The sequence below is a fragment of the Mercenaria mercenaria genome, unplaced genomic scaffold (assembly GCF_021730395.1).
Source record: "Mercenaria mercenaria strain notata unplaced genomic scaffold, MADL_Memer_1 contig_4584, whole genome shotgun sequence".
Classification (NCBI taxonomy): Eukaryota; Metazoa; Mollusca; class Bivalvia; order Venerida; family Veneridae; genus Mercenaria; species Mercenaria mercenaria.
This window is the reverse complement of record NW_026462825.1, coordinates 1-67570: the sequence shown is the minus strand read 5'-3', so window position 1 is coordinate 67570 and position 67570 is coordinate 1. Positions and strand designations below refer to the sequence as shown.

Sequence of the window (67570 nt, the reverse complement as noted above, 5' to 3'; positions counted from 1 at the left end):
TTAATAGTCATATTCCACAGCCGTCTAAAAATATAATTAGCAACAAACGATTTACATGTGAAGTCATATAATCATGAGTTAAATCTATTTAGAAAGTAAGTGTTAAACGTGTTAAAAATATGCATTTGTGGTCTAGTGTTAACCAATTGCAGTAGGTTCAAAGCTCAAGATCAGGGTGATCTTGAACTTTAACATTCTGCTACTTAAATAGCCTGTTAGTCTCCTTAAAAATAGCTGAGACCTTGACCTTTGATCTTTTGACCTCCAAACATCGTTCTGTATTAATCTGCAATGGGCCATTCAGTATTGAATTGAAAACAATGGGTCGACCAATCAAATGACCAGTTGATAATATCCTAATGTAAAGATAAAGGTGACTGCATATAATGATAGTTTGTGAAGTCCTTGAAATGTTGCAAAAACTCTCATGTAACATATCCTATCAAAACCACAAGGTAAATTGTTACTGACAAAGTTGTACTGAACAATAGCATAATTATATATTTTTGCTTCTAGAATACTCCAGACAAACACTTTATACTAGATGTCCATCCGGTTTGGAAAAATATTGTTATTGGTGCTGGATTTTCAGGTAGGTTTTGAACACATACATTACGTATTGTAGCAAAAAGGAAGATCATTTAACTGGCACATATTATTGGAAATTATTACTTAACTATGCATTACACTACACAATATTAGATAAGTTTCGTATATCATATGAAAAGGATTTAGCCAATACCAAACTCAGCTGAGCCACTATGAGGACATCCGATCCAATATAAAAAAAGACCAATACGAATCAATACGGGATTAAAGCAATTTGATCGGTTAAATAATAGGGATCTAGATACAAATATCATTGATTTGTCCTATGGCAGTTATGTTGGCCCTCAGACAAGTAACAATGTCAGTATGAAATCATACGATTTATAACATTATATTATTGTAATAACATAGCATTAATGTGGATAATGTAGATTAAATGTTGCACTTTCCTTAACTTTTATTATATTTTCTGACATGTTCTCTCCTATCAGACTAAGAACTAACAAACAAGACTATAAGAACTAATAAACATATTTTACTATTATTCTGCAAATTTTAAGTCAAAGATTAAGGTAAAAACTATTGATAAGGAACACAGATTCTGCTAGAATGATTGAACTCTCACTGATAATGCATTACTTTCAGGTCATGGATTCAAGCTGTCGCCAGTCGTAGGCAAGCTGTTAGCACAATTAGCAACCGCACAACACCCGTCATATGATATGTCACTATTTAAAATTAACAGACTCTTCAAAAATAAACTATAAAGTTTATTATTTGTACTGCTTGCTTTTTCGATCATCAATCTGGAATATTCAAATAACCCGTGAACGTTGGGTTATTATATCTATGCAGGGCAGGCGTAAGTTTGGACCTGTTTGATCTTTTTGTAGACAAGTCCCAGCACCATCAACGAATAAAAATATTATAATCCAATCAAAAGCCAATTTTTAAATGACCTGAAAATAGAATTTCCCATGTTCCCATGCATATCGAATTGGTGTGTGTGTGTGTGTGTGTGTTGGGGAGGGGGGTTGGGATCGGGTTAATTTGAAATTACGTAAAAATGGTCCAAGAATTGCATTACATTTTCTTGCGATGCAAACAATCTAGATGATAAAACATGCAATTACATCTCAGAGAAAAAGTTTATAATTGATAAAAGAACAATCTTGTTTGGCTTTAAACTTGTTTTGACCTGTTAGCAACAGAAAATAAGTTATGCAAATGATACAATAAGCACAAATTAGGAATAGGATGTTAAATTACACCAACATAGCTCTAGATAAGTTTTAAGTCAAAGTAGTAGACTAAGTAAGAGATTGAAAAACACAGTCAGTTGCACAGTTTGGCTGACTACTTTAGAAGTAAAATGTAGCCAAAAAATGTTCAGGTCAGCGAATACCAATTCAAAAATGTACAGGGAATAAGGTGATGTTTGTTCGTTCTGATTGGTCAGTCATGTAAACCAGTGATTATTTTCTTTTTCAAAATTGAAATGTTTACTGCATTTACAGTATTTTATTATACATTTTGACAAAATATGCTACACTTTATGTGTATTAAAATTATAAGATGAATTTCTCCCACCATGCACAAATGTAAACAGGGGCTCATCTCATTCACACGAGAATTACTAAAAGTATCACTATTCATATGTTTTTCGTCCGATATTTCGGTGGACCTAAGATAGTTCTTGAAAAAGGTGTGATTAGATTTACATGTTTTGATATATGGAAGGCCGTACACGCCATAATGTTATAATGACAGTCTATGGGAAAACAGTGTTCTTTTACCTGTAGTTAGTCTTGTTAGGTCACTGCATAATTGCATGACTCCTATAAATCGCCGGTTCATAGTTAGTGCTATATGACCGGTCTAAATACAACAATAAATTTTGTTTGGTTAGGGCCAGAATTTGAAGAAAAAAATATAAAAAAGAATTTCTTAGTCACTCCCCACTGTTATGATTGAAACAGGAAGATAAATAATGTTCAAGATGATCAGCGTAACTGTCAGTTTTCTTTAAATTGTACAGAAGTTGTAAAACATGTCTTGCTATATTTTCTTACATTTCAGACAGTGAGAAATGAATTATTCAAAAAATGTTGTTCTCTTTGTGTTGGCCTTTTAATACAAAATGATATCCAGAAAATTATTATCTCCGTTCTCCCTAAAAGCAAAGATTAGCTGTACTGCCAAAGCCTGCAATATCATCTGGAAGCTTTGTACCCATAAATTGAGATAATGGTTGTTAATTTAAATTTGTTTATTACTTTTAATAACTGTTAGAACCAAATCATATTCAATCCATCCAGACTTGATAGGTAGTAATAACTATTTGTTCCTGTTCATGTTAGTGTTTATACGGGTATGCCTAATAACACATAATAGTAAACTATCTTTAAACTTACCAGATCATATATAGACAGTGAGTTGTTACTGTTTCTCGTCATTCGGAATGGTGGATTCCATCCAGTGAAACTGTATGATATAGATGTAAAGCGCAATTCGTCGGCTTTTATTATAATTTTGATGCGTTCGAAAATATCATCCAACCCATGGGCGGAACCAGCCGGGGGTGTGGGTGGGGGGTAAGGAGGGTCCGGACTCCCCCTCCTCCCTAGAATTTTCAAAGTTATTGGTGAAAACACCTTTAAAGCAGCACTCTCACTTTTGAACAAACAGTACAGAAATCATATGTGACGTCGTCTTTGAAAACCGGTCCAGATGCGGCATGACGTAATATCGAGAAACGACGTTTAAAGTTGCGCCAAGTTTACGCGCGCAGCTTTCTTACACATGTTTTAATTAGCAAAAGTTTGACCGTTAAAGTACGACTGCTTGTTACATGATTCATAACAGCCTACTAGAGAAAGAATATTTAGACATCAGACCTGTTAAAAAATAGTGGTATTACGCCTGAGGCAAAATATTTCGTTCAAAATAGTTGTTTCCCCTTCAATATGTTTCCGGTTTCGGATTTTATCAGGGAAGCGTGTGAAGTTTACTTTTGTTTATCTACCTTTTGTTCAACGATGACGGGATCTGAGACTTGTAATACTGTTTAGTGATTTGGTAAGTACCGTTTATAAACAGATGTCAATGTAGATTCTCTAATATATTTGAAACATTCACTGAAATAAGTCTGTCTTTTACCCGGAAATGAATCCAAAACATAAAGAGGGAAATTTATGAAATTTATCTTGTGGCCACTAAACACAGATGATTTCACTATGCCTGTGTATTTAATATAAAATGGCCAGTTGGGTTATCACAAAAATTATTGAAGGCAGGCAGCTTCTTTCTCAAGGTGACCAGGATTCATCAAATTATTTCATTATCCATAGACTAGTAAGCATTATTTATGGAAAAAAACAATAATAAAAAGTCAATATACATGTAGCTATGATAATTAATAAGTTTGATGCAGACTTATAGATGCCTGCCTATGTCACATGATTTCTCGAAAAGTCCCCTCTCACAGTAGTATATAGCCAAGGTATTTTAAAAGGAAATATGTAGATGTCCGGTAACCAGAGCCTACCCTGCATTCTAGCTGTCCGGCAACAAGACGACTAGCCTCGCCGCTAATGTTTTTCTAGCTGTTCGGCGATCTTTTTACATATGAATACTGTACTGAATAAATTTATTGTATCATATTTTTTTTGCATAAGTTTGAATATTCACCTGTAAGGCTTAACCCCTAACACAATATTTTGAAATTGATAATTACCGGACGCCTAGAAAACCCCTATAGGATAGGATAGGCTAGGATAGGCGTCCTGTTACCGGTCGGCTAGAACACTTGCTAGGTTTCTGGTTACCGGATGTCTAGACACTTCCGTTTATAAAATGGTAACTGTTTTTGCTGTGGGTCTCATAAGTCATGTTATTTCTATCTGGTGACTAAGTACTCTCTTTCCATTATTGTTGATTCAGAATGTTTTGTAACAGGATGATTGTATATGGATAGTGGGAATTTATGCCATATAATGAAAATCTTTTTATTTTTGAAATTTTTGAGCCTTGCTGTGTGTAAAACAATTTATGATCCTTTAAAAATAGATTCATAGTATAATAACTTTTAAAGTATTTTGTGGTAAGTTAATGAAACCTTTCAAAATCACATTATTAATTTAGTAGTCAGTTTTTTATTTTTAGTGATGTTTACGGTACATGTAATGTATCTTCTTTCAGATAATATTCCTTGTTCCTTTGATGGTTCATTCCACTACAGCTGGTTCATATACCCTACAACAGCCAGGGAATTGGTCTGCTTACTTTAAGATCTCAAGAAAATGTAACATATTTTGGATGTGCTTTGAGGAATCAGGTAAGTAACATGCAGCTAAAGGCTCTTATTATAATTTTAATGCAATATATTATTTATTTATACCTCTGTCTAGGTTTTGTTGGAGCCAATACAAAATAAGTCTACTTCTACACTAATGATTTGTACAATGTATGTACATGTACTATGACTATTGAATGGCTTAAACTGACAAAACTGGCATTATTGAAATTTAATTTCAACAATCTGGTTTTGAGGAGGATCAGCTGGTGTAAAGTCTTCATTACATTGGCTATTAGCCTGGGAAAAGTTTGTGACACTCAATAAGTACATGGATAATTTGAATGCTTAACACTACATGTACATGTGTATAAGTTGATATCTCATTAAGTTGTAGAATAGTTCTAAATAATAGGAATTTTAATTAATTATTTGAAGTAAATCAATTAATTAATTGTAATTTAGTTTAATTGTAATATGATTATTTTCAGATTTAATTAACCCATTCTTGACATAGACATTGTTATGTGATTGAATTTTTTTACCAGTTTTATTGCACCAAGAATATGGATTAGAATGAAGACTGTATAGGTTCCTGGGATACATGAAGATAACAGATACTTTTACCAAAGACTTTTAAATCTTTTTTCAGGAAGGCAAGTGTTTCCTCTTGTTTATGAAAGCAACTCATTTGGTTAAGGGGAAGACAACTTGTGAGCATGGTACATCACTACCTGTATTGGTATTCCATTTTTACAATGCTGCTAGCTAGAATAGAAATAACATCTTGCTGTGGTATGGTCTGTGGAGAGTTTTACTAGGTAACAGCCATTTTTGATAGCTGTTAAAACAGTGTATACTTTTAACCCTTAGGCTGCATGAGGCAGCTATGTCTGCTTTTGCAACCAGTGCAGATCAAGATCAACCTGCACATCTGTGCAGTCTGATTATGATCTGCAGTGTTTAATACTTAGTCAGCAAATTTTCTATTAGAACCCCCTATAAGCTATAAATGGTACTGTCTCTATTTAAAGATGGAGTAGTCCATTTTACAAATTTAGCAGGTTAAGGGTTAACACAAAAAAATGTGTTTTAGAACATCCTATTTGCAGTAACCAAAATCTACAAACAAAGTACATTTTATATACTGACAGCATGCTGTTTTCAGTCTGTTTGTCAATATTTTAGAGCATTGGTTGTAAGAATCATCTATTATCAAATAGTAATAACCCTGCTTTTATTAAATAAAGCGACTCCCAGGTTAATTATTTAAAATAAAATGTTTTACTTATTTGTTACAGGATATCACAGATCGATTGAATATTCAACAATGATCACAGATCATGCAAAGTTTGAATCTGACTTGCACTTTTGAATTTAGAAGAATCTGTGGAGGAGGGTGAATGCTGAGACCTTTAATAATACATGATATTGCTGACACAGTGTGTCAGTCATCAAAGAAATGTCATAACAACACAGTTGGTCAACGGTGATTTAAATCCTGTCACTTTCTACCAGTGGAGAAATATCTTATCACAATATTTGTAACTTTTGAAGAAGATAACCAAGTATTACCACTTTATCATGTCTGCAGAAACACCTGGATTGTTAGTCTTAAAAGTGACAGTCCAGTTAACTTACTAAAATCTGCTCCCCCTTGCCAAACGAATATTATTGACATGGAATGACACAAGCCTGACAATGGTACCTGTATGAACTCATAAGAGAATAGTATTTGTCTGAAAAGTCAAAGGATTCTGTTTGTCCCAAACCACTTGAACTGAAATTGGATTGTCGAGATTTTCTGAGAACTGAAAAAAGGAAGTGAATATAAAAGATAGAAATTGTTGTTGAATTCAAACGTTTTAATATACAACACTTTAGCCTGTTTTGCTGTTCATATAGATGTGTTTAGCTGTTAAGGTTAAACATCAAGTAAAGGTTGTAGTTTCAGTTACCTACATTAAAGTATTGGCTGGAAATAAATATTTACTTTTCACTAGAGCTTGTAGCAGTGTAACCTTCATCTAAAGTTAAGCTGTTGTGTTAATTATTAAAGTATTTTTAGAAAAAGGAATTTAGTATGTATGTTGCCATGGTAACATAATTCAGATTATATTTCATTGAATTTATGGATTTGTATTTCAATAAGGGATCTACAGTATATAATGTAATGGTAAAAGAATGCTCACTTTCTTCAGTATTGTCAGTTATAACTAGCCAGTGAAAAAAAAAACAGATTATGAGGAAAGGGATGACTGAAATGTTTATTCTTACGATAACTACTTTTGTTACAGAACATGACTGTTTTAAAGTTTTTATGTGAAATTTTCAGATTTCTTTCCTGAATACTTGTACTTTCAAATATTTAACTTATTAGAAATACTTTTTAAAATAAGCTCTTGTTTTTAAGTATTATTGTAGGAAAAGGGAATTTAAAACATATGTCGCCATGGTAACACAATTTTCTTAGAAAATGTGGAAATTTTTTAGTTAGCTGTACTTTCTAGTATTCCAGATAAGCATAAACAATAAAAAATCAATAGTAATATATGTTTCATTTATTTCAAAATAGTAATTTATTACCAGCAGGTAAAAGGCAAGTTATGAAGAAACAATGACAGAAATGTCTTATTCTTATAGTTATTACTCATGTTACAAACACTGTCATAAAACAAAACATTTTAATTTTTTTAACATGGAATTTTGAGATAATATTTTTGAATACATACCACTTTATAATATTCAAGTAATCTGAAACACTTTTCCAAATTTAGCTCGTTTTTAAAGTATTATTGTAGAAAACAGAATCAAATGCATATGTTGCCATGGTAACATAATTTAATAATGTTTTTATAGAAAATGTGAAGGACTTTAGCCAGCTAGATGTTTGCACTTTAAGTGAATATCTAAATATTCTTTGTAAAAGAAGATTCATTTATTTAAAAATAGCCAGTGATTACCAATAAGTGAAAACACAAACTGAAGAAACAAACTGAAATAGTTTATTCTTGTGGTTATTTCCCGTGTTACGAAATCTGTCATAAAACCAAACATTTTATATCTTTTCACATAAAATTTTCAAATTTTACTTTTGAATACATAAACCTCTAAATATTCAACTTATAAGAAACATTATTTTAAATTAAGCTTTTATTTTTAAGTACTATGGTAGAAAAAGCAATTTATTGCATATGTTGCCATGGTAACGCAATCTGAATAATGTTTTCATAGAAAATATGAAAGATTTAAATTAGCTGTATTTTTCTGTTTTAAGTAAGCATCACAAAAATAAAATTTCATAGTAATAGAAGGTTCTTTTTTCCAAGGTAGTCATTTATTACAAGCATGTAAAAGACAAGTTATGAAGAAACAATGACAAATCTATCTTATTCTTGTGGTTATTACCCATGTTACAAAAACTGTCATAAAACCAAACATTCTAAATATTTTCATGGGAAATTTTCAGTTTATTTTTGTAAATACATATACCTTAAAATATTTTGCTTTTTAAAATCCTTATTTCAAGCGAACATGTTTTTTTTTAAAGTTTTATCATAGAAAAGGGATTTTAAAATATTTGTTGCCATGGTAACACAATTTTAGAAATATTTTTATAGAAATTGTTGTAGATTTTAATTGATTATCATTTTGTGTATTAAGAAGGGATCTTACTTATATCATGCAATTGTAACAAAAGATATATTTATTTCAGAATTGTTAGCCATTACCAGTATGTGAGAAATAAACTAGAAAGAAAGGATAACTGAAATGTACTGTTTTCATTTTTAATATCTATGTTACAAAATCTGTCATAAAATTGACAATTTCGAAGATTTTCATCTGAAATTTTCAGGATTTATTTCTGAATGAATATACTTTCTAAATATGCAAAAACCTGAAAATGTCAAAATTCCTCATCTGGACCCATTTTCTCAGTCATGGTCACATATTATAACGTACTGTGTACATCAGGAAACATTCATTACAAGACCATTTACAACATACAGGAAGGCCCTTGGAAAAGATTCCTACCTTTTGAAACACGAACTTTATGAGATCAAACGGCAAAAATCCACATCGATAATGGCAATACATGATTTATATTATATTTTAATAACCCTTTAGAAGTCGGTGAGTCTGGCAGGGGGCTTAAACCTAGTCAAGGCCAATAATGATTTTTTCATCCTCGTTCATCCGTACTCCCACTATTCCTGTTTCATATCATGGGAAAATTTGTAAAATAATATTGTATTTCTAATATTCGAAGTGATGATAAAATTTTTGATGGGATTCAGATTCTTGTTTTTCTTATTGTAAAACGCTCGAAACTCTCTCTCCGTTGACCCCGCGAAACAAAGATTTTAAGGGGAAGGCCCCCGTACCCCCACAAGCAGGAGGGGATACCCCTCAAGCACCTACCCCGTCTGGACCTCTCCTGAAAAATATCCTGGATCTGCCCCTGCAACCGATTGGTGTAATATAACCAATAAATATTTTCATACCATATCAGTTAAAGAGTAAGTTCTGAGTAAGCTACAGACATTTTAGTTTGTTGTACTTCTATGTTTGTTTCAACACTAATCCTATTATGTAATAATTAACAGACTAAATTGAAAATTAACCGAAGCTCACATTTAACATCTTACTTCATGTACGTGTATCTTACAGTTGTGCAATGGGGAGCCATTTAAAATGCCTGTCATTTTTCGATGCATACAGCAGCCACGCTACAAGCTAAACAAACCACGGCCACGTTAGACAACTAAATTAGTTGAAAGTTGTTTTATCCCACATTATATTCCCTTGCTTGTATATATCGCTCATCAGAGATATAAGCATTTGACACAGATTCAGAACGTTTATAAATGTGTACATTTTAGTTTATTTAAACTATGATACCAGTGACATATCGATATTGACATGCACAATGAAACATCAACGCATGCGTAAAGGAAGTTATACACCCCATTTTCCGAGTGTAAACATGGCTGAAATGAGCCCTGGAATAAGAAAATAAGACAACATATTTAGGTAAGTACTAATTAACTTTTACTATTCATGATACACATGTTCCTGTGATATAAATGACTATACAAATAACTAACAGAGATTTTGAGATAAACATACTAAATTCTGATTTTGATATCTTCTGTAATCGAAACTAGAACGTTTAGTCTTCCGTTTCACTATCTCTTAGCTGCATTTACTTTAATAAGAGATAACTAATGCAATTGACTTTAAGTTATGAAAACTGATATAGAGTGATTTTATTGAAATTGGCAGTCTCGTGTAAAATGTCTTATTTAAGATTTTTGTCAAATTTGCTAGTTATTGAGCTGCTTTTGCTGTACGTTAAGTTAGCGAATGACATTTTAACGTGAAAATCTTCTCTGTATTGGAGTTTTTCATTATTTATCTCATTTGATTACAATGACCACTAGCTGCCTATTGGTGTCCATTTACTTGGGGGAGTCACGCATATTTTACATACAGTCCAATAAGTTACCACCTGCAGTCTGTTTATTTTTACCGAACTTAATATCAACAATAGACAATTTGAATCAACATGAATTACATTAGTTTAGGCTGAAAGTTAAACATTTTTACTATTGAAAATCATGATTTTTTTGCTTGTGAAAATTCAGTAAGAATCAGATTATGAAAATTGCAGTTTCGGTACAAGAAAATATTTTGAGGGGACTGGGGAAGGGGTACATTTATTTAAATAAAAGATACAACTGTACATATCAGAATGACTATATAAAACAAAGAAGCATGTAGGTAAGTCAGTTAAATTTCTCGCTATGCTCGCTCGGTTCACATTTTCCTTACAGGTCTATAAACACAATGCAGACCTATTCCTCGAACAATAACTATTACTTAAAGGATCATGACTAGTTGAAATTAATTCAGTCAAATGGGCATTCGGAATTTTTGCTAACACCTGTGTTTTTAGTAAGTTTATTAAATTCCTCATATCTTTATAAAGCTGGCTTTGTAAATGTATTGCTTACTTTTAGGCTTGTAAATTGAACAAAAATTACAAGTACTACTATTATTACTACTACTACTGATGATTATAAAAGTATTTGGTGCAGACATTGTGTAAACATTAAGAGCTTTTCAGTATCAAACAGCTCATCAAACTGACACAGTCATTTAAGTAAAGAACATAAAACATTAACCTTTTTAAATTTTATGTTTACTTTTAGACAGAGTGTGCGCGATGACAAACCCGCTTCATTTAGAGAAGACAAAATACAGACAATGGGTGAAGGCCGGACTTGGATTGACGTATCTCAGAGAAGGACTGGTGTCTTTTTGTGAAGACATCACAAAACAACAACACAATGATATCTTAGATAACATTAAGCAAGACAAGAATCTATCAAAGTAGCATGTGGTCAATGCAGTTGGACGACACTTAGACCTGATCACGCAAAAGGAGGAAACAGATCATGCAAGTTAGGCCAAAGAAATTGCAACTGCTGCAATCCAACTGGTAAAATTACTTGCCCAAACAAAGTTTGTGGCGCCATCTATGATGCAATTGTATCCAGTCATGGATTTACACCACCAGCGCCTTCTTGGAAAAACACCGAGACACGACATTGGTGCACAGACCCGTGGTCTATCGCTCAATGCTACATCAACGCTCCCGGATATGACAGGAAAACATCAGCAGCTGACATCGACTGTATCGGAGTTCTACACCAGATAAGGAACAACCAATATTTTCACGACCATATACAATGCACAATTGTACAAATCGACGTCTTCTCAAAGGTACGTTACAGCTGATGTAATACATCAGTGCGACTACTAGTATAGTCAAACCAACTTTGCTTTTTACATGTTTAGGCATTGATTAAAACTCCCTTTTTTAACTATAACGGGGAAAAAGTTCATTTCCATGCGAACATTTTCAAACAAAGCCGTTAAAAGGCTGTTTGCATGAAATGAGTAAACTTCGAATAAAACCTTTGATTATATAAGTTTTATTTCACACATAGACACCAGTTTTGATATTTTCACTTACGGGTACGATGCTTGTTTGCTTTTTCACTCGCCAAAAGATAGCTTCATCTTTAATTGAAAAAGTGCGTGAAGTTTGACATTCGACATTGGATATGTCAAATGAAGGACAACATTTGATATCGTTCTGGATTCTAGAACTCTAATATCTAATGCTGTTCTGGGTCTGAATGTCCAATATCGTTCGAAGTTTGAATGTTCAATGTTGTTCTTGTTTCGAATGTCCAATGTTGTTCTAGGTTTAATAGTCCAATGTCGTTCTGGATTTTAATGTCCAATGTCATTCATATTTTGAATGTTTAACTTCTCACCTACGTCACGCTTTGAATGTTCATTTTCGTTATTCTTTTAAATGTCCAGTGTCAAATGTCGAACTTCTTCCCAACATCACACATCTAAAATCACATTTTCTTTATTTTGTCAAAATGTTTGAAAGATAGTTCAGGTATTACATGAAAAATGTATGAACTGAAACTAAAAGGTACTGGACGATTTGATAAATTATCTTTAAAACAAATTATAATAAAATAGTATATTACATTATATTACAGGTAATAACAGACAGGAATGAAATATTCCATTCTAGTACAATGCAACTAGAAAAGACAGATGCAAATAGTTACATAGATGATATGATTGCTGTTCTGCAAGATGGTAAGGAACTGAAAACCCGACAAGATGCCCAAGGCGCTGTACAGAATCTTCTAAAGGTAAGTATTAAATACTCGGTGGTACAATGCCTGATGATAATAAGGCAATGTCGTGCCTTTTATTTTGTTGATATGGCAACAAATGTGGCCGAATTGCAACCAATAATCCAAAAACATAACAAAATGGATTATGTCAGAACTTTGGAATACTAGAGATTTTTTTTCGTGAAATTCGATTAATAGGCAGAAGGCAATGTTGACAACATGCACATTGTTTTAACTTTCTCCTTTTTCCATCCATTTGTCCATCTGTCCGTCCTTCTGTCAGTAACAAACGTGGTGGATTTTGTCAAATTTTAAACTGTACAAGACATTTTTTTCATTAAATTTGAAAAATGGATATATGGCAATATGGAGAATATGCACATCCTTTTTTTGCTATGATAACACATGTGACTGGATTGCTATGACAATAAAAAAAACTAAAATATTAGAAAAATGTTGATTCTGATAAGCTTAAAAAGTACAAGCAATTATGTAATGAAACCTGACTTATCGCATGACATGGTATAGATGGTTTGGAGAATATGCAGGTTCTTCAATTAAATTTCAATATAAAAATATGGTTGCTATGCCAGCAGGAATGACAAATGTCCCTTCTGGTAGGGGACTTGTTTTGCTTGGTAATAGTCTTGTTTCAACGACAAAATGATTATAAAATACATAATTATAAGAATGAAAGTGAATTTTAATTTATTTATGAATTGCTTTCTAAACGTAATGAGTTACACAATATTTTTCATTATTTTTCTTTAGCAGGTAGTTCAAGGAATATATTAAATGTATGACAGTTGTATAAAATTATTGTTAGTCAGTTTGTACCATTTTAACCATTAATAATTGAAGAAAGAAGACCATAATTTCAACAAAAACAGAGGCGGATGTAGTTCATGCGGCCGTGCAGTCAATTAGTTTTACAATGGAGGAGTTCGAAAACAAATTACGGGAAAAACTAGAAAACGTACCAACTACAGAAAGTGTTACAGATTTAGAAACGAGAGTCACAATGTTGGAATTAGACATGGCTACAGTAAAAGAGGTAAATTGTATTGATAATATATTTTAACTTATTTTACATTTGCATATGGTTACTGCATTTTTTTATGATTTACTGTTAGTTACAGCATGGACAACAAGCACATGCGTTGATATCACACAGAAAATGTCAACGTCAGGTTTTTGTTAATAAAAAAAAATACTGCACGATTTAATTGTCCTGTAACTCACAGACCTAAACACAAACTTTTTTAAGGAAACGCTGTCAGAGCAACTGATAAACGATGTCAAAGCAACTGATGAGTCACTTTCTTCTTATTTCTAGCGGCTGGGAACTCCGCTGTCGACGCAGAATTCTTTTATGCGAGGTAGTTCTTTGTGATAATATTTAAGAGGCTGACTTCGAGTCACTTGTTTCATTTCTATATGTCGGAAATCCCTACTTTGAACGGATAATTTTCTCGCCTGAAAAATATCTCTTATTTAAGTCGTTGACGTCGAGCCTTTTGCTTTCTATTTCTATCGGTTGGAAACCATCAGTCGACGGAATATTCTGTTGTGCGATGAATCTGTCTTTCACTATATTTCAGTCACTGACTTGGAGCCAGTTGCTTCTTATTGCTATCGTTTGGAAATCCTCTTTTAGGGAGAATTCTTTCACGCTAGGTACATTTAAGTGGCTGACTTTGAGTCACTTACTCCTGTTCTCTGTTGGCTGGAAACCCAATTGTGGACAAAGAATTATCTCACGTGAAGAAGATATCCAGCTTGTTGGAGAAAGGATTGGTAGTTCTATGAAGAGTTACCTACATTTTGCTTTTGTACATAGTTTTAGACTTAAACGTCAACAAATAAACACATAAAATTATTCCTTGGTAGAGATTAGAATTCATAAAAATATAACATGAACATTAACGTGCATAATTATGGTAATTTTTAAAAGCTATTTCACTAGTCACGTTATTCTTTATTTATTTATATCATTGCCGTAAAGTTTAGCTATCTTTGTTTTGATATAAACATCTCTAAGACTGCTCCTTTCTTCAGCTAATAACAAAAATAATACACGTTGTCCTTTTTTCATTCACAGACGCAAAATGTTTATAACATTCCGAAAAGTAAAATTATAAACTGACTTTAATATTCCGTAAAAATACAATTACGTCTGAAAACAGTTAAGACTGACGGATTCCTATTCCATATAATCTTTTTATTACCTTACTAGAAACAAAACTATATAGACAGAACTCTTTAACCATGGTCCAATATTCGGAAGCGGGCAATATAACCGTGAGCATGAACAATAACAGGTCATTGACCCGCCAGGAATGACTGGCGTCATTTTTGCGTCTTTTTTTCATGTGTCGTCACGATAAAAAACAATTAACGTCGATCTTTTACATGTTGTATTAAGGTACCCTTTAAGTGACAATGATGTTCCTTACGTGTTTTAGCACTCCTAAACCAATATGCCCTTGTGCAAATATAGGTTTAGTCGTGCTAATAACCACATTAGACCCACCATTGCCGTTTAATAAGTGTATAGTGTTGAACATGCAATAACAAACCTAATCACGGGTAATAAATGAAATAATTCACGTATATTTTCAGGAAATAAAAGAGCTCAAGATGGCACGGTCTTTTCAACGAGATCAGTATGATTATATCAAGTCCAAATTAGGTAATCCATGCTTACATCATATAGTGAATTTTTGCACGGGTCAAGAAATTTGTAAATCTGTCGGGTAATACAAGTGTGTAGCAAAATTTCTGATTTGCAACAGTCTACACATCATATTTTTGGTATTATGAACCTTTTATCTGTGCTTCAGTATAATAAAACCTTCGTTACTATCCTAATACTTCGTTACCTTGATTTCTATCCTGCCAAAATCAAAAGAAATTACAGTGCAACCTCTGTAGAGCCACACCCTTTGGGAGATAAAATATTAACTGTTCTGCAGAGGTTGTTGTTCTGGAGGTAAATTTGATAGTATATTTCAGCTTAGGGAAATTTTGATGATGTTGTTATAGAGATGTTTATGCTTAAAAGAGGGCCGCTCTGGAAAGGTTGTACTGTAATGTAATATATTGTCGCGTCGCATTGTCGTTGTGCTGTGTCGTATTGTCGCGTGGCATTTTTGTTATCCTTTGCCATATTGTCGCGTTCATTGCCGTTATGCTATGTCGTAATGTCGCGTCCCATTCTCGCGTCCAATTGTCATGATCCCTTATCTTATCGTATTGTCAAGTCCCGTTGTCGTTATTGTATTGTCGCATTATTGTTATCCTTTGTCGTATTGTTGCGTCCTATTGTCGTTATGCTATGTCGTATTGCCGTGTCCTATTGTCGTTATCCTTTGTCTCATTGTCGCGTCCCATTGTCGATATTCTATGTCGTATTGTCGTGTCCAGTTGTCATTATCTCTTGTCATATTGACGCGTCCCTTCTTTATAACGTGTCGTATATTTGCACCGCATTGTCATAATGCTGTGTCGTATTAGCAGAGCCTCGTTACTGCCAACAGTTATCATCGAACCGGATATTGCTATCTGCATCTACAACCAGTGACAGATTATTATAATCCTATAGTCCCTAAGACTTAACTTGTCTTATGACCAGTAGGGAAATAAAACCGGTCTTGGGACCAGTAAGGGACTAAATATGTTTTTTTTTCCGAAAATGTTTGGTTTCGCCATCAGGAACCATGGAGAACATATTAACTTTTAATGCAGTTTTAGCCCTTGTATTTTTTTCCGAAAGTAATTTTACAGCGGCAATGGGACGTGACAATACGACACAACGTAACGAAAATACGACGCGACAATACAAATAAAACAATATAAATCAGATATTAAAATTTTAATACAGATGTGAAAACGTAAAATATAAATGTATGAAGATAGAATACAAATGTAAACATATTGACAATCGCAACGATTGACCTGCCATAGGTTATTAATAGGACATTTTTTTCTGCACTCAAAGAAATCCGTCCGACTATCTTAAGAACGGGCATTAGTGGTACTGCACAGGCACCCGCCCATGTCTGAAACTATGTCCGGAGGGTCGTATTGGGTCTTTGCTGGACAGTCGTCACGTTATCTTGATTTTATCGGTTTGATTTGGACACCCTCCATCCCCCACCATCAACCCCCACACACGCACCCTTAATCAAATGAACAACATGGAAAGAAACAAATCGAAATAGTCTTGTTAAATTTTTATCGTGCTAAAATATGCACGTATTGATTGACTTGCAAATCATTATTCTTAAATATTTTTTGTCTCAATTTTTGACCTGGCATTTTTCATGAATAGAGGTGTCATGAAACATTTTGACTTCTTAATCAGTCTGCATTTGAATCTATGTTTGTATTATTCTCATAAAAGTCGAAAGAGTCCAGAAAACCTATGAGTGATTATGGATCAGTCAATAGCATAAACTATAGAACGGAGATTTCTGTAATAATATACGATATATGTACTACGACTCCTTAACGTCTGTTACACTGTCGTCCTTGTTCTGCTTTATACTTTGCTTTATACTCGCTGTTATAATCTCTATATATTTATATTATAGAATTTCAGGAACAGCTGATGAAACTTTACAAACACGCTCTGTTACAAGTGTCGGCAATTCCATTGCAACCAGGGAGTAAACACTGTAACTTCAGGGAGTTGTATGTCAGACCAAGAATAACCCATGAAACTAAAGATGAAAATAGAAGACCAAAAGAAAACGAAATTAAATCTTTGTCTGATATCTTCATAAAAGAAAGAAACCGACTGAAATCCATCTATGTTCTTGGCGATGCTGGATTCGGGAAAAGTAGTTTTTGTAAAAGTTTGGTTAATTATTGGTGTTTGGCACACAGTGAAGAACAGACAATTGAAGACGAGTTCAGTGGAATCAAAAAAATGATTTCTTGTTCTATATATCTCTGCGTCGCTATCAAAATATTGTCAGTATCCAGGAAATGATTCAAAAACAATATAAGAGCGAAATTCTAAACGAAATATTAAGTAAGGAATCGGCAAAGATTATTATCGTGCTTGATCGTTTAGATGAATGGTCTTCTAAAATTGTTACATCAAATCAGTTTCAGACGGAAGGCCTTCCAGAACGTGAAACAGCTAAGGATTATACCATCATAACTACGTCAAGACCATGGAAAATTGAATTGCTGGGAATTACTGACAAGGAGATAGAACAAAGATTAAAACTAAAAGGGTTTGATAAATCATCTGTTAAAACAATGATTGCTAAAACTGTTCCAATACTGAATGAATCGTTTGCAGAAAACAAAAGTTGTAGTGCCTGCAAAGACAAACTTGAAAACAAATCGAAAGCTAGTATGAAAGAAGCACCAGTTATGTTGGTGCAGTTGATTTGTCTGAGGTTTGACGGTACACTTCAGGTATCATCAAGATGTGCTATTTACTCTGGCATGCTTGAACTGTTCTTTTCGTGGACCGAAAAGAAAAAAGCAGAAGACCGTTTATTTAGAAAAATGAGTGAAATGTCAAAAGATTTGTTGAATATTGAACTCCCTCAATATCTAATAAATAAAAAAGTTATGTAATCCGTACAAATACCTCATTTACGGCATGTCGCGTTTGGCATATGAGACACTTTTCACAAATACAAAGGAGACACCCTTGACATTTGAAAGTTCTATTTTTAAAGACATTGATATATCGGATGAAATTAAAACATGTTGCTTAAAACTAGGAATCTTATCTGAGGATAGATGTCTGAATCTGTCTGCAAGCACAAGTGACAGTTCGTTACTTTCGTTTGTTCACAAGTCAGTACAAGAATATATGGCCGCGGTGTATATTGCTATTAAGTTCAAAGCTCATATCAGATCATCGGCCGATGCAGAAAAACAAAATTTGTTTAATAATTGTGCACAACTTATTAAAGAGGTTTTCAGTATATGTACAACTTTGGACGACATACTAGAACATGCAAATATTTTCATTATGCTCTGCGGTCTAGAGCCTCGAATCGCTACTTCCATTTCAAAGTATGTATACGATATTGTTGAAATGGACAAACGTGTTCTTGAGTACAGAAGATCAGTACATGAATACAGACATAAATATATTACATCAGATATCCAGGACTGTATTTTACACTGTATAGAAGAGGTCCGAGCTTGTCAAACAAACATTCAGCGAAAGAGTATCTAAAGAGAATATCGAAATATTTGCCGAAATGTCAGCGATTTGAAGCAATTCACTTTCTCTCTAATAGCAGTTATAGGACTGATGATAAAGATATCAAGTCTTTCTGTGGCGCAGTTGAAGGTAATACTTCAACACTGAAAGCACTGTCTATAGATTGTGGCTATAACGATCGTTTTAAACCTGTATGTGAAAAGGTAGTTCGTCATCTGCTTGATATGAATCATCTTGTCGCATTAAAGATAGAGCGGGTCGCTGTGACACATGAAGACTTTACCTCACTATGCACTTTCCTATCGGGTAGCAGTAATCTTGAAGAGATAATGGTTCTCAATACAAAATGTGAGCGCTCGGACCGGCATGAAGTAGATTTATCCAAGCAACAACATCTTCAGTGTCTTGAGTACAGTAACTCTGTTATTGTGACACGGGTTAACACTTCGAACCTTGAACTATTTGAATTCAGATCATTAAACAGCACAAACTGTGTGAAAGTATTTGACATTCTTTGTTCAGCTGACAAATTTACAAGACTTGTATTGTTCTATGATAAATATACTGATTCAACTCGTATAACAGACAAATTTATCACATTGTTACCATCATTGTACAGGCTTCATGAACTTATTTTAGAAGATTTTCCATTTACTGACAATATAATGAAATGCCCCGCTGAGATGAAGAGTATGAGGAGCATTTCACGTGGTGACGTCAGAATGGGCTTGACAACATGGCGGCAGTTTGTTGACAGTCTTCTCCTAATGCCGCTAACTGTAAAGGTGAGAGCATGGAGAATGTGTATAGCACAAGACGGTATAGACTTTGGGACACGTGGAGGAGGAGGAGAGACAGCCGCTGCATGGCAGTATGTTAGAGAGCAAGTGGCATTGTCCAAAGTGGCAGTTGAATATATTGATACTTGCACAATATTTTTTTAACAAAGAAGTAATAGTCATCGATATAAATTGTAACTGTTTTTAAATTAGGAAAGTGCGTCTAGATAGTCATGTTACCAGTTTCTCGTGTAATACGTGTTTTTGTAAGAGCATGATGAAGATTCTTTTTCATGTTTCATACTACTAAATTACAATGTACTTGTTCTTAGTTGAATGTAGAACATCTGACAGTAAAATGTACTTGATAACTTCACAGATAAAACTGTTAAATTTTATTTTACGCCGGTACGAAAACAAGATGTGTTGGTTTATGTGATCTATGATTCATTTCAACAAATTGATTTTTACCGGTGTAAGACATACATGTTTTAAAATGATGACTTTCTTCCATTGTATTGATGGTTGAAAAAAAGAAAGGTATGTCAGAGATATCTATGAAGACCATACTTGAAGAGAATAGTAATCTTTCTATTGTAAGAAATCTTAATTCACAGGTGTGAATAGATGTTGATTTGAAAACAGAATTCGTGATGTTTACAACCAGTTGGTCTCTGTGCATAGATAAAACTAAACTCAGAAATTCGACAAGCGGGCTTTTAAACCAAGTTTTCTCTATTTCGAGATAGACTCAAACATAAGTTTGATTGTAACAAGCGTTTAGTGTAAGGAGGAAATTATAGGCATTTTTTTACATTTACTTTGTCATGTCACATGATTGTTTAGACATTACTTCACATACTTGCTTCAAAACAGCAAGTGTTAACTAAACATTTACCAACTATCTTTCTAGAAAAGACAACACTTACAGTTCGTCTTCCAAAACAATTCTTAGACAAGTTATTTATTAGAATTTTGAAATAATGACGAATTTAAGGATATTCTCAAAACTGTTCAAATTTCATGTTTTGTGTCACACAAAATAGATGTAATGATTGTTTATAAAGTTGAAAAATTGTGTTGCAGTTTGATTATGTTGATATATGAAAGACCGTTTTGATCAGTTTAGGGTCTTTAGTCCTCATCCGGTATTCCCTGACGCACCGCAACATTCATGCAAATTTTAACTCTTTACACAGAATTAGGTTTTATTCTTCTTTGCTTCATGTTTTATGTCAATAAAATTGACAAGAACATGATACAGAGAATATTATTTTTACATTCATATTTCCTGCATGCCGAAAAGGATTTTCCAGTGACTACGCCGGTCTTGAAAATCTTGTTCACACTTAAGGTACAGGATGAATCTCGTGCTGTTAAAATTAGTGTGCAAATTCATAAGCTGCTGTTTTAGAATAGTGTTTAAAGAAAAGCTTTCGTTTTATTTTATTACTTGGAAAATACAGTTAGAAATAATTTATATCTATCACTAGTTGAAGGTACAGATAGAAATATACGGCTCTAGGGTAACTGTTTTGCAGTAGCCCGGGGTAACCTCACTACCGTCGAAAAAGTTGCATTCAGGCCTGATATTTCTACCCCAGCTACATCCAAAGAAATATGTATATGTCATGTAATTGGGCCAATATACGAATAATAACAATTGTGTTGGAATATGGTAAACTGTCTGTGTACAGACTTCAAATTTAGTGAATGCCTTCGAAGTAATCGTCCTTGGTTTCCACGCATTTCAGCAGTCGGGAAATCCAAGAGATAAACTTTCAGAGTAGTCTTTCTACGGTATGGTCTTAAGTAACTTAAAAGTACCACCCCAAATTGCTTTATTTGATAAATGTTTATGCCTATCTAGCATCTTTTCTCAGACACAAGAAGAGCAAAATGTCACAAGGACTTATATCTGGTGAATAAGCGGGATAATTGATTTGCTCTACTTTTTCGTCTCTTGATAAACTCTTTACACTTTTGTGAGCCGTGACGCATTTGTTTTGTATTTCCGTGTAATAGCTTTCAACACTGTGTTTATAAAATTTTCCAGTGACTGATAGTACGGGGGCCAATGAGGTCTACCATGCATCCCCCCACCCTAGACTTTTTTCATAGGTACCAGATTGTTCGGCAGGACCAACCTTTCGAAATAAAACATTGTTCCAATGAAAAAAACTCTTTTCAACTATGTAAGATTTCGCTGTTTCCATGGCAACCGTTCATTTTTGGAAAATACGACAATATAGAGGATAATCAGTCATATCTTGGTCAGATTTAGTGATAAAACAATAAAAATGGTGTCAAAATGGAGCTAAGACATTGGCATTTAAAAAGAAGCATTTTTGTGTTAATTAACTAATTTGCATATTCATGAATATTAATGAGAATGTTAAAAAATAACAATATTTTGTTAAAAAATCATTTCAAATCAATTTAAATGTACTAATCAGCTTTGTTCTGGTGTTAAAGTCTCTCAGTGTTTTGTAATATATTACTTTGTTACTTTAAAATTTATGGCACATTTGTTTACTCAAAACTGGATGTGCTCAGCTAATTTGCATAAAGTACTTTTTGAATTTTAGAAAAAGTAGCATTAAAAGAGCATATACAAAACCAACCCTAGTAGCTTTATAGGATGTATCATAGGGTTAGATATCTGGATGAGGCATTTGCTCTCCGTGACGATTAAATAAAGACATCGTGTCTAAAGTCAGCTTAGTAGAAGTAGACTTACACCCACCTGTACAATACAGAGAACTTAGCACTTGCCTGCAGAGAACTGAGTAGTTCCAGTACAGAATCCATGGACACTTGTTAGGTTAACTGCTCAACATTACATGACTGAATTTCTTTTGCGAAGTTGTGCTAAACCAAAACTAATAAACAAAAGAAAATATGCTGGTATTTAAAGTAAAAAATTTAGATTTAAAACTACAACCAGCTGAACAAAATTGTTTTAGTGATACCAAATTATGATAGAAGAAATATATAAAACTTTATACATATGAAATAAAGAAGACTATTGTAGTCATTTTGAAACATTTACAAGAATGACAGAATGTACAAAATATTTTTGGTATTCTAAATTGTACAGACAATGACTAAATTATATTATGTGTTGGAATATTTCTTGATATACTGTAACATTAAGAGAAACACTACTAAGTGTAACTATGCATCAATCATAACAAAAAAAATTGATTATCAATTAAGTTACATACCAAAAGCTATGACAAAGGCATTACCTCTCTTTGTCAAAAATTCAAACTGTAGCAAGAAACTCGAGAGTATGATACAAATTGCTTCAGAATCAAAGTGTAATCAAATTTCATTCATAAAAGTAAAGTGATTTTGAGAGCCTATGATCTTCTTTTGTCATTTGCTTTCTAATTTATGAATGATATGCTATAAAGCAAAATATTATTCATAACAGATAACCAACAAGAGAGCAAAATTTAATATGCTGTATTAGGTAACATTAAATTGAAAACATCGTAAGTAACATTTTAATCAAGACGTGCAGAATTTGATTCTTGTAACATTACTGCCTCATAATTTATACATTCCATATTTTTCAGACATTTCATCTGATTTTAAGTTCGAATTTTAAGTGATCCATAAAATTTCACTGAACACTGTTTAAGCTAGTGCTAGGGGTATGAGGGCAGTTTCACTACATCTAACGAACATACATAATCAAATCAAGTCTGTTATGCTTCAAAAGGATGAGCTTAAAACAATTTGCTATCCCTTAAATACTCTTTAAGTGCCATATGATGGTTGTAAAAGTATCGTCGTTCTCATTTTCAGTGTTGTTTGATTTTCTGGTCCTTTTGGACCATACTTACTAAAATAGAATTCCTCTTAAGCCAGTGCTAGGGGGCGTAAGGTGCTTTTCACACTTTATTACCTCTCATAAACAGCCATGATCCAACTGAGTTTGCTATTTATTTGCTTGGTTGCGATCTTTGCTTCAAAAGGATCTTCTTAAAGTCTATTGCAAAATGTTTTCAGCAACTCCTTAGTGTCATTCATACAGCACTCAGTATCTTTCTGTCAGTTTTAAATAGCGTTATGTGATTGTTTTCCCAATAATTTGGTTTTCATAGACTTTATTCACATTCTTGACTGTTTTTGTTTCAAATTTATAAGTTTAAATCTAAAGATTACTTGAAGTACCTGAAATTTCATTTTGTTTTTAGTTTTTGTGCAGTGAATATTTCATTAATAAGCCCATGGATATCTCAATAAAATTCATGTATTTCTGAAACTAGAAAAACAAAATGCTTTATTTCTCACGTAAATAACTGCACTGATGCACTTCACAATAACACAAAACGAGATAAATCTTCCATTAAAACGATTTCCATGAAAGGAAGCCCCAAATTGTAACCCTATTATCAGAGTATGAATGTTAGCAGGGATGTTTACATGATTAATATATACAGAATATATACATAAAAATATATAATCAATATAAAATGTAAGGACTGACAACAATATTGAAATCATCAAATAAAAGAACATCATATTTAAGAAACAGATATTAGTAAAATTGAACTGATAGATGCATTAATTCAAAACGAAAAAATGAACATTGAATGTGTAATGAATGTTTCAGATAATTTCTTTGTTGACAAAAGTAAAGAAAGAATGTTAGAATTAATACTTTAAAGTTTTAACAAATCCATGATATCATATTGAAATCAATGGTTCAGATTTCATCAGATATATTTCTAAATACAGCAAAGTACAGTGGTAACGTACTTTTAAGCGCTGTTATAGAAAAAATCTCATTGCTTGGAAAGTATGGAGCTATACTATTTTGTAGAAGTATTTAACAACTTGATAACTAAATATTCCTCTACCATGTTCTGAGAAAATAACGGTACAATAAAACAAGATTACTGGAATGGTAACGTAACATGTGTTAAGTATGTTACAAACAGATTCCTCCTTCAAATAAGTATTTACATTATATTTTCATGTGCTTCAGCTCAAATAACACAAGTTTATTGATCACAGTTCAGTTCATCATGTTGTTCAGTTTTAGTTATATCTTGTTTTCAGAGATGTCTGTTTCAACATAGATTAATTTAAGCGAATTTGCTAAAATACCTAGGGTAGAAAAATTATTTACCTTCATAGTAATAAAATACTATTCTAGAAAACACTGAGAGACATTAAGACCAGATCAAAGCTGTCTGATCTATATTTTCTAAATAATTGATGTAAAAAAACAAGGTTATTGAAATGGTAACGTAGCATGTGTAAAGTATGTTACATATTGATTCCTTCTCCAAAAAGGTGTTCAAACTTCATTTCCAAACAATATAGCTCACATAATTGTTATTTCATTGATAACATTTAATTATATCATTTTATTAAATTTTAGTGGTATCTTGTTTCCTGAGATGTTGGTTGTGGTTATGGTTAATATTATGCAAATTAGCTAAATATACCTATTTTGGAGTAAAAAAGTAACCAGTAGTGTTACAAAATGCTATTTAAGAAAACACTGAGAGACTTTCAGATCAGATCAAAACTGTTTGGTACATTTAAATAGATTTAAAACTTAAAAAATGTTATTTTCTAATAAAACTTTGTCATTTTGTAACATTCTCATTGATATTCATGAATATGCAAATTAGTAATTTAACATACAAATGCTGCTTTTTAAAGGCCGATGTCTTAGCTCCATTTTGACACCATTTTAAAATTTATTGTTTTATCACCAAAACTGACCAAGATATGACTGATTATCCTCTATATGGTCGTTTTTCCAAAAATGAACGGTTACCATGGAAACAGTGAAATCTTATATAGTTGAAAAGAGTTTTTTCATGGGAACATTTTTTATTTCGAAAGGTATGGTAATGCCGAACAATTTGATACCTATGAAAAAAGTTCAAGGGGGTGGAGGGGGGGGGGGGGGGGGCTGCATGGTAGACCTTTTTGGCCCCCTACCTATGACTTTTATGTGTAAAACAGTGCCCATGTAGTTAAGGTTGTTCTGTACGTTTTATAAACTTGAAGTAATGCAGTAACGTCATGTCTCCGTAAAACGTAGAATAAAGCCTGGAACCGGTATATGGAAAAGACAATCAGTTAATGAAATAATGGCAACCCGGGAGTATAAATGTCAAACAGCAATGTCACTGTTTTTCTAAAATATGACACATGCTTCATAGTTCTAAATAATGTATTTTAAAATTAGTTTTAAATGCGCAGTCTTTTTAGTCCAGGATAAATATCTAAAAAAAAAAAAAAAAAAACAAGCATACGGACTTACAATTTAACCCATCATTTAATAAGCCAAATGCTTATTTTCAACTGTGAGAAATGTCAGTAAAATCGACATTGTAGAGCAATTTAAAATTTTGAAAACGTCATTTCCAGTATATTCCTATTATGGAAATATTATGAGGCCCTCACTTTTCGAAAAAAACAACAACAACAAAAACAAAAAAAAAACATGACCCCAGAACATTCTGTAGCTTTGGAACATCAAGGTTTAATCTTAATTCTACATTGTAGAGTTATTTGATCCAGACGTCAGAATTACCTTCAAAAGATGGATTACTGTCTTTTTTGACACTTTTAACTCTTTTTGCAGACACAGTCTGTTGTCGATGCGACATTGTGGCTGGCTCATAAAATTGTATCTATGTCTCCTATTAGGAGCTATGACATTGTGTGATCATCTTGAGAATTTTTCAGTGTTTCTTTAGCACATTTGGCCCCATCGGGTACAAACCTTTCCTAAATCCAAGTGCTTTGTGTGAATCTTATGAGTTCTCCCAGTTGACATACCAAGAAAGGACGCCCTCTTTGTATACTTTACGTCTTTATCAATTAGAAGTCTTACTGCAACAATGTTCTTTGACGTCATCGTGGTTTGGGCTTTCAAGGTTTCTGAGTGTATACGACTACATCAGATACAAAATATCTCCGGAACTGTACGATAATTTTCAATTAAACTTTACAGGATTTACGGGAGTCATTCATGTATCAACCAAGTACAAAGTGAGTTTTTAGCACGTCAAATATTTATGTAGGTACGCGATTGTCATAATTCTAAGGATGGCACGAGTACGTAGTTATATAAGTATCTAGGACGTCTTGAGTGAGATAATGCAACAGGTACATGTATTGACATTTGCAGCCATCAGTCCTTCAAATAGATTGCAACTGTCTTAAATTGTCATTTTTTTTGAGAATTTTAAACGTAGAAAACATTGCTATAAAAGCCAAGCCCTTGAAACCCGCTTAAATAGGAATTCACAAAAACTGTTCTACGTTAATTACGGGGGTAGTACCATAGCATTTGAATGTGCTCATGACCAACCGGAGCCTAAAGTTAGAAATAACGACAACGTTTACGTCAAAGTTTTTCATTTCAAAACAGGCATAATGATCCTTGCATACCGGATTGGCGTTTCCGGTGATTTAACCTATGCCGGCAAAGCCCATCTGGCACCACCATGACGGATGACTCACGTGCTGTTAATGATGTCATCAACTAGTGATTCATGCACAGTGACTGATAATATATTGTATTGTAAAATACGAAAAACGCGGGTATCTTGATGGTATCTCTCCGTTCCTTATAGAATATTTCCTGATTCAAAACACTTTAGTTTACCACAAGAACATAATGTTACGCTACAAACGATAAAACTAAAGTGGAACTTTGTCATTGTGCGTAACGCAAAACATCATGACCTCAGTTTTTCTTACGGACGTTTATTTCCCGCGCTTTGTGTTCAGTCTCTACTATAAAAAGTGCTACACAAAGAAAGTATTTCTACCTGTTATTTGAAAAATAATCTACCAGAATAAAATGTTAACATATCAGTCATGTGTTTAAGAATCGGATGGAAATATCCATCCCTAGGGCACCTGCGCATTGGCGGTAATTCGCCAAGCCTCATTACCGCCCAATGAGGAGGTGCCCTCGGGATGGATATTTCTATCCGATTCGTAAACATATGACAGATCTTATCATTATTAGCCGAAATATTTTTTCTTATTTCGGTTTATGCAATGATCAATATTTTGCAGCTTTTATGTACTTGTACTTTATTAAAATGTCATGCGGAATGTAAAACTGATCACGGTAGCTGAAATGTACGGAAAAATATCTTGGTGTAATGCTACTTATATTTGATATTTTCCAAAAACGATTTGGCAGTTTGATTTGAAGTATCATTTCTGTTTCCACTTGCAATTGGGTAATTAATATATGGTAAAACTACTAGTGTGATGCAATGTCCGTTTTTCAATAGACAATTGTGACATCCAGAATTAAGTTAATTTCACCATGGAAGCGAACACTTAGACCTATGTATCTATAAGTAAAATACAAAGACCTTTGCACTGGTCCATTTCAGGGACACATATTCAGCTTTTTAAATGAATCTCAGTGTTTCCGTATAAAGTCAGATGAGGAGTACTGCTGCAAGTATTTAAGCTATGATAGTGAAAGTAAAACGAAACATATTACTTTCTTTGGAAGTAAAATATCTTTACAATAACCAAAGAGAAATGTTTTAGACCTACCTTCTAGGAAACATCAGGTCTAAGCCCCATCAAACAGCTTACCAGTCGATCTATAAGACGTTTTCAACCTTCTCTTTAAAAAATCACAGGTTAAGAAATAGAAACGCACATTGTCAATAATACATAAACTTGCGCACAGAAGCTTTGCAGGTTTAAATCTGTTTAACTGCTTAATATTATTGAAGCTCTGAAGTGTTTCCTATGATTGTGTTTAATTCTTCGGAGAGTTCTGTAAATAGTTAACTGAATTATCTTAAGTTTAATTGATAGTGTTTTAGTATGTATTTGAAAACGTTAAGATACAATCGCATATATGGCAGCGTTTTATTACCTCATTTCTATGAAAGTAATTATCATGTCTTTCGTAATGGAAAATATTTTAGAATTAAAATAATTTAATTTATGTTTTCTCAAGTTGTCGCCTGTTAAATAACCGTCCGCTAGTATGTAAAATTGTCGTCTGTTATTGCTAGATAACGTGTCGTCGATATTGTTACACTTGGCTGATCCGAACTGGTTCCTATTGATACTGGTACCCAGTCGATATAATATAAAGACCAATAATCTCGTGCAGTTCTCTCACATTTGGCTAGCTACACCGTCGGTCGTCAGAACTATTTACACGTTTGAATTATATACACAATGCCTCATGGTCGAAGTCGGGAACTGATACTTTGGAGGAATCCTTGCAACAGAAATATTAGCAGTATGGTTCTCGGGACAATGCTGAGAGGGAATCTAGGTGCAGATGCTTTGGAAGAGAATGTTGTTGACGGTGTTATCAATCTTCTGCCGGTATGTCGAATAATAATATCACAGATTTAAGTAGATTGTTTGTCTTTCAAACATAGTTCCTTAGGTCTTCTGATAGTATTCACGAATGGGGTGTGGCGACGCAAATATATTAGCTACGTACGCGCCTACAAGTTATTCTTTTTCAAGATACTATTTTGGCATACAATTCAGTAAACCCTGCTCCGCGGCTATTCAAATTCTGCTGTGTATGCAACTCCTGATTACAACAGGTAACAGTTAACGGTAACGTGCCACACTTAGCTCGCAAAATCACAGGTATTTCATATACACAAATTTATAATTTGATTTGATGGACTCTCTTTTGACAGGCGTCACTGTTCATAGTCAGGATTTCCATGCTTTTTCAGTGACAATTTAAGGTTAAAAGGTAGGACTGGAGCAGGTCTCTAACTAGGTGACATTTTTTCACAAACTTTACGCTTGACAGACTCACGTGTAAGCTTTTAAGTGTAAAGGCGAGTAGATAAATTAAGCATTGCAACCGAAAGGCGCAGTCGAATTGTCCGTATTTTACAAGGGCTTGGCAGTTAATCTGAATAGTTACAATCGCATTGAATGTAAAGAAAAGATTAACTATTTCGAGATATGGACTAATGCATCTATCATTTATGTTTAAGTATAGGAATTCTTACAAAATTGATGAGGTATAACTTCAGAGATCGCGCAATGCGCTAGGAGAACTTAAGACGAACAATTTCTTTTGCGTCAAACTATCACTTCAGCTCCATGGTCTAAGACAAACAATAATTTATGGTGCTATTACATGCAAGTTAAACCAGTCACCAGGAACCAAACTAATCAGTTCTCATGTATACGTGTTATGACTGTAATTTATGTAATCGTACGTGGTTTATTTGCAAATTTTCCTACGTATATGCAAGGTGTACACATCTCAATGCGCATATCGAGTCTTTAGGTAATGAAAAGCCTTAATCTTTCCGAGCTTCCTTTCGTCAAAGGGGACAAAGTCAGGATCACGTGCACCACGTTATTAAAAAAATGAAAACGTTTTACTGAATTCAATCCAGAATTAATCAATTTGCAAATTAAAAATGAAATTGAAGCTGGTCGAGTAGCCGGTCCCACTGCTAAGTTTCATGATTTCAATCAAATGTTTAGTACACAAAAATACTCCAGGTGAATATAGATGCATTCATCGTTTATCATACAATGGACGGTTTTGTTAACGGTTAATATAAATGGGTTCAATAATTAGGACACTCCGGATCTCGGTTTACGTCATTCATGCGCAGCGGGTTCAATTTAACCATTAATTTTTGTAAATAGATTTCGTTATGTAGCATTGAAGTATGTCAAAATATTAAATCCACACACGAACACAAATTCACAACTTAATTGTAAATCTAATACATGATGACGTTGACATAGAAGTCTTTAGTAAATGTTGTCAGTTTGTTTGTCAACACAAAGAAATGATTAACTTTTATAGAGTTGGCGGTACTTGTACTATTGTACACGGATTTGTGAAAACCAAATTCCCGACTTACGATTAGTAAAACAGATATCAGTTGCATTTATCGTTTAGTAATTCTTATCAAACTTTTAGATTTTGAATAACTAGGATTTTTCTAAATAAAATCTATTCTGATAGTTCAAAGGCTCTTCCATTTGGTACTTAATCAGGTGCATAACATTTGAAAGGTTTGCTAGATTTTTTAGAGTTTTGCATAATTCAAAGTTGATTACTAATGAATTGATACACTACTAAGATGATTAGTTAGGAGAAAAACGACCAAGTCTGCACCTATGCTTTATACAACGTCGGAGTTGGGTGTTCCTTTGGCAACTGAAAAGACCGAAGGCCCTACGGGAAGTTTTGGCATTTTTAGGCTTAGAGTTAGATTCGAACCTGATGGTCGTAAAATTCATATCATAAATACAGAAGCAGGCCCATAAATCAAAATATAAATAAATAAATAAAGACATTTTGCAAAGCCTAAGAAAGTACGATCTTTGATAGGTTCTTTGAATTTCTGCTGTCGGGCCATTGTAACCGGTCGAACTTTGTTACAATCTTAAATAGCACATACGCCTCGGTTACGTACAATACAGCTATTGAATCATTTGAAAAAATTTGATTCACTTGACGTTAACCTTAACAGTGACAGATACCAATCCATCACATTATTTTTCGTTAGTGTATGTTGTTTTGTGAAGGACGATTTTAACTTACATTACAGGCTTAAATTAATTTCGCAAACTGCACGTGTTTTTGACTTACAATGATTTTCATCATAGATAAACTGTTAGACGATGTCGAAGAGATCGTGTTACCCGAGACAATCGGGCCCTATTGACAAAGTCTTAATAAAGATCACATGCAACTGCTTCCTGTACACGCTGTATGAGGAATACGAGATGAAACTATTTTGGACTTTGTTTACTGTATCATACTTCGGTTTGTTTGTGTAAGCGAACGATTAACATACGAGTTGTTCAGGTTTCAAACTTGTCCATAGTTGATAACAAATATGCGTATATAAAAATTAGAAAACAACGAAATATCCATGTATCAAACTTCGTTATTTCAAAACTAAGGAGTCGGAAATCGGGTCGCATAAAAATTTCTGTAGGCGCAGACACAATGTTGCATTAATTATCTCAATAATTATATAGAGAAACGATCGTAAGTTCAAGGACCTCTACTTGTAAATCTCGAGTAAAATATCAGCTTTTCTGCCGTTTCAACGAAATGTTTAGAGAGGGAGCTTGTACTGTTTATTCTTTAATGCAAGTTATATTAAACACATAGCTTTCGAATTGGTAAGGTTACATATTTAGCAATATAAGGCCTGCCGCAAGTTAGTTTGTTCAGGTGGCAAATACATTATCATTAGGCTCGACATTGATGCTAAGCCATGTTTTGTTTTGGTCAGATAGAGTACAGTATAAGAATGTAGGACTAGAGTTTTATTTAGATTAGACGAGAGATACGATTTTAAAGACCGCCTCGGTAGCCTAGTAGTAGAGCGTCCGCTTCGAGTGCGGGAGGTCGTGGGTTCGATCCCTGGCCGCGTCATACCAAAGACGTAAAAATGGTACTGGTAGCTTCCTAGCTTGGCGCTCAGCATTTAGAGGATAGTACTAGGACTGGTCAGCCCGGTGTCAGTATAATGTGACTGGGTGGAGTATCATGTCATGTGTCTACGGCGTGATATTCCAGTGAGGCAGCACTATAAAGTTGAGCATTGTGCTCACTGCTACAAGTAGACACCGTCGTTCATATATTGGGCGTGAGATGAGCGGATGCGGTGTCTGTGTGTTTGCTTTCAAGTTGCGTACTTTGGGGTGTCATATGTTTACAAGTTTGTGTTGCTGATGCGGTGTTTGTGTGTTTGCTTTCAAGTTGCGTACTTTTGGGTGTCATATGTTAACCAGTTAACCAGTTTGTGTTAACTGGATAGTAAAAGGTTTTGCCCTAGAACTTGGCAATTCCTATCTAGCCTTGCGTATGTTGCGTTGCTTTGCCTTGCTCTCAGTGGTGTCACTTTGCCTTGCCTTGCCTTTCATTGACTCGTGTTGCGGTTTCGTTCATTACACGGTGAAACCCGAAATGGGTGGAATGGTAACTCGACGTTCAGTTGAAATTGCTGTGTGTTTTCATTTGAGTGATACCAATTACAAAGTACAAAGTACAAAGTGACTTGCATTGCTTTGCCTTGATACCTCTTACAAAGTACAAAGTGTCTTGCATTGCTTTGCCTTGTGGACCGTTATGTTATATTGCCTCGCTCTACATTGGCTCGGGTTGTGCATTTGACCCACATCCCGGTGACACCCGGGCTGGGTTGAATTCACAATTCGAAGTTCGATGGATTGCGCAGTTGCGTTGTTACAGTTAGTGATGTTTGCAAGCCTTTGGCTGGTGCGGCTGTTCTCCTCTCGGTCGACGGATTTTGCTGTGCTTTTAACGACTCTACACGGTGAGACCCTTGTTGAGTCATGAGCGGCCGATCAACTCCCAATATTGTCAATATACATACCTTTATCTAGTTTAATAAAATTATTATCATATGTATGTTTAACTATCGTTGTAAGTATCAATGCATATCCTTGATAATAAAAGAGTGTTGTGTGAAATATTTGGTTTTTAATTTTAGTAATAAAATAACTATTAGATAATATTATCCTTATTTGCTAAACGAGCTTAAAATATTCATCCTCTTAGTTGCATAAGATATCTATAAGCATTTGTTGAAATTGTATCATAGAAATCGTAATTGTCACGAAAAAGATATCGATGCATTCGGTCAAAATTCAGAATAAATATTTTTAAATTTGTCAAAAGAAACGCCATATCAAATTATGGGGATTTTTTCAAACATTATAAACGCTTTTTGCAGTTGAATTGCTGGTAAGCTTTTGCTTTTGAGGCTATTCTTACATAAATTATATTTTATATAACAAACTAGGGGCCCATTTGTTCGATACTTTAACAGATGATTAAGCTAACTGGCGACTAATATTTAAGGTTATATTTCTACATTTTAAAAGACTTATCAAAACTTTTACCAGTGTTTACCATATAGACTAATCTTTTGAATTTAACTTGCAATTAGTTTAACAACCCTTTAAAATGTTTAAATATATGTTCTGTGTTATTAAAATATAAACGTCTGAATGAAATTTGTACCTCTGTTTTTATGAGAGAGCAATGTCTCTTTATCATTTCACAAAAATATACCAACTCTGTTCTTTCTTCCTCTTAAACATTGAGAGACAAAACATACTTCAAAAATATAAAATGCCATTTTCTTAAAAAAAAATAAAAACACTTTCTACACCTCATATATTCAAAACGGCTTTGATGCTGCCTTCCTTTGTCTTTTAAGTTCTTATTCTAAACAACGGCAAGAATCTTAATACCATACCTTAATCTTTTGAGACTAAATCTTATGTGGAAGGTAGGGGCGCAAATCATTAATTTTCCTTGTTCTGCCATTATATCCCGAATCATCTACATAACACGAACTTATTTGATATCATTCAAAACAAATAAATAGTTTGCTAATTCATTTAATGATGTTAATACTATTTTCAAATAAATTGAGTATGTATATAATATATGCTATGTATACAAAAACGTACTGACAAACTGCAAAACAATTTGTACAAAAGTTCCCCATGTAATGTCGTTTGGAAATGCATGTTTTTGAATCATTTTAACATCCCTTTACATATTTGTGAAGACAAAACAGACTGGAAATAAATTAATTCAGAAACTTCAATAGGTTCATATTGTTTGAATATAAATGTAAATGTATAACTAGAACATCTACTAGAATCAGGAGAGATAAGTACATTTTTATGCTGAAAAAACAATAAAAACATATATTACTTATATGGTTCTAAATCAGTAATATACAATGGATTGTTTAGTTCCTTGATCAAATCTCGAATACGATAATCGAAAAGTGACCAATGTCATATCTGTTGCTTTGATGTGATTGACCACGTTTGGATCTTATTCTCTCAACATACATATTTTATATATATCATTTGAAAACACAAAATACACACACAGTAATTAAACTGGATAAATGTTATAGTAACGTAAATATCAAACGATAATAGAATATGTTCATTACAATGTAATTCAATATATGTATATAAATCTTTTTGCTGAATAATCACTTCAATCGATAGAAATTTCACAAAGATGGTTTGGCTAATAGGCAATAATTGGGCTTAGCATATGAATGCAATATCAGTCAGAAGAGAGACGCTCGTAAATTCCAGTTGCTATTGGACCGACCACAGGTATAAGGTTAAGAAAAGTTTTTATAACTGTTTCACGCAAGGCAGGCTTCCGAACTCGTTTTTGTTTTGTTTCTGTTTGCTGCTTGGAAATCGAATCAGCATTCTCTTTTATTTTGCGTTCTAAATCTTCCTTTTCTTTTCGCCATTCATTCAGCATTCGTTCATACCTTTCTTGTAATTCTTGCTTTTCTAGTTCTCTCTGCGCTTCCAATGCTTCCTTGTGAATTCTCAATTCTTCCTCCTTTTCTTTTCTTTTTAATTCTGTTTTACGCTCAAGTTCAGACATTTCCTGCTCTAGTTTGGCTTGTTGTTCTTGAATTCCCTCTGTAATTAAATATTGCATAATCATATATCATAAGTAATTGATGTTTAGGGCAAAAATTACTCATTCCCGCATTTATGACAACAACCAAATAAACTAGATTATAAATTACGTTTAATATTGAGTGAAGGTTAAGATTTTTAAACATTTTATTGAGTTGAACAAGTAGAAAATGTGAAGATGTTCAAAGTCTTAAAATACAGTTGTAATCTATAATATTTTCTACATTTAAGGATTCAATGCAGGTGTAATTTATGATTTTTTCTTGCATGCAATTACTTGTAAGATGAAAAAAATATCAAAATTGCATTAAACTTCTTGAAATGTGAAATGGAAAAATGAGTGGGTTTTTAATCCCTCTAAATGCCACTGACACTGCACATCATAAAATAAAAACTGTCATCAAAGCCTAACACATTTACCTGTTCAATGATCATTTATTATGATAAATCTTTAACGCCAAAATATTTTTGTACAGACACCACTACAGATCTCAACTGAAATACACTTGTAACTATACTAATTTCGAATGAAAACAAAACTTTTGGCTTCGTTTCACGAAATATTATAACAAACAACGAAAATGTCAGCATAGAAAACTCTCGTCCGCCTGCATCTGAAATATGTATCTACCATCAAAACCACAAAATAAAAACGGTTCAACGTCGGGCGCTTCGATAAGTCACCAGTGATCTTTTATCTCTCTCCGTTATCACATTAATTCGTCGACTTAGTTGGCGCTTAGACTATTAGATTCCCGTCTAGTCATGTTTTATAAATTCTACCATCAATTGTTGCCATCAAACTTCAAAGTTATAGAAAAATACCTTCTAGTTTATTTAGAATGATCCATTTAGTACTTTCTTTCAGACTAAGAAAGGTAAACTCTGATTACCAAAAGGTACACTTTTTCTTCATTCATGGAATAAACAGCCAAAGTATACAGTGTCCTTTATACTTACAAAGAGGTTGCTGCAACTATCCAGTACTAGACCAGAATTTTCTTTGCTGGCTTTAGTTATTATTTTCGTACCCTATTCCACATTCTTGTTTAGCTGATGTGAGATTCATCAGCCTTTTAGAATTCTTTACTTACCTTAGTGATGATAAATGTTCTAGTCCCGTAGGAGTATGGAGTACACTCAATTATACTTCCACCTAAGCCGGTGCTATAGGGAGTAAGGGATGTGACATATTTCATTACATTTCACGAACAGACTCGATCAAACCCAGTCTGCTATTATTTGGCTTGGCTACATTCTGTTCTTCCAAAGGGTACTCTATCAGATTTTGTGAAATAGACCAATTTGACTAAATTTCTCGATCTTTCTTAATGGTAGATCTGATAACAGCCTATTTAAGTTCACGTTCTGTATAAATTATCCGGGTTTCTATTGATGCTACTTTTCATTTCCGCCAATCTGCTTTTATTTGAACCAGTCAGAAGACTCATTCCAACAAGCGTTTGGCTAAAAAGGACTGGACTCAGACTTCGGTTTAAATATTTTTTCTTTACTAACAATAGAAGTTCCATTTAGTAATGAACATAGGAACGTTAAATTGTGATGTTAAGCTATCTAAAAAGTGATATCAAGAGAAAACCACAACGAGTCGGGAATCGAACGCGGCCCGCCGCGGCAATAAATATTTTCTTGCCTTCTTCACCAATACACCGCAGAGGAATACATAAAGCTTAATAATCGAGGCAAATTTTTCTAACATCAACTTTCACTTTCAAAATGTCTCTAGCCCGTCGTCAGATTCAATGCGTGTAGGAATAGATAGATAGATAAGTAGATAAACTTACGGTCTTGGAACTGTTATAGTTCTCTTTTTTTGCGCTTTGCCTGCATTTATATAGATAGAAAGATATATAGATAGATAAACTTATAGTCTTGGAACTGTTATAGTTCTTCTTTGTTTCCGCTTTGCCTGCATTTACATATGGGTCAAACTAAAATGGTTCATAATCTTACTTTTTATTTGTGATTCTGTCATTTCTGCTTTCTCCAATATTTCTTCATCTTGTTTTCGATACCTTCCTTCAAATTCAAGCACACACATATCAATCTGAAACGATTAACTCTTTGTCACAACGACTAATTTTCTCTAAGAACAAAGTAGGAACCGTATGCATGGAATATGAAACAAATATCTGATTTATGCAAACTAAACACGTTATGGTATGCTAGATCGGTGTCAAATAAAAAATCATAATGATGCAATCAAGTTTACAATTAAATTAGCACAAAGGATCTGAAAACAAGTTTTCATTGAAAACTTACATTAACTCCTTTTTTTATTCTCTTATCTTGAAATTTGCAAGTTATGTTAAAAATTAATTGCATATTGTTTAAAGTTTTTGTTTCAAAAGTGCTCTATTTCTGTTCCTAGATGTGTCGTTATCAAATTCGTATTTCAAGAAATAAATTCTTAGAACTTACTATAATGGAATCAGACGTAGGCAATTTCTGTTTTACGTCTTCCCGCAGCTTTGCAAAATCATCTCTGTACTTTTTGTATCCCCCAGACGCAAAATACGTTCCTTGGGTAATTTTTGGTTTGATCGATTCATCATACATGCTCTGTAATTCTTTTAAGCAAATGTCTTGCAGATATGCTTTATTTTTTTCTAAGACTGTATTCCTGACTTCGTCCATTTTGTTCTAAAGAATTAAAGATATCATTTTTATTTATTTATTTTTACATTAATATTGCTGCTACAGCAAATGAAATGTTAAATACAATATTGATAACTGGTTTACGGGGCAACAGCAGCAGCAGACGCTTGCTTTTTAGTTAGTTTTCGTTAAAATTTTAACATTTGTTTAGGACAAGTGTCATAATGATATTGTTTGAAGAAAAAAAAAACGCAAAATAATGGTTGGCTAAAATCACAAATTTAAACCAGAACTTGTTTTCCTACAAGATCTTAGTTCGAATCAAATAGATAGTGAGCAACCGGATAAGAAGATAATATCCCAAACAAATATTTCAGCTAATAACTGAATTTATCAGATTATAGATTAACCATAACCTAACAAAAATGTTTACTGAAGCTTTCGTGTATTTAATAAGTATGTGTATTTGATGTTAGTAAAATACATATTATGATAAATAGGTCGGTATTGCTCTGAATTTAGAATTAACAATAATCTAAATATTTAAATTTTGTATCATGAATGTCTGTCAATAATATTTTTGATTTCGGTATATTTCGGTATATTTCAGTGCCACTTGGTGCATTGAAAACCTCAATGTCATGTAGGCTTAACAATTATTGTTCTATTTGGTTTAAAGCACTGAAGATGTGAATCGTACAGTTATTCTGTACATTGAGAAACGTTTTCCATCGCTGATATTTTGCTATTTTTTTTAAAAAAGCTCTATTTACCTCTGCTAATGTCTGAAACTCCTGCTTATCATCAAGAATGGCCATTTTTCTAAACATTTGGAGTGCATGCCTCTGGATTTGTTTGTAACTGAACTCAAAATCATCCGGTAATGGCAGCTCAATCGATTCAATCTATTGTTTGAACCAGTCAACAGCTTTCTTCTGTACAACTTCATTCTCTTTCTGTGACATTAAAGTCAGTGCATCATCGATGCACGGCATCTCCCCAGATTTTATTGCACCAGTGTATTGTTCCACAAGCGAGGAAAGCACTGAAATTATGCAATTTTTGATGGTTGAAAATGCAATAAAAACTACAGCTTGTGTACTTTTGTAGAAACTCTAGCGTTAACGGAGACGTCTTAAATAGATATTGCTACTCCTGATACCAAGTTCAAATAACACGAGGAGTGTTCAATGAAGATATCTGCTAAATAAAAACAAGAGCACAGCAAAGCAGTGCAATATACCCACGAAAAAAAAAGTCAATTGATCTTTGACCCCTAAGTTTGACCTCGGCCTTGAAGCGAGTCATCCGAAATATATGCTCTGCACGTCGTCTTAATGTGGTGAACATTTGTGCTTAAGTTTCTTTAAAATCCTACACGCGGTTCAAGAGTTACAGAGCGGACACGAAACAAAGTCATATGACCTTTGCCTTTAAGTGTGACCTTGACCTTGAAGCAAGCCATCGGAAACATGCGCTCTGCACGTCGTATTGATGTGGTGAACATTTAAGTCAAGTGTCTTTGAAATCCTCCGATGGATTCTAGAGTAATAGAGCGGACACGAAATTGCTAACGGACGGACGGAAGGACAGACAACAGCGTCATAACATAATACGCCCTTTCAGGTGTATAATAATAATAACAAATTGATCAAAGCTTCAGCTCTTGCGAAATACATTTTACAATATATATGTCAACGCGTCAAGACGGTTTATTTAGGCTTCATAACCCTGTCTGAACAGAACCAGAATCTATGACCATAGTTATATTATAATAACTTCTATGTTTTTATTTAATCATTTATTTACACATTTAAATCGGCAAGTTGAAGTTATCAGTATTACATACATTTCTTTTCTAATTTTATAGCCAATAATAAGATTTTTAGTCATCGAAATTATTTTGTATTATTCATTTGATACCCCGAACTTTTATTAAAAGTAACTGGCATTTAGTGAACTTATTCGAATGCGTTCGAAGTCAAATGTCAAATTGCGCCTCTTTTACAGAGTAAATACTAGTAAGCGGAAACAACTATGAATAATGTATTGACTTGAACGCTTTATCTATATGCAACATTTGGAATCAAACACGGGGTAATGTGTGAGAATATCTCGTTCTGAATACCATAACTAAGTTATACCATTTTAAAAAAAGAAGGCCATGACGACCCTGTATCGCTCCGCTGAGTAATATTGCCCACATGGTATCAATAACAAGACGTTAGGTAAGAAGAAATTTGACTGGTTCAAGAAAGAAACCGTGATCTTATGGAGATTCAAGCTGTGTTCAATTTGGTGACAATTCAATCAAGAATGAAACTGCAATTGTGCAGACAAGACCAAAATAGGGAATTTCTGGCCCTTGAAGGGACCGTAATGATGGAACCTATGATAGAATATGGCTTGTTCTAGAAAGAACCCGAGATTTTATGAGATACAAGCTGTGCGCAAATTTGATTGCTTCAAATAACAGAGGAAACACAAACGTGCAAACATGAACAAAATAGCCATTTCTTTTTTGCCTTTTCAGCGGCCGTTACTCAGGAAATCATACAGAAATATGGCTATTTCAAGAAAGGAACGGAGATCATATGGTGATACAACTTGTGTGTAATTTAGATAAAATCCAATCATAAATGAAACTACTATCGTGAAGATAAGACACAACAGCCGATTTCTGATCCTTTCAGGGACCTTTATTCTAGCATTCATAATGGAATGTCAATGGTTCAAGAAAAGAACCCAGATATCATAGTAATACAAGTTGTGTGAACGTGTGGTTATAATTAAATCACAAATGAAACCAATATCGTAATTGAATATGGCTGGTTCAAAAAAAGAACCCAGATATCATAGTGCAGACAGCACCAAAAAAAGCCAGTTTTTGCCTTTACAAAGACAGTAACACAGAAATCAGTTATGGAATATTGCTGGTTCATGAACGGTCCCAAGACCTTATAGTGATACAACTTGTGTGCAAGTTTGGTTAAATTCCAATTTTAAATGAAAATGCTATTGTGCAGATAATACTAAAATAGCCAATCTCTAGCCCTTTCAGGGACCAAAACTCTAGAACCTATGGTGGAATATGGTTGGTTGAAGAAAAGGAACCAAGATCTTATAGTAATACAAGTTGTGTACAAGTTTGGTTGAAACCAAACCAAGTTTGGAATAAATCACATTATAAACGAAACCACCGTCGTGCAGTCAAAACCAAACAGCTATATTTTGCCCTTTCAGGGACTGTAACTCTGGAATCCGTAGTGAAATATGGCTAGTTTTACAAAGGAATCAAGGTCTTATGGTGATAAAAAATTTATGCAAGTTTGGCTCAAATCAAACATAAATGACACCACTATCGTGCAGAAAAGAAATTGTTGACAGACGGACAACGGACAACAAGTGGTCACGAAAGCTCAGCTTGCGTCTTAGCTAATAATAGTTTAAATTATTTTCATACTTACTTCTTCCATTTAAAACACTGCCATCCATTAGTGTCTTTGGTTTACAGCCATACATATATTCCAAAAAGCATCTAGTGTCTTTGAGAAAGTCCTTGCTGAGTGCTGTATCTCTCAGCTCTTCTAACCGACTCAATTGTCTGCGTTCCGCTGCAGGTCTGTCAAAAACGAAACATCTTCGCTTTTTAAAATTTTGCAGTATGGATAGTCTGATATCATTGTATTCTTTCTGATTCTGATGTTTTGTATGTCCTTTTTTTAATTTCAAGCAGTTTTCTAAATAATCATCTGGTGTTCCGTTATTTGGTATCTTAAGGCTGAAATCTCGCAAGCACAAGACAAACGAAGGTAAAAAGAAACCCACATCTGGAACATGTTTCAAGTCATTTTGTGTAACTGTGTTACTCAAAGCAATATTCCTTGCTATCTTGGATACAAAACTGTCATAAGTCAAGGAATGATAAACATGTTAGAAAATCAAAGCGGCGCAGATTACTTTAAAGAATACATATTCTACTTAGCCTATTGTATTATTTGTAAACTGTGGTACTGACGGTACGATAAATGTAAACAAGCAAGTGAAAACTAAAACTGTATGTCAACCTGTACTTATACGCCTTCAACACGGCAACTTAATTGCACCTGCATGATAAATGCAAATATATATAATGTATGTATGAAGGATACGACAAACTTTTGAGCATTTTTTCATTAACTACACCAAGCAAGTTGAAAACAAATGTTCCACACAGCAGAGTCGTTAGACACAGGATATCGTTGTCGTTTTTTTCATCGCCCTGAAAGACAGTACATAGTTTAGAAACCTGCTCGCCTTCAAAAATACAATTTTGTATGCTTTGTTATAAACGGGTTGATGTTTCAAAACGAACTTGATGATATTGAAAATGTTAATATGATTTTCATTGGTTTTCTTATTCATTGTAATGTAGCGTGTGATTATAGTTGGTAAAAAGGTTAAACATGTTTTAAATTCAAGTGTATACCATTTGGATACACACCCACACAGGTGCTTTAGTATTTTATATTTTGTTTATCGAAAAATAGCTTTTATCAGTAGGTATTGCTGTTCCAATGTCTGCAATAATTATATCTTTCTTTCTCGCTATTGTTAATAATCAAAGATTTGCATTTGTGTATAAGAAGATTTTGACGAAGAAAGGCTATGGAGAAGTCTTTCCTACAGCATACATAGGCACAGAAATATCAACCTTCTCAACATCTCCTATTCCTTCTGTGTCAAGCAACATTAACACTTCTTCTTTGTGCTCAGGATGTTCTATGCACCAAACCCATATGCCTTTTGTCGCGGCGTCCGTCGTATTACCGAGAGGAAAACCTTGCAAATAAAATACTCAAAACCTAACATTTTACACGAGATAAAAAAGTTAAAAAGTGATCGCATGGATCTAAAAGCCTTTCGTCTAACAAGTAGAACCAGTTTAAATCTTCAACCATCTTCTCCTATCTCCTACTCTACATTGACACGTTTACTAAATTCGATATAAGGGTATTGATATTCGTGTGAAAACAATTAAAATAAAAATTTCAAAACTACCCTAAAACCACTAGTAGTACAGTACTCTTAAAAGTAAAACGTTAACAATATGTACCTCGGTTAACACCTGCCAATCTGTTCAGTAAGTACGATTTGCCTGATCTGTATGGACCGGCTATACCTATGACATTTATTGTATCCTCTATTTGTGATATCTCTTGCATTACATCCGTCTCTATGGACAGCGTTCTGTTTTCATCATTCTTAATCAGACAATGAGGCCGATGGAAAACTCTAAGATCTTTGTACTTTGATCTTGAAAACGTATAGAAAAGGCATATAAAATACTAACAAGAGAAATTGGGACCTTCCTAATTAAAAATGTTTCATTACATTGTTATCAAGCCAAATAAACAATAATTTCAACAAAAAAGAAACAAAAAGCACATAATGGATTGTCAACGAGTTACAGCAGCACTAGATAAAGGTCCGCTCCAGGATCGAGAATAACTTTGAATATACTAAAATATTTTTGTCTCCACCATGCATATTCATAGTGTGTCGCATAAAAGTGTATACTCAGTTTTATATCATAAAAAATCTTAACTGACATTACAGTCTGGATTTGTCTTTCCGTATACTGTGATTCGTTCTTAAGCTCTACCGGAAGTGAACTTTTTACCTCGACACCGTTCATTTCCGACACATGCCTAAAATGTTCAGTTTGTTCTAGGGTAGGGAAGGGAAGGGTAGGGTAGGGTAGTATAGTGTAGGGAAGGGTATGGTATAGGGTGGGGTAGGGTAGGTAATAGGGTAGTATTTATCTCAACTGGTTGAACAGTTGATCCATCTATAAATATTAGGTGAGAAATGAATTTCTTGTATATAACATGTATAGACTACTGTAAACCTAGAAATGTTCGCGGATACTATATTTCGCGTTTTTCACAACATGAACATTTTCGCGGATACAAATCTTCGCGGAATCATATCCATCGCGAATCCCGCGAATATGAAGTCGCAAGTGAACATATTTAGTATAATAAGGTAAGTATCACTGCATAGTTGCATTTATAGTATTCTCGAAAACATTCAGTTTTATTGTACCCTTCACTTATAAATGCACCCTAATTCTTTTCATCCATATCAACGGTTATTCATACCTCCAATTATTGACAGTCAGTAAATTGCTGTAATTACACTGTCATTTGTTTGCCATTTAAATAGGCGATTAATCCACACTTAGCAGAAATAGACACTATTTTACTTACAATTAATATATCGTATTGGCTGCCGACTGCAAATTGCATGTATATGTCGTTCGATAGATGCATATTGTTTTTGTTTTTATCCCCTGTTTGCCTTACGGATCGATATTGAAAATGCTGTTGCTTCATAAATAAGTAAATTGTAAATCAATTGAAATAATGTGTATTTGTGCACTCACGTTATACAATTACGGTACTAGCATATAAATTATTAGTATCCAGGTATGTGTAAGCACAGAACCATTTTATAGCGATCTATATAAGCTGAAGCTAGAATCTTTCGCGTTTTTGTTAGAACAGAGTTTTTCGCGGCTATTTAATTTCACGGAAATATACTACCCTCGAAAGGCGCTAATTTAAAGCGCAAAAACAATTCTAGGTTTACAGTATATATTTTTATGTTTGCTATTTTGGGAGAATGAAAATAAAGAACAGTTGAAATGCCACCCACAACGGAGGGGTACTGCTTTGGAATCATTATAAATCCAGACTGTAATGTTAACGGTGCCGAGGAAAAAGGTTTACATCCGGTAGAGCTAGAGAACGGAACACGGTATACGGAAAGACAATTAAGTTCAGACTGTAATGTATAGTATGTGTGTGTTCGGGTTTAACGTCTTTTTCAACAATTTTTCAGTCATATAAACGACGGGTAATGTATAGTAAGCATTATTTATTATTTGAGTACAAATTTTTAAGCCATTAAATATAAACCGGTCCCCCTGAAAATACAAATCCATGACCACAGTACTGCATTTCCTGGAAAAGAATTAAACTAAAGAGCTCGGGATAGTTGCCTACTGTAAAGTTGATCAGTTTGAAAATAAATCTTAAGTTTTTGTTTCCAACCATCGAGCCATATTTGGAACCGCTCTTTGTTTTTATGTCCCTTCAATAGCAAAATAATGCAAGTGTACTCATTACAAGGGTAAAGATGACTCGCTTTGAAGTCATGCCTCATTAGATGTGTCATACCTGATATTATTTGAATCTGCAGTTGTTGAACCTTGAGTACGTCTCCAAGACGAGTCGCTCGGATTGTCTTTTTTCAATTCCTAAACATATGACATTTACGTGTGAAAAAAACCAACAACAAATGAATTGATAAATTTAGATAATGTCAGGTGCAAAATACAAATTCCTATTTAAGAATTTAACCTGACAGTCCTATTGACATTTTCTATTTGTGGTCCTTTTCCTAACTTTCCATTTAGATTTAAGTTTGTCCGTTCATCCGACAACATTCTTATCTCAAGATTTTTTTTTTTACCTCGAGTCAAGAAAATAAATATATTATCCGCCATTTTTGTTTTTGCCTAGAGGCAACAGAGAATTGGATAGTAGACACAACAATATGCATAAATAGTCTTATCATTTTGTATTTTTGTAAACGTCTAGACATAACACTTGTTTAGCAGCAAGCGACATAAGTTTGCATATACTTAACATGTATATCAACGACCATAACTCTTTTGGTACAAGTTAAATAAAGCTCGGAATGAAATAGTGAAATAAAATTAACGTTTTATGTGTATTTCCGTCTGCACAATGCCCGACAGTGAAGTTAATGTTTGTAGCAGGTACCTTTTCTGCCTCTGATCCTTTCTCAAATATTGCAAACCTTTCCATAAATGTTTGTTTCGTTATCTTTTTGGAGTAGCCATCTGAACCAACGTTCTCATCCATCTCTGTCGACAGAAAGGAAGTATAATTTTTGCTCCTGAAATAATAATATTGCAATGTTTAAATATGGCATAAATTATATGAAACAATCATTAGCTATACTATGTTGAAAAATGGATGCCAAACTTAAGCAACTTTCTATCCTATCAATACTTTACACATCTTTATGTGTTACCTTCTTAAAATGAAGTCATTATTATTATTTTTATTATTAGTAGAAATTGTCACTTTAATATGACGATGAATAAATTCTGCAGAGTATTACATAAAGAACGCTGCTGTGAATGTTGGACAGTTCGCAGACAATAATGGGAAACAAAATGTTCAGACAATGTTGTAGATATTAGATATGAAAGTGCGCTTTGTTAAAGATGTGTATTTTTTATTATTTCATCAATACTGACCATTATGAAATTGTCAATATGTACATCTTGTACTTGATTTCCATTAAAAAGACAGCTTAACATCACTATAAACTGTCTGAATAATTCTTTTCGGCTTTATTATTAAGCCTTTTGATATATACCTTCACTGCAGCAGATATAAAGTCGCTCACATGTTAGTTATATTTATACATGTGTATATGTTCTAAAGCTTGCTGACGAAGTGGTGCAAGTTTAGATTGACTGCATAGAAAGAACTGTGTTGTGTACAATGCCCCAACGATAACGTGATGTTTACAAATATATCTGTAAACAGATTTAAACTAAGCACAGAGAAGCAAAGAAACATTTTTATAAATTATCAAAATTTACATTGACGAGATATGAAAGCGCAACAAACATATGTCTGACTATAATGTTACCACAAAAAAAACATTACCTTGAAATGTTTAACACATACACATCTCGATACCCATTGTGTTAATCTTACGGTAATTTTACAGTGCTAGTTCACGGGGTATAAAATAGCCATTTGGCCAGTTGCAAGACAATTATAAGCTATAGTTAAGTGAGAGTATTTGTGATCTGCCGATCAAATGGGTTGTATGAAACGCCTTTACAATTCGTTACAAGTCTTGGCCCAGATATGGCTGAATTGCACGACGAAACTATCACGATAATGATTTCTCAGCGGACACTTCTTGTACAAAACTGGTTGTTAGTAGTTAGTAGGTTTAACGTCGTATCAAAGCATATTTCATATATATACGTGGTATGTTTTTTTCAATTGTGCATGAGGTAAATTAAAGTAAATGCATGTCTCTGTTAATATACCTTACGACCTGGGCGTTCGTCCGGAATCTTGATCAAAATCGGCAAATGATTGGCAAAGAAGTGTTTAATATCTCCTTAACACATTGTTTCACTCTACGGTGTTATTATTATCAAATAACCCTTTAAAACAAAAGGGTGTGTGATCAAGTTGTGTTGAACATTTACATTAAAGTTATGAATTGTAATAATTTCGTTGGAGACAGAGACATTAGTGCAGAAGTAAGAACTTAAAGCCACCAAGGAACGTTGGCGCATAGATGATGACATAGAAGAACAGAAGCACTTGCTGATGCTTGAAAAATGTAAGATACATGTATGGCTAAAGAGGCTAAGAATTAGACGCTCAGACCCAAAAAGACAAGAAGGCGAACTGAAGAAATTAAATATTGAAGCAGGAGCTTTAGATGGCATCAAAACTTGTGTCGAGGTACTGTACAGTAGGTGTCAAAGCTTCCTAAATTTGAAGAGGTAAAGAAGACATGGATGTTAATCTCGAATGGTTAAAATATGTGCACGTAGACAAAAGTAAAAAGAAGATACTTTCATTTTGATCATAAGTTTGAACTCTTTGTTAACTGGATACGGTTGCAACCTGAATAAGCATAAGACTGTCTTACGTTAAGAACAGCCGTTCTTAAAATATACCAGCTTACAGAAGACCTTTTTCGATCTATCAGTAGAGAACGTGAGCCAGGGAAAGACACGGTATTTCACTTTGTGGCTCGTCTTGATTGATACTTAAGCAGATGGACGGAAAAGGTGGATTCCACAGATTCCTACGATGTGTTGTATGTCTTTAGTATGTATCTTAAAAGCACTTAACTAAACTCTGTTCACCTTAATTGGCTTTTTTTGTTTCGTTGAAGAAAGGAAACCTAAATGCCTAAAGAGTTCTATCAATATCTCCAATGAATTCTCAAAGCGCCAAGAACAAACTCCAAACACAAAACTTCCCTTTTAACTTTATAACCTTACTTAATGAATCATACCTGAACATAAAAAATATAGTACGTGGTAAATTCAAAACGAAAAAAAAATGATCATCAAAATTTAAATCTAAACGTGTTCTTAAAGTGCCTTCAAAAAGGCAATATATGTAATATACCCACATTTTAGACACAGTGCGATATAGATACATTTATTAGACAATAATATATTCTATCATATCTCTGTCGTGAGAATAAATTACTATATAATTGGGCAAAATTTCCTAATCTATAATGTGATCTATACTGTCAAATAAATTACTTCAAAAATGATCACGCAAAACAAATTGATATATCAAGGTTTATTGATCATACAGAAATTGAGCCAGCCCTGATAGGGACTGGAATATAAGACCTCCCACTCTAAAGGCAGACAAAACAATATCCATATAAAGGCTAGCACTACAGCAAGGCAATATAAGTATTCACCTTTATTCTATATCCTCCTCTTTTTGGGTTCGTTTTTAAATTCCGTGGGTTAAAACGTTTTTTTGTTTTTTTTTGACGTTCTAAAGTGTCAATTCATATCTTCTCGCATATCACTTACCATGTGTAAAAAGTTCACAGACTGGAAGGCAGACACGTATTATGTACAAAGTTTTAAACTAGATATAAATTGTTTCACAATTTGTAGGGGTCTGGTAGCTTTGTCCGGAGCCTCAGATTTTAGCGCTTGTATAATAAGACACCAAAACGGGTGTTTGCTATTACATTTTCCATATTAATCAGCGGGACTTATGAACGCTTGAAGACAAAAAAGTTCATTGTCAGAGTGTTGTCACCAAAGAGTCTGGTGGAGGCGACAACCCATCATCTGTTCATATTATACATCTGTGTAATTCTTAACAAACCACAGCACTATGCAATATCGCTATGGCTACACGTAGGGCGAAAGAAGAAGAAGAAGAAGCAGCATAATTCTAGCATACTTTCAGCATGCTTCCTGTACGACTGTTTTCAATATAACTGCAGAATATAACCAACAGTGCTACAATTATTCTGCATTCTTACATGGCTCGATTTGATTTCCAGTTAAACAAAGAAGAAAATCAAGCTCTATATATTCTGCGATAAACAACGGTTGACGCGCAAGAGCATTATGACGTCAATTATGACGTCAAATTGCCGCATGACGTCTGATACATTACTCCTCGCGTAAATGAAGTCCAGCATAATATTTATTAAAATATATCGTTAAGCATGTCAGAATGAAAACAATCAAGGCCTTCTTGCGATTTATCGTCTGATTTACCACGGTTCATCGTTCAGATGCTTCAGTATTTAACCACTCGGGCTAACGCCCTCGTGGTTCAATTCCTACGCATCTGAACTCGGAACCGTGGTAAATCAGACGATAAACCACTCGAAGGCCTTGATTATTTGTTAAATAGAAGTGAACTATATACTGCAGATACGCTGCAAATGCAGTATCTACGGTAAATGCAAGATATATTGCAAATTTGCAATTTTCCAGAATGTATCTAACTGTGCAAGATATGTACAGTATCTTTTTAATTTTTACATTATGTTAACAAATATATTGATATTATATAACATAGGCTATATAACCAATCCCAAAAAAGTCATTTTAGAACTTTAAACAAGGTTTTTACATTAGCATTTGATAGACATTGTACGGAAGCACAGATTTGAAAAAAACATGGCGTGATTGTCGATATAGCTCAACCACATTTTAAACCAAGTATTACATTTAAATCACAACTTTATTATTCTTAAGAATGTTATTTATTGTCTTCTGAAATATAATGCATGTAATTTAGATACCTCAAATATGTAATCACCGATTGTAAAGAAGGAACATATCTCACTGGGAATCGGTTGTTAATTCTAGCATGTCGCATGGCTTTGTACCATTATCTTATCTGTGAATTACACGTAGGTCTTAATTTGGTGTGTTAGTGTAGAAATAGTCACGGGTTTCAAATGCGGTGGTCAGCAGTCCGCAAATTCATGATTACCGCGATTATTTCTACACAAATTTCTACTTATAAGTCATATTTTCGCGCAAATGTGAACCATCTCAATCTAGTCTCTAGAAGTATGCATGAGCTGTTATGTCATTATACATTTGTACCTTCATGTATTGTACTATCTAATTGACCTGTCAAAACATGTTCCCGGTTTTCACGTTAATCTTATATAGGCTCGAACAGAATATAATGAAAGCCGGGTCCATTTTTTGACAGGTCAAATAAATTGGACAATACCTTCATGTATATAATGAATATAAAGAACTTGTTTGTGATGTAATTTATCAAATTATTGAGAAAAAGAATTGAAATTTCGTTTACCAAAACACTTGCAAACACTTGCAAACATGCAGAAATAAAAAGTGTCAAACACTGCATTCAAAACTATCAAAAAATTTTGGCAAAATTATCATTGATCAGTTTCTATCAGCAGTTAAAACAATCGCTATTCAGATATAATTTTTATTGTTGATTTAATCGGTTTTCAATTCAATCCTTTTATAAACTGCCCTGGTATTTTTTGCATATTTTTTATGATGTTCGACTTTAATCAATACCCCTTTGTAAATGTTGATTGAAATTCTGAATTATTGATAATTCTATACAGTCAACTACAATAATATTTGGAAATAACACAATAATTTTTATGCGGGACAAAGTACGTCTGCTGTGTTATACAGTTCGGCAAAATGTGCTATACAAAAGATTTTAGGCGTTAAATGGAAGTTTGCCGATGTTTTCCGAACTACGGTGTTCCGTTAGGGCCAACGCCTGCTCCTTATGAACACGAATCGCGACGTTACGACGGTATGATGACAATGCGCGACAGTACGATGGCGAAGCATGACACTACGATGGTGACAGTCCATAATACTGTCACGCTTCGCCATCGTACTCTCGTGCTTCACCATCGTACTTTCGCGCGTAGCCATCGTACTGTCGTAGTTCACCATCGTAGTGTCACTGTCGTACTGTCGCGCTTCGCTGTCGCACTGTCGCGCTTCTCCATATTTGCTCTGTTTGTATATGAACCGACTTGAATTAAAACTTTATTGTATCGCACGAGTATTGTCTACTCTATCTAATGATCAAATAATGAAATAATTGGAACGCTTTTCAGCACGGGTGTTATTGAAATGCATATCCCCCGGCAGCTGTTATTGAAACGAATATCATCTGGGTGTTATTCAAACGGAAATCACCCGACAGAGTGTCACTCAAATGAATATCATCTGACAATCATCTGATTGTATTTAAATATAACACATCTATGGAAAATGAATAAAAATGTAGCTATTTACCTGTAGTTAACTGTTTTGTGAGAAAATGTTGTTTAATCAGCTTTTATATTTCAAGCCACGAAACATTAAAATATTTATTGTCAGCTTAAAGTAATAAAACAATACACTTTTTTTGCTTATAGGGCTTTTCGGAAAATTCTAACAGAAATAGAAATTAGGTTTGTAATACAGTTGTTTGTTTTCGCAAAGCCAACCCACTCTGTCCCTAAAGTTTTCATTGAACAAAATGGATTTGTTGGTATATCTATGTTGAACAAGATTACTAGTAAGTTAATCCAAAGCAAGAACCTTCGTCTGACATCATGCCGATAAAGTGTATTGTTTTGCGCAAGCTTGACAGGAAGGCGACAGTACGACGGTGAAACACGGAGGTAAAATGGCGAAGCGCGATAGTACGATGGCAAAGCATGACAGTTCGATGGTGACACCAGTTCGCCATCGTACCGTCGTACTTTCGCGATTGGCGTTCCTAGGGAGCAGGCTCTGGCCCTACCGGCACACGATACTGAATCAACAATGTATAAATTAACATTGGATTATAATTTTATTTAAAAGTTTGAAAGAATATATACATTTTATTCCTTACTAGCACTTTGAATGATGTCTAATCGAATGAGTAAAACATATATCTGCCAGTTGTTCCTATAACTAAACTAGGTTTATTGCATTACTGAAAAATGACTGTTTATATTTTTCTCATGCTTTTGATGTGTCAGTGGTTGTATACAAACGATGTTCTGAATTGAAAGGAATAGTACATGCATACAAAATCAAGTAAAATATTCATAGAATAAAACAAAATGTCCTATTCTACTTATTATAATACACACATGAAGAAATTTGATAAAGTGACTATGCATTAACGTTGCCGAAAACATTCAGGGGGTTTTAATTGAAAGAACTTTACTTTCTTTAAAATCTCCGAATTTTATTTCAAAAATAAAAAGGTGGCTGGTCTAGTTTTCTGGCTTGAATAAACTGCTGTACAATAAATTCCAGTTATAGCAAGCTGCTCCATCGGGACAAGTAAAATATGTTCGTTGTTATAAACATGTAGCAAACAAGTTCCTTATAAAAATTATTTGTATCGCAAACTGATTTATACAATTACTTTATTTAACTTCATTGAAATTCAGTTGATGTCTTTGTAGCTTTATAAAAGGTACGTTTTGCAACACATTTCATTATCCTACTATTTGTTTTTTATGTATAGTCTTAAACATGTGAAACATTATATGCTAACTGAGATAAAAACTATAATAATAGTAATGTCTTAATATATAGAAAATCAGCATTAAATTCCTACCTTCCAGTTATGATACAATCCGTTCGGGTAGTACACTTTTCAAACGCTATCCGGTGTATGCATGCATGCATACTATATCGACCGTCTGAGATAAAATCGTCGCATGTAATGTTTTGCTTGCGTAAAATTTACAATAATAATTGCTTATGTTTGCATTTTATCAAGTTATTACTAGTGTATGCTAATTTAGTTTTGCTCGATTGTGGTTATTGGAATAACTATTAGTTTAAACAATATTTATTTTCATTATAAATTATACACAAAGTCAAACAGTTTTATATAGCAATAAATAATAACATGAACATAGCTTTCTAGTCTAAGGATATGTAAACAAGCCTGTAGAGGCTTATATTAATACAGCTCCTGGAATAACTATTGAGTTCGCTTTTTGGAAAAACCAGTACTGGCGTAATGAGAAGGTACGGTCTTTACCACAATGGGGCTCTAACCACGACCTCCGGGGTGAGCGACCGGCACCTTTAACCTCTAGCCCACCGTTCTCCTTAAAATAATACTAATATGGCAACCTATGCAAATGGGCAGCACTGTGAATTTTTGTCATAAATGGATTACCTATCATACTCCATTTTGTTGGCGCGTAAATTTACACGATAAGCGCATATTTATGTTAGCCCATTTCAATCGGTTAATTAACTCGACTGAAATCAATACAAATTTCAGATTGGTGCAGCAAACTCAGCATTTATCACGATCCATTCTTGCCAGAAAATATACGCTATTTTGTAAATTTCCTTTAACGACTTTTACTAAAATCTTCCTTAACAACCTAACCAATATATTTATATTAATTGGTCATGCTAATTGGGGAGAGATATGTGTGTGTATTTGCAATTTTCATAAAGCGATGAAATAAGTGGAAAACGCAAGAGACATCGACGCTGGTCAAAAATCTCGCTTTCCAGAATATGTGAATGTAAGGAGAATTTTCTCCTAGGCCGGAGAAAAGTTTAAGGTGGTATTATGTTTTCGGACTAGAGCCCGGAGAAACTCAAACCTACCGTATTTCCAACAGAAAAATGATGTACGGTCCAAAAATGAGGGAGTCTCCTCAATCATGCCACCAACACTATCAATGTCAAATGCACCACCCTTCTTAAACGACATGTGAAAGTAGATAACACTTAGCATTACTTCACCACCGGCACAAGACAAATAAGAATATGTAATCGCACGTACTATTCCATACCCCTACATATAATAAGTATTTTTCCCGTTCATGACTATATATAGGGAAGAGTTTAACATGTCGCGTGCCAGTGTACTTCACAAGCATTCGTAAATCATAAGCATACAAATCAATCGTTTTGAGAGATGTCTTAATATATAAACTAACATAAAAGCAGCTGAGGTATTAAAAGCTGTGAGCAGTCTTAGAAATCGTGTTAAAAGGTCAAAATTAAACACTATGTTTCAGTAGTGAACAGTTTGTTGTTTATTACTTTACTATAAAACTGATTAATTTCTTCAAATAGCCCGCGCGGCAAATTGTTTTTCCACATTAACATTGCAGTTATTGCAATCAGTGATCAACAGTCTCCAGGTTCTGACAAAAACTTGCATGATATCAAATAAAACGATACACAATGAAGCAAATCATCTAACAGAAGGCACTTTATCTAGTAAAATATTGTTGCTTGGTGATTCCATCTTCAGAGAAATCAATCCAGACGGTTTGAATGAAAATGTTGAGATAAAAACAATATCTGGAGGTAAAGTTTGTCATGTGGGTGTAAGGCTAAGGACGTGGATTATTGATGACTTGAGCCACATAGTAATACATATTGGAGGTAATGACATTGCTAGCGGTGGAAACATTAATATAATGCTATTAATCAAGCTATTTCATACTGGCCTAAATCTAAAAGAAAAGATCGTTTATTGAAAAAGGGCGGTGGAGTACTAGTTTATATATCGCATAAAATCCCATATATACGACGCTATGATTTAGAGACGGAAAATATGGAATCCATTTCGAGGGGTGAATGCGAAAAAGTTCTAAATGCATATAAATAAAGAAGCACTTAGAACTCTTTCGCACTCACCCCTCTATTTGGATACAAATAAATTTATGCAGAAACAAACCATTTTTGCTAAACTTTGCATACAGACCTCCTAACTCGGCTCAGACATGGACAGAATTGTACGAGTACCATTTCAGTAAAGCAGATCATAATAATTATGAAATTCGTGCACTCGGAGATTTTAACATTAAACGTAGTCCTAGTAATAAAATAAATAAATTCAATAACAAAGGTTGTGAATCATTTATTTCAAAATGTGGACTTACTCAGCTCATCAATACTCCTACAAGGATTGGTAAAAGTAGTTCGTCAATCATTGATCACATCTATACCACAAGGAAAGATTTGGTTACTGACACAATAGTGCCCGAGTATGCAATCAGTGATCACTACCAGTGTCATTTACGAGATCAACTAAAAGTAATCTTTTGAAAAAGAATAGACATGATACAATAATTTATAGATGTTTCAATAAATTTGACATATATTTATTTCAAAAAGATTTGGCTAGCCCACCGCTTGAAACAATTACAGACCCAAATGATGACTTAGAGTTACTATATAACATATTGAATAACATACTTCTTAAGCATGCACCGATTAAGGAAAAAAGAAGAAAGAAACAAAACGTGACTGGTTCACAGATGAAATAAAAGAGGCAATCTATCTAAGAGATTATTTTCACAAAAGTAAGAACCTCGACAATTACAAGAAAACTAGAATTAGAGTGTCATATTTAAAATGGAAAAGTAAGAAAACATTTTGCAATAATGCAATAAAAAAAAGCCCAAGTTTCCTTTGGAAAAGTCTAAAGGATATATCCAATACGGATAAAAATAATCAGGGAATAATCATTCCAAATACACTTGTAATAGAAAACAATGCAGTAATAGACGGAGAACTTGATATAATAAATGCCCTAAACGAACACTTTATAAATATTTCAAATATAATAGAAAAACTAAATTTGTCAGTGACAATTTTTCAAATTTAAAACATTATCTAGATGAAAAATTATCATTTCACAAATTTGAGGTTGATTTCATTACTCCTTTGGAAGTAAGATATATCATATCCAAAATTGATCTTTAGAAATCTACTGGGATAGACGGAATAAGCCCCATGAATCTACACGACTGCGGAGATTTCATAACTCCAGCCATCACATCTACAATAAATAAAAGCATATACACTGTCAGTGGTGTTTTTCCCGATAAATTAAAAGATGCTTACGTTATTCCAATTTTTAAAAAAGGGAATAAGCAAAATCTAGGTAATTATAGACCTATCTCAATTTTACCTATCATATCTAAGATATTTGAAAGGCATATTGCTTCACAGTTGCAATTTAATTTCAAAAAGACAAATATATTACACAAAAAAAACAATCAGATTTTCGTCCTACTCATTCATGCCACACTGCTTTTAAATGCATTGAGTATTATCACATTCGTTTGCAAAGCTAAAATACCTATAATACTTTTAGCATAAATTTAAATAAAGAAAAGGGCTCCTTCCTTGCGCTATATAAAATATTTTCACTCGTGCGAAAAATCGATGGGTCTAATTTTCCCACATGGCTCTTGTTTGTTTTAAGGTGAAACTGCCGATTTAACAGCTGTCCAGGTGAAAGAAAACGGCCAACTTGATATCATCTGTGAAGCACAAGGAAAACTAATTGGTGGTCAAAACATCAGCAGCGCATTTTTTCAAGCTATACATGAAAGTTTTGTGGGAGAATTATGGAGCAAAGTATTCATTAATGTTACAGAAGTACTAGAGATGGAAGACGATTCGAACAGAAGAAGGTCAATATTGTTTCAGTAGAAAATGCCGGAACGTCAATAAAACTGACAATTCCTACTGATTTTAGAGACGGTCTTCTCAAGAAAGAAATAAGCATGACAAAAGATGCAGAGAAAAGGGGTGGGCTCAAGATTAACCGTGATAAACTGTTCTTTGATCCGGCATTTGTAGTAGAAAACGTTTTCAAGGAAACATGCAACAGAATCACAAACAAGGTAAAAGAAGTTCTTGAGGCCCCAGATCTACAGAAAGTCAAAGTTGTTGTCTTAGTCGGAGGGCTCTCTGAATCCAATGTAATAGTATCGAAAATCACAACAGTGCTCATAGAAATGTTTCCCTCTAGGGGAATAAAAGTTGTTGTTCCAACATCTCCATTCCGTGCTGTTTTGACGGGTGCTGAACTCTTTGGACACAATCCAGATATAGTTCGTAGTCGACGCAGCCCCGCTACATTCGGAATAGAAACAAATAGTCGTTTTGATGCTGCAACTCACAGGGTCGATAAGAAATGGACAAATAATGAATCAGGTGTGGCATACTGCAAAGACATATTTTCAGTCCATATAAGGGAAAGACAGCATGTCGTCTTAAAAGAAAAGCAACCAACAAACACCTATTATCCGATCAACGCAAATCGAACGAAAGTCAGTTTACCAGTATATGTGTCGCACCATGAGAACAAACGTCATATACATGTTCACCACTATGAGGTTATGGGGCCCATCAAGTTTCAGTCAGATTCCCCAAGTAACACCAGAGTTATGGTCCTTAGAAGTTTCTAGTGTTAACTATATAGGGTACTGTAAATATGGCAATTTCTGCATCATAACTTTTGATATATTTGACCTAGAACAACTATGAAACTTAAACAGAATTTAGAGCACTATAATGTGGTTGTGCACACACAATTTCGTACGGATTTCTTTTGAAACTTCAGAGTTATTGCCCTTTAATTGTCTAAAAATCCCCATATTTGTACATAACAAACTTACCATTTGGCAGAATTTCATTAAATTTCTTTCATTTCTTTTCCCTGAACATTTATTATTAACATGATTGTGAAGTTGTTCGCCCACACCTGGTCACACCCCCCTTCCCCCCCCCCCCCACCCCACCCCTAAAAAATAATTTTCATGCCTTATTTTAGATTTTTTTCAAACCTTCCATGAATATTTATCAACATGCAAGTTGTACCATTCCCCCATCTCGCATTTCAATTAACTGCATTTAATTTTAAAAGCTAAGCTTATTACAGTAAGCATATCCCATTCAAAATAAATCCTTTAGTCAGGATCAAAGTATCATACATTTATTATGTACTCTTTAATTAAACATTTGTTTTCTGTTAAATTGATTTTGACTAATGAAATTATTTGCTTCTTATTAACATCCTTAACTTTTTGCCGGATATATTTTTTTGCCATTCCTCACCACAAACCCTTTCGGCGGGGGATACCAATTCATCGAATTTGCTTGTTTCTTATTCATCTCAAACTAACATTAATTACAAAAATACAAAGAATAGTGTTTTGTTTTTATTTTGTATAAAACAGATGCTCAATAGCTTTTCATGTAAATTTGCATTCAGTTCATTTGACCATGATTGATGGATTCCTCACCACTACATAATGTTCTTTACAAGTTACAAACAACTTCTACACATTAAATGAATATGTTTTAAACTTTAAAGGCATTTTGTTAAGAAAGTCATGCTTTTGATTGAAACATACTACACTCTTATTATAAATCTTTGTGATCTATGTGCTGAGGTAACTAGCTAGGCCATCTTTATCTCACATTGCAGCTCTTTTTTAAAGTATTTTTAATTTTACAGATCAACTTTTGATCAACAACTGAGGAACATCTGGCATATGTCCTTAAACAAAAAAAGATTTCTCAAGGCATGCATACATACCACACGTTGGAAGAGTTTGTGGGTTTGTAATTTTCTGCATTTTTGCAGTTTTTCTGTTGTATGAAAGATAAATACATCTTAAAAATATATACACAAAATAAATTCCTCTTAAAATAAATACAAGAAAGTTAAATACATCTTAAAATATTATACACATAAATGACCTGATTGTATTAATAGCATTTTGAAAGAAATCATTACTAATAGATTCATTCAACAAACATATCTAGCATATTAAGAGGAGAGTGGGGAAATATGCATAATGATTGAATATCATCATACATGTATTTTCCCAAGAAACTGTTGCAATATTTGAGTATTTATTTAGTTAGACTGAATGAATTAATTCTTTTAAATGTATGTCTAATATGTCAGAAAATTAGCTAGCTTTTGTATTCTTGAAAATTATGAGATTGGTGGATGGATGGATACTTTTTAGTCATGTTTTTATGTAGATTACACATAAAGACACTTTTATTTTTAAAAAATGCTTCACAGTATTCGCGTAACTTTCTACTTAAAGTTACTAATACTTATGCAATTTTGTTTTGCAGAATGGCTGAAGGATGAAAGAATTTCCAGAAAAATAAAATTCTTTATGAATTTGTGAATGGAAATGAAACCCAAGGAATTAATATATTTGCTTACCATCCAGTTGAAAGTATGCCAATGGAATAAAGTGCAATTGTCACAGAAGTGCACAACATAAGGTCATGCTTTCTGCAAAAGTTCACCAAGCTGATTCAAACTACAAATGGGAGTCAGTCAAGAAAAAAGTAAAACTAACTGAACTGTCACAGTTCAACTGTGAGAAATGATTGGTAATAGTATGTTTTGTTGCCAGAACAGCAGTGAAGTGGTTAGAGTAAAATTGTCTTAATTGTTTAAGCAATACAGAATATTTTGTTTAAAACTTACTCCATGCATAAAATATCTTGAGTGCTCTTTTTTATTTAAATGATCATACAGTTTCAAGAAATTTGACAATAAATGCAACTTTTATTTTTATAAGAAAATAGTGCATTGTTGCCATGGTATTAAACATAAATCTGACTATAAATTATTGTAAAACATCTTTCATGTTTATATGTTCTATTTGTTAAATAAATTAATGTATGGTAATATTCTTTTCTAAGTAATAACTGCATCAACAAAACATTATGTTATCATATGAATCTGCCTTAAACTAGCAAGAGTTGTAACTGTGTCGTGTGTGTATCAGAAAATTATGTATATCCCATACAGTGTCACATCAGTTTACATGAAATGAGGTTTTCTTACTTCTGAATATGAAAGTAGACAGCTTTCTAAGTAAATAGTATTTTGAAAAACACTTTAACATATTCGATTTTTTTCAAGAACTTGATAGAAATGGTACTTCTGGTAAGAAAATACATCATTATTGCCATGGTTACGAGTCACTGATCAGTATGACATCTGTACTACTTCAAGCAAAATCAGTTGTTGTTTATGTAATAAACATGGTTTATACAAAAATGAAATAAATGGTCATCTGCTTTCACTTTTGATTCCTTAGGTCTACATCTAGTAAATATAGAACTGAGTCATGTGACATATAGCTTAATATTCATTGGAAGCGACACGCATATCATTACACGCGGTTTAACGATTTTGTCAGTTACATGTCGAACTCCAGAGCTTGTAATATTAAACTGGCACTTTTCTCATCGTTAATCGTAAAGTACAATGTGTTTACTGGATATCTAAACAGTGTTCACTTCTGTATATCTCTATACTTAATTTCGGAATATTTGTGTTTCACTATAACGATACCGAGTCAAAGGAATGTGTCTTGTAGCAGAAACAAAACAATAAAGGAACTTAGTAAATGAAAAACAAGGAGTAAATTCTATGTTTTCACATGTGCACCTTGTCTTCACCATAATATTCGCACGGAATGTTGGATAGCGGAGTAGAAATATTTTCATCTGCTAGATGATTTTCTTACTGTGCAAAGCCCGGAATGTAATGGTTACAGCTGGCATGCGACAGGTTAGGGACTGAAGCTTATATTCAATAAACTAAAAGTACTTCTTTCAAAATCGAAAAACTGTGGGCCAACTGCAGTATTAGGATATATACTATTATTTGATTCAGTTACGCAGAAAGCAAGACTTTCGAGAGATGAATTGAGTGAATCATTCGGTTCATAGTTTGGGGCTGAACCTCCTGCCGCTTCCAACTGCAGTTGGATGCGGCCACGGAGGTTCTTTTTGGGCATTCGGCTATTCATTAATAGCCTTGTCCCCAAGAAAGATTGCAGCAGACTGGCTCGATTACACCAGAATTATACATTCATTTACTTCAATTTATGTTACCTGCAATGAAATTTAGCATATTGTTTTAGTCATGGTGTATCAAGCCAGTTTTGCCAAATAAATAAGTTAGAATTACTCTTGTTTTGGTTATTCCTCGCCTACTTATGTAGTTTGAGTATAAATTGTTGTTTATGTAATAAACATGGTTTATACAAAAATGAAATAAATGGTCATCTGCTTTCACTTTCGATTCCTTAGGTCTACCGCTAGTAAATATAGAACTGAGTCATGTGACATATAGCTTAATATTCATTGGAAGCGACACGCATATCATTACACGCGGTTTAACGATTTTGTCAGTTGCATGTCGAACTCCAGTGCTTGTAACCTCCATCCATTCCCACCACCTTACCTCATTGAGCAATGCCATACTGGCTGTCTCGGGTTGGTCTGCACTTTCTGCGGGCATTTGGCTATTCATTAATAGCCTCGTCCCCAAGAAAGATTGCAGCAGACTGGCTCGATTACACCAGAGTTATACATTCATTTACTTCAATTTATGTTACCTGCAATGAAATTTAGCATATTGTTTTAGTCATGGTGTATCAAGCCAGTTTTGCCAAATAAATAAGTTAGAATTACTCTTGTTTTGGTTATTCCTCGCCTACTTATGTAGTTTGAGTATAAATTTATAATATTTCTAATAATTATATCTTTTTGCCTGATTTTCTGGGTAACAGTTACAAAGAAATATGCCAATGAGTCAAGTGTTCTAACAACAAGGTTAATGTCCTAGTTTTGTCATGTTATCTGACTCGATATCCAGTAAAGCTATTTTTGTACAAAAGGAAGCCATGAGATTTTTGTAAAAAACTGTTATCTTTAAACTTTGTTTGTACACTAGAAAATGTTGACAATATATATTAACTTTACTTTCTAGGTGTTAATTTTGGTTGGATTTACCAAGAAACTATTAAAATTGGATTTAACAACTGTGTTGCCATGGAAACGATTTTTAGGGGAAATGATATGTGCTAATATGAAAGAAAGAAACATAAAGAAAGAAATTTAATTAACTGCATGTTGTGTTTGATATTTCATTATGTACTTTCTTTTCATAGTATTTTAAGAAGGAGTCTGCATTAAGATATTCTGGCTCTATTTTGATTCAGTTAGACGAAAATATGGTGTCCGAAAAGCTGTAATTTCCCCATAACAGTGGCTGATTTCTTTTGTCAAATTGCAAATTTTTACTTGGAACATGACAATCTGTCAGATTAGCTGAAAAACCCATTTTCGACCAAAATCGCATTTGGGCCAAAAATCTCATGTCCTGACGCATATATGCATAAAGCTAAGCATGAGTTGCCAGATGAATCTGCAGTAGTATATACTACTGATGATGTGTGCACGCGACTTGGCGAAATACTGGTCAAAATGCCAGACACAACTGGGGGAACAAGCAGAAAAGTTGCCGTAACCATGACATATGGAGTCGAACTTGGAGTGAGTGCATTCAATGAAACAAGCAAGGAAACATTTGAAGCGACAATGGAATATCGAAAATACACTGATTCAAACCCAAAAACTGCTAGCTAATTTGGCAATGCGAAACAACTACTGCTTAAATGATTAACTGAGATGTGTTTTCCCCTTTATATCATGCTTCATTTGCCATGTAAGCATCACATATGTTACATGTACAAACAATTGTAACATCATCAGAAGCGAAACAAAATGTGCTAAGTAATAGCATATGGACTAAATATGTGTGAAATAATGATATTTCTCTTAATTTTAGAAGGAGAGAGAGTTCATGTACCTTAAAACTAACTATGTTATTAAAAGTTTAAGTGACAACTATATCCCTGACCAAAAACATCAGCGGACGTACTAATAAACGTTGATAATGTGGCAGTTGAGTCCAATAAGTCCAGGGGTGTTCAAAGATAATCCGTCATAGATCTACTGTAAAGCAAATATTGGATTTACCTGTATTGGAAGATAAACAGTGTCAATTGGATTTAGGTCAACTGCCACATTATCAAAGTTTATTAGTATAGTGTCCTAAGCCATATTTTAATCAAACTTATATCACAATAGTAAATATTGTTCATAGAAAGTGATCACTTTTCATTAAAATGAATGACAATGTACATGTGGGTATGTCGGTACATTTCTACTTTTTTCAAAAATGTTCCATATTAGCCCCTCATTTGAAACATAACTGTTTTGAAATACGTTTTCCAAATCCTGCGCGGGATTGGAATCCACAGAAGAAGAAGCGACCATCACCACTCAGCAAAGAAGGATATTACACGGAATGCAGAACGCTTAATTTGATTATACGATAATTATTATTAACCTTTTACTCAGAAACTTACAAGCAAATGAATGTAAGTTTTGCATTTCTAAACGTTTATAAATATGTGATACGTATGTTATAATTTAAGTTTAGGAAAGAATGCTTTACATGTAGTTATAAGCAAGTAATTACTTATCAAAACAAGCAATGCAATTACTTTTAGATAACATATGTAAATGCATTTGCCTATGGAATTATTTTTGTAGTGTTAAAAACAATAACTATTGATGAATAATTTCTATGAGTGTATACATTATTTTACAGTTTTGTTCTTAGTATTACATTTTAGGTTGTTCAATCCAGACAGTTAATTCAACATCAGTAAAATGTAACTTCTGTCATCAGTTAATTATTGTAGATGTACTTACGTAATACACTGAACTAATTCTGCAAAAAAAGGCTTTACTTCTTCATTGGCACCGCCCCTTGAGGTCGTAGCCTTTTATGGAGTCAAGAAATGTTGACGTATGTGGATGGAGGGACAAGCTATTACATATTAAATAATATTGTGTAAAATAATCTAAAATGAGTCGTAAAGTATAATTGGCATATGATATATCTGTCTATATATTTAAATCATATAATTTTGCAACATATGTGCAGCTAAAGTTTATGCTGCTTTTTGTAGAAAGTAAAACAGTGATTAAAATATAGGATGACTGAACCTAGAACAAAAATAGATTAGCTAAGGAAACGAAAAAGATGATTTTCCTATATGTACGCGTTATAATGCTTTATTACGTTTTTGCGTTTAATTATGATATAACATTGTTATTGTTACTTGAAACGTAATAAAAGTTTAACATAATATTTAAATCATTTATAGATCGAAAATAAATTTGTTTAAGTTATTTTTTTTGTTGTTGTTGTTTTTGTGTTTTTGTACGGAGTCAGATTTCTCACAACTTTGTGTAAGTTATGTTTTTATGTTTTAATTGATAAAAGTTACATTTCAGTTTAATACTTGATTAATAAAAGAATGTTAAACTCTTCTTTTTGTCTTTAAAAAAGGCGTCTGTAAATCTTTACATCAATGGTTTTCTTGTAAAATTTTATTTTTAAAGATTTCGAGATGTGCATCATTGAAAACTTAGTCTATTTTAGATACTTACTGTAAATGACGCATTCTCAGACAACTTGTTCAAATGACGTCGCCGACCTGTGATATTGTATATTTCCACTAGAACATATTGATGAGAGACGAAATCACTGTTGTTGTTAAGAACAACCTTTCCACAGAAAAAACCAACAACATTGGTTTTGTACACTTTGCATCAATTTAAGTATGACTCATGATGCTAAAGGGAAATCATGGGTCTCAAAACCTCAATGTCACCGATAGACTTTTATTATGTTTATAAAGTTGTATGTTTAGTTTATACATAATTTATTTTAGGTCGGTTGTGAAGGAAGTTCTACAACTTAATTTATCACTCTAGAAACCTCATTTCTGATGAAATCTATCGCCACGAGGGTATGAGAGAAGAGGCCAGTTTCCCTTTTAATGCTTAGCGCCAAGCAAGGGGGGTACAGGTACCATTTTTCACGTCTTTGGTATGACGTGGCCGAGGATCGAACCCACGACCTCCAGCACTCGAAGCGGACGCTCTACCACTAGGCTGTCATTTTTGCATTGTTTTAGTAAATGGTATGCTGGGCTATAAAAAGAAACATGAAAGTTTTAGAAAAGGAACAATATTGTACATTTTTGTGTCTAATAGTCCTTTGGCGCCAAATATTGGAATACTACAGGAAAAAAAATACGAAATGGACCCTATATTTTCTGAGCATAATAATCCTAACATATTTTGTGATTTTCATACGCCTAATACATTATAAAAATTCATCACATTACTATAGTCTTTTTTTTTCTTGGTTTTTGCAGTGTCCAACAATTTACATCTTAAACGTATTTTTTTTAAAATCTATAATCTACTAGGTTTGTTTTAAGGTGCCACTGTGTCAATAGCAACTTACTTAAAACTGGTTTGATATGTCTTTTAGATGTTTGTTGATGTATATCTTATAGATTATTAGGTTATTTTGGACTCTTTACATACATTGAATCAAGGCCTGTTAAGAATGTTTCAAAAAGAACTTTTGAAATCGCCCATATGTAAGATAGATACTGTATAAATTTACCTTCCTTTAAAACCAATGTTAATTCAGTTTCTATGTGGGTAGTTATTTTCACTGAAACGATGGCCCATAGATTATAAAGAAGTGTCCCGTATGAAGTCAAACCTGATAGAAAAATGAAACTTACATATGTTGTTAGTGTATTTTTAGAAGAAGATGATAATTCCCGCGTAATGCCCTAAAACAGATGTTGTCGAGACTTAAACGGGAAAGAAAAATAAAAGAGTACTAAGATCATCATTTTGATTATTTTTAGATTTTTATGTTTAAATGGTTAATTGTTTTACTGTTATTTATTGCGACGACGGCATACTAAATATATGTGTTTGCTTGTTTTTATTTTATTCAAATAAAAAGAGAAGGTATCTTGAAAAATGGAATCAACAACAAATATTTTCTTTGTTTATTTGTCCAACAGTAAAAGTTACATAACAATGTAAATATAATATCATGTATTAATCAAGACATACTTCTGTAGCTTTGATAATTTACATACACATTTTTTGTAGCAACTTGTATCATATGCATATAAATGAATGTTAGTATTATTGTAATGCATATTTATGTGTTTACTATTACTATTACGTGTGCTACTATAAAAGTGTGTGTTCTCGCTTAGTTTATGAAAAGAAGAGAAAAAAGAACGGTTAGTCTTATAATTTATAGTATGCTGGATTATTGCGTTTGTGATCTGTCTAAGGTTATAAACTACCAGATTCAAAGCATTATCTTCAAAGTCATCAAAACCAACTAGTTTGGCCTGAGCTTGTTAATTCTTGGATACGTTGCAGCAGTATCGTTATTTTCATTTGCCTTGTAGCCCTTAAGTGTCATTTCTAATGAATAGTTTCTATAGATATTTTCAGTGTTTTATAACTTCACATTTGTCTGTCATGTATATACGAAAGATTTTGTATATGTTTATCCTATTCTTTCAAAAAAGTACTATGTCTATATTTTTTGCAATCAGTATATTTTCACCTTATGCTATTTCATTTTGTAATATAAATAAACTCATAAAAGCCACTTATTTGTATCATTTGCTTGAGTTATCGGTTTCAGCATTTTATATATGTCCTGTAACATGCAATCTGTATTATCAAATTCGATTACTTTGAAGGCAAGACACAGTATGGAATAAAATTGCTCCACTGGGCCTTTAAAATTACATGTATTAAGCAATCAAATTAAATCAAATCGTAGACGACAAGCATTTTTTCCCGCGAATGAAATCTTGCGCACATATTCTAAAATCTTATGGTACATTTGTATAAAGTACTTTGGGTTCAAAAATCAGCAAAGAAATAAATCACTGGCTATTTAGCGGGGTTTTAAAAATAAGAATGAAATAATCACTTCAAAATATAACAAAATAAGATAGAGTTAACCACGTGTTAAACATAAGAAGTCTCTAAAAGCAGATATAAATTTTATGGACTAAGCTTCCTTGAAGAATGGAAATCACGAAAGTTGACGTGTGGTTGATTAGTTTCTATTTCAAAGTGTTTTTATCATATCACGGGTGAAACAAGAAGTCTCCCTGCTAAGCACTGGCAAATGTATAAATAAATATAAGTATTTAATAGAATAACACAAAAAACGACAAAAAGCGATAAACAACGGTTGACAGGCAGCTCGGTGAAAAACCATTGTTACATCAAATAGCTGCATTACTCCTAGTTTATTTCAACATGAATGAATGCATAAGCATGCTATAATGAATATAAACAGTCCTTTTTATTTACCATGGGTCATCGTTCAGATGTTTGGATATTTCACCACTGGTGTTTGAATTCCTATGCGTCTGATCTATTAGACGAAAAACAAATTGTCAACAATCTAAACTCCTTTAATATGGACCTGAACCGTATGCTTAATAAACATTATCTAAATATGAATTTGTATCATATTAACGGTTTATTTGTTTGTTGTTGTTTTTATTTACATGGCATGAACTAGGAAAACAAATGAGCCCTCTTCTCTGCTCAATAAACTTGCACTCCCTTGAATATCAAATAATTTTCTAATACTGTTAGATTCTATACACCAAATAGATATACATTAGTACTTCTTGGATAAGGAGTGCGTAGCTTTTATGTAGATAGAAATTGCCTTTGACAGAAACGACTACAATTATACCTCTTCTATTCTAAAACCACATTCATATAGGAACGAATCTCATAAATGATTTACAAGAAGAGTTCTAATTAAACTGATACAACTGTTTCCTTTTGAAAAAAAAAAAGATTCTTGGCGCATTCGATTTGTAATTTATGTTTTAAAGGGTTGTGTTCTTAACTTGCTTTGTAGCTGTTTGCTATCTTATATGTAATATGGAGATGATTCTGAAAAATATTTGGAAAATGTTTAATTTGGCAAATCATCATGTAATATAACTGCTTTGAACATGATCGATATACTTTGTATAGGATGATCAAATAACAAGTTTTGCATGATAAACGAGAAAGTCCACATACACGATAAACAAAAACTGGAACTTATGACGGATTCTATTTGAAGTTAAAGTTTGTTGAAAAAGACTTTAAAGAGGTGTGTTCTCGTATATTACTTTAGGTTAAACATAGCAGAGGATATAAATGCGTTTTTATTGCCGTGGCGGCCTGGGTTCG

General features: G+C 33.5%; 2 protein-coding genes and 1 long non-coding RNA gene across 3 annotated transcripts; 1 reads left to right on the top strand and 2 right to left on the bottom strand.

The window, feature by feature from the left end:
* Window positions 1-3508: 3508 nt before the first annotated feature.
* On the top strand, window positions 3509-8609 carry LOC128553987 (uncharacterized). Its single transcript, XR_008369496.1, has 4 exons — window positions 3509-3627; window positions 4750-4885; window positions 5496-5664; window positions 6145-8609. It is a non-coding gene; the product is annotated as an uncharacterized LOC128553987 (long non-coding RNA).
* A 25492-nt stretch (window positions 8610-34101) lies between these two features.
* On the bottom strand, window positions 34102-38575 carry LOC128553989 (uncharacterized). The gene is made up of 4 exons (XM_053535184.1): window positions 38436-38575; window positions 37486-37707; window positions 37018-37111; window positions 34102-35043 (listed from the first exon to the last, which is right to left on the bottom strand). The coding sequence occupies exons 1-4, from the start codon at window positions 38490-38492 to the stop codon at window positions 34667-34669; spliced, it is 750 nt and encodes a 249-aa protein (XP_053391159.1). The 5' UTR covers window positions 38493-38575; the 3' UTR covers window positions 34102-34666.
* On the bottom strand, window positions 38436-52485 carry LOC128553988 (guanylate-binding protein 1-like). The gene is made up of 8 exons (XM_053535183.1): window positions 52395-52485; window positions 45495-45630; window positions 44886-44965; window positions 42758-42957; window positions 42356-42483; window positions 41814-41923; window positions 41130-41566; window positions 38436-38707 (listed from the first exon to the last, which is right to left on the bottom strand). The coding sequence occupies exons 1-8, from the start codon at window positions 52463-52465 to the stop codon at window positions 38568-38570; spliced, it is 1302 nt and encodes a 433-aa protein (XP_053391158.1). The 5' UTR covers window positions 52466-52485; the 3' UTR covers window positions 38436-38567.
* Window positions 52486-67570: the final 15085 nt, after the last annotated feature.

Excerpts from the sequence above, each read along its gene's own strand:
- LOC128553989 (XM_053535184.1), bottom strand. The coding sequence starts at position 38,492 with ATGTTTAGAAAAATGGCCATTCTTGATGATAAGCAGGAGTTTCAGACA. Across the intron at positions 37,708-38,435 it reads AGTTTCAGACATTAGCAGAG|AACAAAATGGACGAAGTCAG; the intron begins GTAAATAGAGCT and ends TTAATTCTTTAG. Across the intron at positions 37,112-37,485 it reads CTACGTCTGATTCCATTATA|ATTGATATGTGTGTGCTTGA; the intron begins GTAAGTTCTAAG and ends TAATCGTTTCAG.
- LOC128553988 (XM_053535183.1), bottom strand. The coding sequence starts at position 52,465 with ATGCATGCATGCATACACCGGATAGCGTTTGAAAAGTGTACTACCCGA. Across the intron at positions 45,631-52,394 it reads GATTGTATCATAACTGGAAG|GAGCAAAAATTATACTTCCT; the intron begins GTAGGAATTTAA and ends TTATTATTTCAG. Across the intron at positions 42,958-44,885 it reads GCAGATTCAAATAATATCAG|ATCAAAGTACAAAGATCTTA; the intron begins GTATGACACATC and ends TACGTTTTCAAG.